Consider the following 64,592-nt stretch of genomic DNA (forward strand, 5'->3'; position numbering starts at 1 on the left):
TTTAAATCTAAGACACCACCAAATACATCAACCTTTTTTAAATCTAAGACACCACCATATACATAAACCATCTTATATTCTCAGACACCACCAAACACATAAACCTTTTTTTAAATCTAAGACACCACCAAATACAATAACCATCTTATATTCTAAACACCACCAAATACATAAACCTTTTTTAAATCTAAGACACCACCATATACATAAACCATCTTATATTATAAGACACCACCAAATACATAAACCTTTTTTAAATCTAAGACACCACCAAACACATAAACCTTTTTAAATCTAAGACACCACCATATACATAAACCATCTTATATTCTAAGACACCACCAAATACATAAACCATCTTATATTCTAAACAACACCAAATACATAAACCTTTTTAAATCTAAGACACCACCATATACATAAACCATCTTATATTCTAAGACACCACCAAATACATAAACCTTTTTTTAAATCTAAGACACCACCAAATACATAAACCATCTTATATTCTAAGACACCACCAAACACATAAACCTTTTTAAATATAAGACACCACCAAATACATAAACCATCTTATATTCTAAGACATCACCAAATACATAAACCATCTTATATTCTAAGACATCACTAAATGCATAAACCTTTTTTAAAACTAAGACACCACCAAATACATAAACCTTTTTTAAATCTAAGACACCACCAAATACATAAACCATCTTATATTCTAAGACACCACCAAACACATAAACCTTTTTTTAATCTAAGACACCACCATATACATAAACCTATTTTAAATCTAAGACACCACCAAATACATAAACCTTTTTTAAATCTAAGACACCACCAAATACAAAAACCATCCTATATTCTAAGACATCACTAAATACATAAACCTTTTTTTAAATCTAAGACACCACCAAATACATAAACCTTTTTTAAATCTAAGACACCAACAAATACATAAACCATCTTATATTCTAAGACACCACCAAATACATAAACCTTTTTTTAAATCTAAGACACCACCAAATACATAAACCATCTTATATTCTAAGACACCACCAAACACATAAACCTTTTTAAATATAAGACACCACCAAATACATAAACCATCTTATATTCTAAGACACCACCAAACACACAAACCTTTTTTTTAAATCTAAGACACCACCATATACATAAACCATCTTATATTCTCAGACACCACCAAACACATAAACCTTTTTTGAAATCTAAGACACCACCAAATACATAAACCATCTTATATTCTAAACACCACCAAATACATAAACCTTTTTTAAATCTAAAACACCACCATATATATAAACCATCTTATATTTTAAGACCCCACCAAATACATAAACCTTTTTTAAATCTAAGACATCACCATATACATAAACCATCTTATATTCTAAGACACCACCAAATACATAAACCATCATATATTCTAAACACCACCAAATACATAAACCTTTTTAAATCTAAGACACCACCATATACATAAACCATCTTATATTCTAAGACACCACCAAATACATAAACCTTTTTTTAAATCTAAGACACCACCAAATACATAAACCATCTTAAATTCTAAGACACCACCAAACACATAAACCTTTTTAAATATAAGACACCACCAAATACATAAACCATCTTATATTCTAAGACATCACCAAATACATAAACCATCTTATATTCTAAGACACCACCAAATACAAAAACCATCTTATATTCTAAGACATCACTAAATACATAAACCTTTTTTTAAATCTAAGACACCACCAAATACAGAAACCTTTTTTAAATCTAAGACACCAACAAATACATAAACCATCTTATATTCTAAGACATCCCCATATACATAAACCATCTTATATTCTAAGACACCACCAAATACATAAACCATCTTATATTCTAAGACATCACCAAATACATAAACCTTTTTTAAATCTAAGACACCACCAAATACATAAACCATCTCATATTCTAAGACATCACCAAATGCATAAACCTTTTTTAAATCTAAGACACCACCAAATACATAAACCTTTTTTATTCTAAGACACCACCAAATACATAAACCATCTTATATTCTAAGACACCACCAAATTCATAAACCATCTTTTATTCTAAGACACCACCAAATACATAAACCATCTTATATTCTAAGACATCACCATATACATAAACCTTTTTAAATCTAAGACACCACCAAATACATAAACCATCTTATATTCTAAGACACCACTAAACACATAAACCTTTTTAAATATAAGACACCACCAAATACATAAACCATCTTACATTCTAAGACATCACCAAATACATAAACCATCCTATATTCTAAGACATCACCAAATACATAAACCATCTTATATTCTAAGACATCACCAAATGCATAAACCTTTTTTAAAACTAAGACACCACCAAATACATAAACCTTTTTTAAATCTAAGACACCACCAAATACATCAACCTTTTTTAAATCTAAGACACCACCATATACATAAACCATCTTATATTCTCAGACACCACCAAACACATAAACCTTTTTTTAAATCTAAGACACCACCAAATACAATAACCATCTTATATTCTAAACACCACCAAATACATAAACCTTTTTTAAATCTAAGACACCACCATATACATAAACCATCTTATATTCTAAGACACCACCAAATACATAAACTTTTTTTAAATCTAAGACACCACCAAACACATAAACGTTTTTAAATCTAAGACACCACCATATACATAAACCATCTTATATTCTAAGACACCACCAAATACATAAACCATCTTATATTCTAAACAACACCAAATACATAAACCTTTTTAAATCTAAGACACCACCATATACATAAACCATCTTATATTCTAAGACACCACCAAATACATAAACCTTTTTTTAAATCTAAGACACCACCAAATACATAAACCATCTTATATTCTAAGACACCACCAAACACATAAACCTTTTTAAATATAAGACACCACCAAATACATAAACCATCTTATATTCTAAGACATCACCAAATACATAAACCATCTTATATTCTAAGACATCACTAAATGCATAAACCTTTTTTAAAACTAAGACACCACCAAATACATAAACCTTTTTTAAATCTAAGACACCACCAAATACATAAACCATCTTATATTCTAAGACACCACCAAACACATAAACCTTTTTTTAATCTAAGACACCACCATATACATAAACCTATTTTAAATCTAAGACACCACCAAATACATAAACCTTTTTTAAATCTAAGACACCACCAAATACAAAAACCATCTTATATTCTAAGACATCACTAAATACATAAACCTTTTTTTAAATCTAAGACACCACCAAATACATAAACCTTTTTTAAATCTAAGACACCAACAAATACATAAACCATCTTATATTCTAAGACACCACCAAATACATAAACCTTTTTTTAAATCTAAGACACCACCAAATACATAAACCATCTTATATTCTAAGACACCACCAAACACATAAACCTTTTTAAATATAAGACACCACCAAATACATAAACCATCTTATATTCTAAGACACCACCAAACACATAAACCTTTTTTTAAATCTAAGACACCACCATATACATAAACCATCTTATATTCTCAGACACCACCAAACACATAAACCTTTTTTTAAATCTAAGACACCACCAAATACATAAACCATCTTATATTCTAAACACCACCAAATACATAAACCTTTTTTAAATCTAAAACACCACCATATATATAAACCATCTTATATTTTAAGACACCACCAAATACATAAACCTTTTTTAAATCTAAGACATCACCATATACATAAACCATCTTATATTCTAAGACACCACCAAATACATAAACCATCATATATTCTAAACACCACCAAATACATAAACCTTTTTAAATCTAAGACACCACCATATACATAAACCATCTTATATTCTAAGACACCACCAAATACATAAACCTTTTTTTAAATCTAAGACACCACCAAATACATAAACCATCTTATATTCTAAGACACCACCAAACACATAAACCTTTTTAAATATAAGACACCACCAAATACATAAACCATCTTATATTCTAAGACATCACCAAATACATAAACCATCTTATATTCTAAGACACCACCAAATACAAAAACCATCTTATATTCTAAGACATCACTAAATACATAAACCTTTTTTTAAATCTAAGACACCACCAAATACAGAAACCTTTTTTAAATCTAAGACACCAACAAATACATAAACCATCTTATATTCTAAGACATCCCCATATACATAAACCATCTTATATTCTAAGACACCACCAAATACATAAACCATCTTATATTCTAAGACATCACCAAATACATAAACCATTTTTAAATCTAAGACACCACCAAATACATAAACCATCTCATATTCTAAGACATCACCAAATGCATAAACCTTTTTTAAATCTAAGACACCACCAAATACATAAACCTTTTTTATTCTAAGACACCACCAAATACATAAACCATCTTATATTCTAAGACACCACCAAATTCATAAACCATCTTTTATTCTAAGACACCACCAAATACATAAACCATCTTATATTCTAAGACATCACCATATACATAAACCTTTTTAAATCTAAGACACCACCAAATACATAAACCATCTTATATTCTAAGACACCACTAAACACATAAACCTTTTTAAATATAAGACACCACCAAATACATAAACCATCTTACATTCTAAGACATCACCAAATACATAAACCATCCTATATTCTAAGACATCACCAAATACATAAACCATCTTATATTCTAAGACATCACCAAATGCATAAACCTTTTTTAAAACTAAGACACCACCAAATACATCAACCTTTTTTAAATCTAAGACACCACCATATACATAAACCATCTTATATTCTCAGACACCACCAAACACATAAACCTTTTTTTAAATCTAAGACACCACCAAATACAATAACCATCTTATATTCTAAACACCACCAAATACATAAACCTTTTTTAAATCTAAGACACCACCATATACATAAACCATCTTATATTCTAAGACACCACCAAATACATAAACCTTTTTTAAATCTAAGACACCACCAAACACATAAACGTTTTTAAATCTAAGACACCACCATATACATAAACCATCTTATATTCTAAGACACCACCAAATACATAAACCATCTTATATTCTAAACAACACCAAATACATAAACCTTTTTAAATCTAAGACACCACCATATACATAAACCATCTTATATTCTAAGACACCACCAAATACATAAACCTTTTTTTAAATCTAAGACACCACCAAATACATAAACCATCTTATATTCTAAGACACCACCAAACACATAAACCTTTTTAAATATAAGACACCACCAAATACATAAACCATCTTATATTCTAAGACATCACCAAATACATAAACCATCTTATATTCTAAGACATCACTAAATGCATAAACCTTTTTTAAAACTAAGACACCACCAAATACATAAACCTTTTTTAAATCTAAGACACCACCAAATACATAAACCTTTTTTAAATCTAAGACACCACCAAATACAAAAACCATCCTATATTCTAAGACATCACTAAATACATAAACCTTTTTTTAAATCTAAGACACCACCAAATACATAAACCTTTTTTAAATCTAAGACACCAACAAATACATAAACCTTTTTTAAATCTAAGACACCACCAAATACATTAACCATCTTATATTCTAAGACTTCACCAAATACATAAACCATCTTATATTCTAAGACACCACCAAATACATAAACCATCTTAAGTTTTAAGACATCACCAAATACATAAACCATCTTATATTCTAAGACACCACCAAATACATAAACCATCTTATATTCTAAGACACCACCAAATACATAAACCATCTTATATTCTTAGACATCACCAAATTCATAAACCATCTTAATTTCTAAGACACCACCAAATACATAAACCATCTTATATTCTAAGGCACCACCAAATACATAAACCATCTTATATTCTAAGACATCACCAAATACATAAACCTTTTTTTAAATCTAAGACCATACCACACTCATAACCTATTTTAAAAATGTTAAAGTTAATTTTCTAACACTTGATCAATAGTGAAATGTTTGGTTCATACAGAAAAAACTACAAACTAACCCTACTATTGCCCTATTCATGATAATTTTACTGAGTGAAAACAAACTTATTGTGGTAGATATAAAACAAAACAATATAACTATCAACATTTATTGTAAAACAAAATATGACTGGTAACAATGGCTGGTCAAATTGGCTAAAATAATAAATCTATAAAATAATCTATTAAAAATAAAAAAAAGTTTTTACACTGGTAGAAAACTAATGCTTAATAATAATGGAATACAATGAATTGTTTGTTGTGGTGGTTGATATGCAGTGATTAGGTGCTCACAGAGGTAAAATAAAATGAAAATGTAAAGGCACATTTTGTCATGTAAATTCAGCAGTATTTTAAGCAAGAAAGCTTTGTTTAAATTTTCTATTTAAAAATATATGTTATAATCAAAAATTGGATACAAGTAATTATTTATATAATATAAAATAAATCAATTAAGGTGGTACCCAACACTTTAACTAAAATTAATTTGGCTCGTTTAATTTTCTTAAAATTTTGACAAAGTATTTACTTTGACCCTTTGACAAAAAAAATTAAAAAAATTAAAAAGTTTGAACCAACCGTTTTATCAGAAAAATTACACTGGTTATATAGCAGTTTGACAAACACTTAATTTGATCATTGAGAAGCTTAATATTCCCTTAACAACACAACATAATTAAAACGTTAACTGATTTTACAGAGTTATCTCCCTGTAATGTTAGGTACCACCTTAAATGAATAATTGATGTAAATGTTATCTTGGTCAACAATGTCATGAAAATAGCATTAATATTTCGGCTGGGAATCACAATGGTGAATTGATCATTTTACACACAAAAAAAAGTATCAAATAAATTTGTTCTGTATGACATACAGATATAAGTACCTGGTAACCTACTATTTTGAGTGAATGATTGTTATAATTACTGTTTAAAGTCAATTGATTTTCATCTCTTTGAAGTGTGGGTTTAAGCAATGTAAAAAAGAATAAAAAAATTGTAATTAAATTCGAAAAAAATCCATGTTAAACTGCAGGATAAAAACAGTATACATACATTGTTGAGAAATATCAAAGGATTGTGAGCCTTTTTTTCACACAATAATTAAACAAATTTGAAGGCTGAAATATTTTTGCTATTTTTTTCTCTTATGTCAACCGCATCCTTAAATAATACTCATTATAAAACATGAGAAAACCTTAGTATGCCAGGTTTTTTTTAACTTTCTAGTGCATGATCTGATATTTCTGACAATGTCTGCATAATGTGAAACAATTTCATAGTTTGTGCAGATGTGTTTATCAAATACCACTTCAAATGTGAAACTGAAAAAAACAGTTAAATCTCTGATCAATTAAAGGTCTTTCCATCTCAAAATCTCCATTGTTATGACAATTTCAAAAATATATAGTGTGTAGTAAAAACTTATTATGAAATAAGGACAAAATTAATAAAGAGCTTCTCTAGTATTAGAAAAAAGTAACTTTAAATGTCAACTATCAGCTTACTTTTCAATACTTCCAAAAATTCATGTTTTCTATGTCCTTTTTCTTGACATGAGGGAGATAATTTGTAACTTCATGTCTAACAGATTAATGATACTAGAATGTTGGGTTACTTTATTTCTATTCCAAAAATACATGGTTTCTAGGTCCTTTGTCAGAAGTTTAAAAGAACTTAGTTTGCTTCAAACATAATGGAACAAATTTGTATTTCATTAACACAAAGTTTTTGTACCAGTTTTATATCTATCTCTTATAGTTTCAGAGGAGATGTGATAAGAGGCGAAGGTCATAATTTAGATCATGACCTTGATCTCTATTTCCAAGATATTACCAATTGCAAAGAATGCAGAAGAATCTAGGTTTTCAGGCTTAATAATTCAAATCAAAATCAAAAGGGTCAACAACATTACATACATTAAAATTAGAACTTCCTGCAATGTTTTTTATACTAAACATTCAAATTACCGGTATGTCATGAATTTTAATAGGTTTACATTAACACAATAAAAATGAATTATTTTATTCATAAAACCTGTAGACAATTAGTCACATTGATAACAGCACAGATTCACATGACAAATATTAAATGCATACATTAAATACATATAAATCAGGTTATTTTTTACCCATTTTCAAAAGACTAGCCTACAATAAAAATAAATAAATATTACATTATTTTTTAGCAAAAGTGGATCAACTAACTAAAGTCCAATAAAATAAGTATTTTACATTAGATAAGTTATGTTTACATGACTAACATGACTAAAAGCAATTTACATTTGATGTTTATTTTGTCAATTATCCATGTGTTGAATGATTCAAAAATGTATAGAATGAAAGATTGAAAAGTTAAATCAGATTTGGAATCAACAAAGTTTGACTCCTCATAGTTAAAAAAGCATTAACCTCTACTTGTGAATTAAGAAAATTAATTTAAGGAAGTTCGCTTGTCATGTAATGGGATTTCTGTCAGATTTTCAGAATCCTCTGGTTTTATCCATATGAATGTTAAAAAATAATTGCCCACTGACCCCCATTTTTCTTTTTATAAATCTTTTACATGTATAATGATAAGCCTTCTGTAAAAGTCTTATAAAATTTTAATTATTTTTTAATAGTTTTTTAGAACTTAACCTTGTCAACGATAAAGTATGAAAAGTCGAGAATATTTCCCCGCCAAAATTTTGATGGCTATTATCTGAAAAACAAGCACATTGACCTATATATATTTTTTCCTATTTTAATTCCATTATTATTCCCTTATCAATATAAACTAGTGTTTTGAAAAGTTAACTATTTTGAAACTGAGAAGCGAACTCCCTTAAAAAATATTTTTACTCATATTTTCAAAAATATAAATAGTAATTTTAAAACCATTGATAATTACTAAAATCAAACTTATCAATAAATCTCAGATGATGCAGAGTTATGGATGACTATTTTTGATTTCAATATGTAGCAAGTGTTAAAATACATTGTACATGTACCTCTTTCTAGAATCATTTTTTTTACATTTTGAAATTTTCTGCAAGGAAAAACTTTAAATGATACATCTGTATAGGAATAAAGACAATAAACAGTCACCTTTATTCATATATCTAAGTGCATTGTGAATTTAAAATGATACAAAACAATTGTTAAGGAACAATTAATAGACACATGTGGAAATTAGTTGTGAAACTAGTTTAATACAATAAAAAAAACATTTTTGCACAAAAAATGCACATTTATAGTTTGTTGAATATTAACATGTAAATAATCAGGAATGTAAAAATTTGATAGTACACATCAATATAAAATATAACATAACAAATATCCATTTATAAATGTACGTTTCAAACATAATAATCAGCAGTCAAGTTTATCTTTAATATTATGTTTAAAAATATGTATATATCATAAATTATACCGATCATTCGGACGGAATAATGCTAAAAATATTAATCAGCAGTAAATCATTTATCACAGAAATATACAATGGGAATGACTTAGATATAAAATATATAATTATTTTTCTCTTAACTTTAAATCATATCAATAGTGCAAATTAAAAAAACATTGCATCTTTTTTTCTCAATTCTAGAAAACTCTAAGTAGGCTGCAAAGTCTACAAGGGAATTAAGCCAGTACAGTTTATTTATTGACATGATATATTTTTTTCATGGAAAAGTATTGCAAAAATATGTAAAAATTGTTTAATTTTAATGTTATCTATTCTCTACAAAGGTAAATAAATTTTGAAATGCACCAAATGGTACACCCAATTATATCCTCTGAATCAGTATACTGTAATTTTGTACAAACTTCCATGATTGAAATAACAATTCATGTAACATATGAATTTAGATAAGTACATTTTGTATAATAATAAATTTTGTAAACTTTTACCAAATAAATTTTAAGTGCTTATACATGTATATATATCACTATAAAACATAATTTGGAGATTTTCATTAATATCATTTTTACTCTAAATCTACACCTAGTGCTTTTTAAATAGGAAGTAAAATCAGTAAATGCTTATACATGTATATAATTACATTTTGTCTTACTGAACATAAAATATTCTGAGTTATATATTTTCACTTGAATGGTAAACCTGTTATCTTTGATTGAATGTTCAGTAAAAAATATCACCTATCCTGTTATCTTTTTTCATAAATTTAAATTTATTAAATTTTAAAATTTTAAAACAGAAACAGGATTTAATGAAAACATACTAGTCTCTACTATAAAATAACTAGGGTTAACCACAAATTGTGATTTTTTTACAAACACAGATGCTGTGAATTACTATTATATCTTGATATTAGTTACTTTGTTATGTGAAAAATAACAATATTTTGCACAGTGAGCTATAAGTGAAGCAATGTCAAGTGTGTGGGTTGGTTGTTTTTAATAAATAATCATATTTCAGTACATGTCAAAAAGTCTGACAGAAAATTAAAAATAATAAATTCTCATTCTAAATCTAGATTCTTTGAAAGACCAAAGATTAATCTGATCAAAATTATCTAAAAATATTATCTCAAAAAATATATAATAGTCTTAAATTATTTTTTTACATAATTCTTCTAATAAAATATAAAATAAAACCTATATCAATGTCTATATATAAGAAAATCGTCTTAAATTTTTTCCAATTATATAATATCATTCGTTGAAAAAAATTCTTTCAAAATTGTCTTTTCAAAAAATTACGGTATACATCATAACATTACTGAAATGAAAAATATTTGGAATGTATTTGTCAAGCTTCATAGATAACATTATTTAAAAACAAAATTAAGCACAACAAATTGCATAAACTGCAGGATTTGCTTCGTTTTTTTGCAAAAACATATGTGGTAATTTCCTTTTTTGAATATTAAGAACAGCAAGTGATTTCATTAAGTTCAAGATTACATTAAGGATAACAAGTGATTAAGTTCAGGATTACAGAAGACAAGACGCCGTGTTATACATTAATTCTGCCTTCCCTGACAGCAGTGGAGCTTATGATACTTGCCAAATTTGTTGTCTTTTTCAGAATTAATTTCTTCCTTTCTGCCATTATTTTCTGTTTCTGTTTAATCCTCTGTTCTTCTCTAGCAACCTTCAAGTCTTCTCTCTCTTTTTCCTGTAAAACAAATACTTTCTTTATATGAATGATTCAACGAACAATTTTTTTTATTTCCAATTGTCGATATTGAAAAGGGAGGGTTTAACCCTTTCACCAATTGCTGCCCAGACAGAATTTACCCTGAGACGATGGCTTCCCTGGCTAATATTACTCAAGTGGAAGATCTGCATAATAAATGTCAATAAAAACTTGTTTGTAGTTATTTGTGTATTTATTTCATTCACTTACACCAGTTCCACAGTTTTGTTCATGTTTTGATAATTTTTTCTTCATAAAATATTCAAATTTTCAGCATTATCTAGGTCAATTTCTCAAAATTTTGCTCTTTGACCCCAAATCATAATTTTTTAACCCAAAAGGCAAAATATTGAAAAATTCCTCACACTGAACGATGTCAATTCCAAGTGTTTTGTACATTAAATGACATTTTATGTCAAAAAAGTATACTAGTTTGGCTTCAATTCTTCCATATTCTTTCCCAAAAAAAGTTCCCTCATTTCAAATTCTCATAAATTCTGTAAATTTCCTCTGATTTTGACACTGTTTTCAACAAATGAAGTGCAATGTTTACACTTTCAAGGGGGTATTCATCAAAGAAAGATAACTCATGTTTGCACTGTTTTAAGCGGGAAAAAATAAAAGAGGTATTCCTATCCCGGTAAAACAGGACTCATCGTCAGCTGTCTGAAGCGTGAATCCCAGTAAACCGGGACTCATCGGCAAAAGGGTTAAAGAGTAGTCTAACCCTAGTGCAGGTTTATGTACCTGTACTTGTCCCAAATCAGGTGCCTGTAATCCAGTGCTGTATATTATATTTTTTTGCTTATTGTATTTTCAAAAAATAAATAAGGCTGTTAATTTTCTTTTTGAATTGTTTTACATGCATCTTGTTTTATAGATTGTTATGGTGTATTGGTTTTGCTCATTACTGAAGGTCTACAATGAACCATAGTTTTTTAACTTCTAGGTGGTTTGGCCTCTTAAGTGTGAGTTATATCATTGGCAATCATACCACATCTCAGACAACAAACAGACAGACAGACTTCCTCATCACTATATGCACCGTGTGCTTCAGAAAGTGCCGGTAAAAAAAACTCTTGAACTATCTGGTAAATGCTTTGTAAAACTTACAGATTGATGCCACCTTATAACAAGGGCTCTGTCACCATCCGGCAAGGGCTGTGAATACTTCAACCTTTGTTTCTTTCTCTCTTCAGTAGTCACACTTTGTTCTATCACCAGAACTACTTTGGCCCACTGAAAATATCAAAAGTAGGCATGATTAATAATCATTGTTTGATGCATATTATTGCTAGGGAGTGTAACGTATTAAAATAAGTTCAAAAGAATATATGGCTTAAGTATTATTCAAATCAAGGTACAAAAAGGTACAAAAAAATAGATTTATAACTTGTATTTACAAACAATACTATGTATTAATTTTTAAGATTTTTGAAACACACAATCTAGGGGAAGTAATTCTTATTCATTCTTTCTTTGGTGTATTTTCTATCTTTAGAGTTATCTATCATTCATAAATACTAGGGCATCTACCCATGTGGAATATTCTTTTTGTTTCATGATAACCTTGAGTGTGGAATCTTTTATCTCACACCAAACAAGGGAGACAATTCTACCAATCTGACCAGGGTTATCTGACTTCATTGATAACCTTGTGTGTGGAATCTTCTATCTCACACCAAACAAGGAAGACAATTCTCCCAATCTGACCATATCTGTCTTCTTTAAACCCTTTGACTTGAATGTCTCACTAATTGTTTTTATCCTCAGAGGGAGATAAATTTTACCTTTCTGACTTCATAGATAAGTTTGGTTTTTACCCATGCTATCTCATTTCCACCCTCATGGTCACCCTAGTCGATCTTTCTCTCATCTTTGGGTGGTATGTCTTACTAATTGTCCTAACCCACCAAGGGATCAATCTTACCTGTCTGAACCATTCTTTTAGTAATTGCCAATACCCACCAAGGGAGACAAATCTTACCTGTCTAAACCATTCTTTCTGTGTTTCATTGATCAGCTGGTAAGTGTTACCCATCATGGCAATTAACATGTTGACTAGAAGTAATGTCACCAGGATCATGTATATGGCAAACATTATCTAGAAAATCAGTGGTATGAAATTTATCATCACTTTAATACCATATTATTCATAAATATGCAACTATAACAATATTCTTAATTATTGGGACATCTGTTCTTTATTTTTTTTATTAAATCAAAGGTTAAAATTATGTTATATATATACATTGTATAATTCCAACAACAAAATGTACATTTATGTATTTGGTGACAGAAATTTTTTCAGATAGAACTCAATGAATTATAAGTTTCAACAAGCCATGTATAGTAAGTCTTAAACCTATAGCTAACTGCTAAACATTATACATAATTTTTTTGTAATCTTAGTATGAAATTCTAAGTTTAATCTAATACAAATAGTAACACATCTAAAAATCAAGAATAAAATAAATAAAGTACCAACTGAAGCAGACAATTAAAGCCAAATAATTACAAATAATTAAACAGAGACTTTTTTACAGTGCAACACAAATTTACATGACAAAATTCAACATAAAAAGCATGTGTAGAATAGTTTTCAAACAAGTATTCTCTAACTAACAACAAACAACATCAATTTCTTCAAGAATCACTTACAACATGTCTACTACTGAACCTAAATTTCAATTGCAAATTTAAATGCAGGTAGATAAGAATCATTTATTGGCACCAATTTTCGTGGACCAAGGAAATATAAAGTACTGTGGATTCAATTTATTGTGTGTATGAGAATCAGTAACCAAATACCATTACACCACCTTAAATGTGTTTTATAAATTAATTATGATTTCTGTAATGAAAATACAGTCTTACTGTCACAAAACAACAAGCAGGAATCTTTATTATGCTTTATTGAAATAACTTTGGCTTGTGGAAGATCAGAGAAAATAGACTCTCTAGCAATCAGAATTTTCTTGTCAGTTGACAGTAGTCTTAAAATTTTTGCATTTGCCTTGACAGATGACAATGTCATTAACATGTATCAGATTGATATGTCATTTAGTCACTGAAACCGTTGTGACTACAATTTTTAAAAAGAGGTGTTTTTTTTTTCTATTTTGAGACACTCCATTGAAACCATTAACAACACCTTTAATTTTTATATTCCAAACGTAAGCCTAGATCAACACTTCTGTAAAGCAACTTATTTTTTCGCGACTTTCCCTTAGTAGAAAAATAACGCAAATATAAATCGTTACGAAAATTGATCTTTCCATATTACAATGCATCACGTAAATTAGCAAATTGTGAAATTAAACAGCTGCAAAGTGGTCTAGAAAGAGTAAAACCCCGAAATCTAGTATCCACACAAATAAGTGGGTTTACAGTATTGATACTTGTATTATATTTTTCCAAGATGTCGCTGAGATCTGGTCTAGCAATTTATTGAACACAGCTTTTACACATCTTACCTTTACAAGCGTAGGAAATGGAGAGGAATCAAACGTGGCAAAAAAGTCCTCAAAATCCCCAACATTCATTGCAAATGATCCAAAGGCTGAATCAATTGGATTTTTAAATACGCATGGGTCTGTTTGAGGATCACATGATGATTGAATAAAGGCAACATAAAATGCTGAAAAGAAGTTAGAGTCAACTGAAGGTTAAAAAAACATATTGCAGATCAACCTTGCTATATCATGTCAATGTTCTGTCACAAGTTCACTGCTATATATAGAAATCCTATATACTTTAGTTATTTCAATTATTTTCTGCCAAGCTGAAAGATTTCCCTACGTTTCTTTACAATAACAGATTAACTTAAAAATCTAATTTAGCCTGGTACAGTAAGCAAAAAGCAGATTAAATCAGACTCAATTTATAAAAAAAAAGTTCATCTATAAAAAAAATTTGCCAAATATTATTAAATAAATTAGCTATAAGTATCTAATCATCTGTAATAACACTCTTTTGTTTAAATACAATTGGTCACCAATACATATATAGCAATATTGATAAAGCAAGGTTCTCCTCCAACCAACTTATTGTTTTTAAGGATTGAAAAGTGCAATGTAAAATGGTTGTAAATGTGCATAAAGAAGGAAATTAAAACAAACATAAATTTTATCTCTTAAAGAGTATGAACAGATTCAGTCAAAAAGGACAATTACTAATATTTTTAACTCATTTATAACGAAACTGTAATGTATGGTATATCAAACTATAAGTCTCTCATTGATAACTAAAATTCAGTGTAAAATATTGGATTTGAATGGAATCAGTTAGCTTTCATGCTGAATATGTTGAATAAACCTAAAAGAAATGAATGGAAAATCAATAAACTTGAACTGCATCTATTAATACTTTTTTATTTGTCTTCAAATTTTGACTTTCAAGTAACTGTGTCAATTTTTGTTCACTAAACAGCTGATTTCTGATCATAACTGATTAAATATCTTTTAATACATGTAGTAATAAACCTAATGCAACAAAACAATCTTCCAACTATACACATCTCATGTCAGTCATTGTGTAAAACTGGAGACAAACAAATTCAATCCAATGCATTCAACTGTTAATGCAAGAACAGTGTTAATATTAACAGTATTAGACAAAATTGGTAAGGGGAGACAATTTTTGGTGAAAAACTGGTCATGCAGCAAATATTAATTCTGGGTTTTGGTATGGGATTTTTGGGAAAAAAATTAACGAAGATAAATCAAAATTCCTTTTAAAGCATATTCCATAATTCATACACATTAATTTCAAAACATCTTTCATCTATAGAAGTCCTTTGTTTTATAGTAGTCATTACTAAATGCAATTAAATTATCAAAAGTTATATAATTTTGGGCATATTATTTTATTAATATTAGTTATTTTACTGACAGGATAAGCAAAGAATGACACTCAAAAGCAGAATTAGAGCATTTTGAAATAACTTGTTATTTGTTATTTATCAAAACAAAAACTGAAACAATGTTTAGAGGAAAATTTATGGGACTTTTTACAGCAACACTGGCATTTTCTATTATAAATTACATCTATAAAATAGAATTAAATGGAAATATACATAAAAGGAATTAAGTCGTTTTAGTGAAGTAGGTGGTTTTGTAAGTCAACCAATTACTTTTGCCAATTCAGGAAAATCTGTCTGTTTAAATGTAACAAAATAATCGCCAAATTCTCCCAATGACATCATAAACATGGCCATTATTGACTCAATTGGGTCACTAAAGGGACTCCATTCCTGGTTCAGGTGTATTAAGTATAAAGCTGAAAACAGGAAAAGTTTTACCATTATTATTTTGAACATTTTTTCCACAACAAATCAGTCTTGTAAATCAAATGATTGAATTGTCCAATTATCAAGCATACAACACACAAGACCCACACAACATCAAGATGACAAAGAACGGTAAAAACATAAACTGCTTAAAGATATCATGCATACAGCATAACACATGTGCATGTTTCTACCAAAATAAAATTATAAATCTACGAACAGATATCAACTACAATGTCAAAAACAACATGATTTACTTTGCTCAATATTGGATGCTCTGTCTTTTCAAAGTTTTCATAATAGTCCCCAAATTCCCCCAAAGACATCATAAACATTCCCATTATTGACTCAGCCGGATCTTTGAAAGGATTTTCCTTATTTTCTTCATAGTTCCGAAAAACTATGTACATAGCTGTAAAGACAAATAACTTCATGTATCAATATTTGAAATATAATATGAAGATTTTTCTTATAAATACAACGGACAAAAACATTGACCTCACTTGCCCAAAATAGACAGGACATCTGCTCTATGACTTTCCTTAGAAAAATATGTCCTGCTTTTCATGTGTGTAAAACCCATTTGGACCAACAACAAAAAAAACCAACAACATTGGACAACTTTATATTCTTAAAGTTACAGAAAAATAAATTATTCCAAGAAAGTTTAATACTAGTTTTAATCCATTCATAATCATGAGACATTTAACTGGTCTATATATCTATACTATAAATAAAAGATTAATCATCAGGTTGACTCTGTAGATTGATGCTAGGCTAAAAATATATTAATAAAACTAAGATTATCAAAACATTGTCTTGCTTTTCGTCTTTGGTATATAAATAAGGAGATGTATAAATATGATTGCCAATTAGATAACCAGCTTTCAAATTTAGTGGATGTGGCCACCACACAGCCTTTAACAATGAGGAATACTCATACTGTATAGTCATATTTTATCAAAAATGCCTTTAACAGTGTTCCAGTCTTATCTTATACTTACACTGAGAGAATCCTATGATAAAGACAACATAGATGATAAAAAATCTCAACAGATCTCCCTTCACCATTTTATATATCATCACAACAAAGGGGCCTAAGATCTTGAAACCTCTGAAATAGAAACAGAACATCACTTATGTATATTTAGAATTAAGAGTCAATTTCACAACATTTAAAGTTAACTATTAATATACACTTCTGCAGAATCTAAGCTTTCACAAAAATGTGGTTCATGTTGCTTAAACTAAAATATTTTTCTGTGATCTATTTTGTTGAATTGATTTTTTTTTTCCATTCTTTTTCTGTCATAGTGTTTTCTTTCTTTTAAAGTTTTTTTTATTATTTATCTTGATTTCACCAATTGATGAGAGGTTAAAGGCAGAATGGTGACCTCTAGATGTTAACTTTGGTTTTCTTGTATTATACATTGCTGTTTTTTTGGTGTAAATAGTAATTCTGTTTTATCAATAATGGGTACATTTTGACAATTGAGTACTGTAAATTCAGAAATCAATGCGAGGTTTTTATTATTGCGAAAAATGCGAGTGAGTTGTGAACGCAATAATTTAAACTCGCATTTTGAAATATTTTATATGAATTTAACAGGATTTTTCTCAAATTCGTAAAAAATAAAAATCGTGTTTAAGTCTAAAATGACAAAATCGCAATAATAAATGCACGCAATAATTTCTGAATATACAGTATCATCTTGAAGCAGAAAAGAAAATGAAAACAGAAAATCATTTCTTTGTTAATGGTCTTATTTAGTGAACTGTGCATCAATTTATCCAATTGACTTTTACCTAAAGTTTTAACTCATTTAAAATTAAAAATAATTAAAATACCTGCAGAAGAACAGAAAATAAGGTGCTGTTCCTAAAATAGCCAGAACAGCCACAACATCTTCATACTGTGTGGAGCACGTAGCTCTTCCAGGGAGCATCATCACCACAAATACACAAGACAACAGGAACAACATCTTCATAGGGGCTCCACCCTGTAAAATACGACAATTGTTTGCTTCAGTTCATAAACCACTTTATACATACATGTATATATTATTTGAAAAATCGTGTGTTGATAAACTTTCTTTTAATATAAGATAAAGGGCTTATTTAACTAATGAGGGTAATAACTCTTTTAAAATAGTTAAACATTTTAAAAGCATTCTGTTGTTAAAGCATATATCTGACTGACTAAAATTTTCAAAGCGTGTTAAATGAACTACTGTAGTAGCTGTTTTTAATCAAATTAAAAAATTAAGTTAAAGTAAATGAACTTAAAGGATTCAGAAAAAGTGAGCCAATCGTAAAGCAGAATAAAAAAAATTACCTTGAAGGTATCTCTGACATTGGTAGTGCATTATTGGTTCTAATAAAATGACAAGTAAACAGCAGTGAACAATTTCTGCCATTGTTATAAATTCTAGTTATATTTGATATAATTATGTTCACATCAAACTCACCAAAGTTGTGAAAAATATATTGAATCCTTGATGGTAAATTTCCTTCATAGCTAAACATAGATACATAATGGCAGCTAGAAGGACGATTATTTCTAAAGCCCACCGTATCTAAAAGTAAATAAAAAATAAAATAAGATACACTACTTCTAGTTGTGTTTAGAGTATACAAACTGTTTCATGTTTCGTAAAATATGCACATTTATGAATTCCCTAAGTCAAATAACAAGTTAGAAGTAAAATAAATGTATAACTTTAGATGTCTCACCTGCCTTTTGATCTTGTTTGGATTTTATGTTGAATGACCAATTACTTTGAAAACTCAAAGTTGATATAATCATTGAATATGATTTTTTTGCAAGTACATTTCACTGAATGGAAAACACATATTCTACTTAATTTCTCTACCCCCTTAAAGACAGTAAACATTATTTACTTTAAGAGGAAAGGACAATTGACAGTTTGTACTTCATATTTTGAGGATATATTCATGAAAAATTACTTGTTTCAAAAAATATATCCTCCTCATAATGTGAAGATCAAATACCTGTAAAACAATTTATCTGATTATCATGTGGCATACCTTGTCATTAGTATCACAAGCTTTGAGAAGGAAGCATGGATCTGCCGGAGCACTGGTTGTATTAGTCATACCATTTCCTGTCTGGTTAAATGTTTGTACAGTACCTGGACATTTATCTTCTCCGGGTCTCAAAGCAAAAGCCACAAGAAAGATGATAAAGTAAGTGATGAAAGCCAGAAATCTCCGATAAAATCTACAACAGAAAACCATTAAAAGAAATGTACTCATGTCATGAGATCAAAAGTTACAAATTATCTTAAATGATGTTTACATACTCAAATGTTGCTGTTTGACAAAAGAGGGGCTGAACAAATCTCTATCTTTTGTTCAGCTAAAGATGTCCTGTACAAAATGCAACAGACTTTTTAACAATGAATACTCAATTATGTCTCTCACAATTAAAACCGACCTTCATATTTTTAGCAAATGTAATCCTAGATGGATGGATAAGAAGAATAGAGGGATTTTTTTAATTAAATTCTTACAATATGCTGAAAGAGACTATGATAAAATGTGAATCCTTTTTTGTTTGTCTCATTTGAAAAGCAGACTTGCAAAAAACCATTATGTTTTTGTGAATGGATTCTGACCCTTAAACCATCACATACCTGAACCTAGCAAACGTAACCCATTTTTCCTTCAGTAAGTTAACAACCAGACCATCCATCATACTCAGGTGGTTCTCTTGCTCCTGTAATGTTAAAAACACATACAGTTGAAATAACAACAAGATTCATAGTCTGTTTCTGTGAAAACTAGTAGTAGACTTAGAAGATGTCATGGTTATCTGTACTAATTCAGACAGGTTTCACTGTGCAATAGACTTATTTCTGAGATTATCTTTACCCCAGGTTTCTGAGATTATCTTTACCCGAGGTTTCTGAGATTATCTTTACCCGAGGTTTCTGAGATTATCTTTACCCGAGGTTTCTGAGATTATCTTTACCCGAGGTTTCTGAGATTATCTTTACCCCAGGTTTCTGAGATTATCTTTACCCGAGGTTTCTGAGATTATCTTTACCCGAGGTTTCTGAGATTATCTTTACCCGAGGTTTCTGAGATTATCTTTACCCCAGGTTTCTGAGATTATCTTTACCCCATGTTTCTGAGATTATCTTTACCCCAGGTTTCTGAGATTATCTTTACCCCAGGTTTCTGAGATTATCTTTACCCCAGGTTTCTGAGATTATCTTTACCCCAGGTTTCTGAGATTATCTTTACCCGAGGTTTCTGAGATTATCTTTACCCGAGGTTTCTGAGATTATCTTTACCCGAGGTTTCTGAGATTATCTTTACCCGAGGTTTCTGAGATTATCTTTACCCCAGGTTTCTGAGATTATCTTTACCCCAGGTTTCTGAGATTATCTTTACCCCAGGTTTCTGAGATTATCTTTACCCCAGGTTTCTGAGATTATCTTTACCCCAGGTTTCTGAGATTATCTTTACCCCAGGTTTCTGAGATTATCTTTACCCCAGGTTTCTGAGATTATCTTTACCCCAGGTTTCTGAGATTATCTTTACCCCAGGTTTCTGAGATTATCTTTACCCGAGATTTCTGAGATTATCTTTACTTATTTAAACTTTTTTGAGTGGACACTTACCCCATAAACCACTAAACTTAAAACAGAATCTTTATTGATTTCTCCTGTTTCTGATATGGTGTCTATGTATTTGAGTGGATAGCCAGCACATGTTACATTGCCATAAATCCACATCACTGCTCGAACTTTCTCTAAGATATGCTCATACATCTACAATACAGAACAAAATTCAATCTGAACGATATGTTTTATGGCTTAACCCTTACCATGCGGGGGCCTTTATATTATGGCTGTACCTGGAATACCGTTTTTTTGGCTCCAATGGCTCTCCATACTTTTAGAGGTCAACTTTATGACATTTATTTGGCAGTGTATGCATGTTATCTCAATCTTACATCATTTATAATCATGTTTCTCTGTTTGAATGTTCATTTTGAGCTCAAATACGGACAAATAATATCAGATAAAACTGGAAAGATGGTTGGCTTCCCTCTCGATGTCTGACACACAAAGTTCAGAGGCCTAAAACTTTAACAAATAGTGTAAACCCGCGGGCATGTTACTACTAATCTTGTTTATTATTGAAATACGCCTAGAAAACATATTTTTCCAATTCATGAATTGCAGGTCCAGGTGAAGTCAAAAATCGAGAAAAATCTGTACCAAGATATCTCTGAACCAAGAACTGTTGCGGTAAATGCGTCCATAGGGTAAAATATTTGTCTATATCTATAAACTTACTTCTTTTCTTGGTAGTTTTGCAGACAAAGTAAGGGGAGTTAATCCTTGTCTATTCTTTATATCAAGTTTTCCACCCATATTTAGTAACAAGTCAAACATTTCCTGGAAGAAAAAAAATCAGAAATAAGCTAAAACTTATATTTATGAAACTTTTACATCCTATATTTATAAAATGTGTTAATTTCTATAAATTTAGCTATTAGTATAACAAAGTATTGTGAGTATTTCTATCTTGACATCTTATTATTAGCACAAAATACAGTTTTTCATTTTGCAAACAAGTTTAATTTTGCATAATTATTTTATAACTTCTAATATCTATTATAGTAAAAAAACATTTTTCATGAGAAGCAAAAAGTTACATTAACATTGATAGCACATGCATTTAGATTTTCACATGTTAGCATATACATGTACCTTAAAAAGAAACATTTGAATATATATACCTGTATATACAAATATCATGTGCCAAATTCAATTCATACAAATAAAGTACTTTAAGATATATAACAACAAAAAGACAAAAGTTAAGCGGGCTTAAAATACTGAATCATATGTAAAAAAAATACCAATGAAGCTATAAAATTACCCTGAAGCTATAAAATTAACCCTTACCTTGATTGTTCTAAAGTACATTTTGTATTTGCAATGAAACAGCAAGATGGAATAAAATGTTGGCCCCATAGTAGTTAATGCAGTTTAAAGCAGCTTTATACTATTTGTATCAAAATCTCTACTGAATTGTGAAATATATTTGTGGCTGAAGACTTATCCCATCAGCAACAGAACTGATGCCACATGTGGAACAGTATCTGCCTACCCTTTTGGACCACCTGAGATTACATGCAGTTTATGGTGGGTTTCCTGTTGCTCTTTCTTCAGTTTTCTATGTTGTGTTTTTCTAATGTAGTTTTTCTTTTGTTTTATTTCCCATATTTTGCCATGGCATTTTCAGTTTATTTTCTACTTTTGAGTTTGAATGTCTCTTTGGTAATATCCCCTCTTTTTGAGCAATTAATTGACCAATCAAAATACATTTAATCCTATTCATGTAATTTTATACAGAATTTCGGAATGTATATCTCAGGAGTCAATTAATTTTATATCAGTAGCATCCCTATCTGTCCTAAATAGCCAACAACAGATATAAAACACAACAAGAACGTGTCCTTAGTACACAGATACCCCACTGGCACTATCATTTTCCATGTTCAGTGGACCGTGAAATTGGGGTGAAAACTTTAATTTGGAATTAAAATTAGAAAGATCATACTATAAGGAACATATGTACTAAGTTTCAATTGATGTGACTTCAACTTCATCAAAAACTACCTTGACCAAAAACTTTAACCTGAAGCGGGACGGACAGAGGCACAGATCAGAAAACATAATGCCCCTCTACTATCGTAGAAGTACTATCATAGATGGGGCATACAAACATGCAGTACACAAACAAAAATTGTAGCTTGATATTTTTTGGTAGAACTCAAAATATAAATATGAAATGATATTCTAGCTAGATAGTACACATATTTAAGTTAACCAAGCAAAGCAATAATACATAACAGTGATCTGATTTTTGGCCACATTAGTGATATCCATCACCTTGTACAATAGCTAGGTACGTACAATAGCTAGGTTTGATACACACATATGTCGTATATTAACCCACATACTATGCACTTATCAATGGCATGGTCGAAAAAGCAAACATACTGAATAACATGCTTGTGCAACTTTTAATTTTAGATTTACAGACAAATGAAAACTTATCACCTATGAGTGAACTAGTCCACACTTAGTATTCATAATACATCTGATTATAAGTCTGCTAAGTTTTCTGTTGTAATTTTGAACTTTGTCACTTTAGAATAACCAAGTTTTTCATTCATTACATTAAGAATATATGTATGTTTATAGAGTTAAATGTTCCCATACTCAAAGAATTTTGATAAGTGCATAAGTGACATAAAAATATAGTCTGCTAACCTTCTTCTGTGCATGCTGTAATCCAAGCAAGTTGCATGTTTAAGATGTAATATCATTATTAGAAGTATATATTGATAACAACAGCAAAATTACTAGTATCATCATCATAATCATACAATTTTCATACTTTTACAGTTCACATAAAAACAAATTCTGACAGATTTAAATTCCTAGCTGTTTTGTATATTAAGGTATCATTGACAATAATTCTTACTAAAAAAACAGGAGTCAGTTTCACAAAAAATTTATGACGAAGATTGATTGTAAGTAAAAATGTATACTGAATTGTTCATGACTTACGATCAATCTGAGTTATATTTTTTATAGTGAAACCGACTCCAGATTCCTTCTTATTTATAGTCTTTCTAATCTTATCATCTGTCCCATAATTCTTTTGAGCAAACTAGTAATTTTTTGTTGTCGGTATTTGAAATGAAAAAAATATACAAGACTTGAAATGCTCCATCATTTTACAACCCTTTTGCAACAGATCTATTGAATTTATTTCAATATGGAATACCGGTTGTTGTAGAAATTAAATAATAAACTCGCCAAAAAACACACAAGTCAAATTAATAAACTTTCAGTATTTTCTAACAGCAATTTTTATTGAAACAACCATCATTTGTTAAATAGTTTCACATTTTATTTATTTTTTCAAATTGCCTACTCAACCTCACAGTAATTTTACAGTTATAGCTATTACTGAAAGAAGACGAGTTGCAGAAAATAAGTACATGGTTGGAGTATTTCAATTTCAACGTCACCATGAAAAAATATCTGTTAATAATACTTTTGCAAAGATATATATATACACCTGAGAACACACTCTTGTAATCACAGGAAAAACCTACCGTTAAAGGTGCACCACTGGACTGAATAAGTAATAATAAATTTTAAAGGTATAACATTGTTACAAGTATTATCTGACAGTGCATAAAATTACTATAAAGACAAATCGTTATTATGGTGTATATATATTGTACAATGAATTTGTAAAATCAGGGATTTTGTAAAATCCCTAAAATTTCTGGAGTTTTAAAATACTGAACTAAAAATTCTTCTTATAAAATCCAATATTAAGATTTTTCATGCAAATCCATTCATTTACTCCAGGTAATTTGTGAAATAAACAATCATTTTGTTTAAATAATTCAATAATTCAGTGAAAAAAAAATCAAATCCAACAGTAGTAACACTGAACTAGTGTGTGTCAAGTTTGGGTTAATTTGTCTGGTTTAATTAATACAATGTTAGCAGTTTTAAAATGACGAAAAAGAAAATGTAATACATGTATATGGAAACAGGAAAAATATCAGGAAATTGTGGAACACATGTTTTCAAAGACCCACACAAAAGATGAAGCAAGCTCATATTGCTACCTTGCTCGAAATTAAGCCATTGTTTCGTGATTCAGTCTGTAATTGCTAAAAAGTATAAAAGAAATAACCTATTTTCAAAATAAAATAAAGAAAGAAAGTACCGGTAAATGAAATTGATAACCTTCTTAAGAGGATTAAACAAATGCCAGGAATAAGATATTGATTGGTTCAGGCAATGTCTTCCAGTGTAAAGTGTTAAAGGCATATCGGGACATGACTATATTAATGGGGTTTGAATATGAACCCTGTTTTGTTCTAGACTAAAATAATGGATATAAATGTTCTTGTTTAAATGGTATAAGTCCAAAGGAATACTTGTCAGTCTACCAGAACCTGGGCCAATTATTCAGTTATTCAACAACAATGAAAACAAGTCAAATAACAATAAGTACATAAAAATGTAACAAAACAATAAGCGAGATCCAGGATAAAACACCTCCCAATGAGACCCCCAGAGAAGTATATATAAGGTATCAAATTCAGTCAGAATTGGTATTCTTTAACTGTGATATACAAGCTTCCTGAAAACCTATATATGTATTGGTTAAACGTAGCTTTACGGGGGGAAATGAGTTAAAAGACAAAAAAAATATGATTATCACGTGATTGTCTATGCCTGAAAGCATTGTTCGGCCTGGCTACGGGGATGCCTCAGCACATTGTTCGGCCTGGCTACGGGGATGCCTCAACGCATTGTTCGCCTTGAAAGGGTTAAAGATAGTTGTCTTATTGGCAACCTCATCACATCACCTTATTTTCTTATATTAAGCCTTATATGATGATGGCCATTTTAGTTGTATGTAGGTTTATTTTATAATGTTTTTGTTAGCAAAGTAACATAACATAGGAAATAAAATAACATATTCTAAATATGATCCATTGGTGTTTAAATCCACTTTCAGCACAATCAACTGCTATTTCATGGTGGTCAGATTTTATTGGTGGAGGGGCTGAAGTGTCTGAAGGGATCCACTGACCTTCTGCAGGAAAACTGACTACCCCTAAGTTAATTTAGAGTAAAGCAAATCTACCACATGCAGGATGAAAACAAACAACCTCAGTGTTCACAGGCTAGTGAAACAGTACATTTTAAAAAAAGAAGCCTTTTTTTACCGAATGTGTTATGTTTAAATAAAAGGAGATTGGGCTATACTAAACTATACATCAATGAGGCTAAAGAATACCGAAAGGAACATGAAATGTCCTCTCAATTTTTTGCTATGTGCAACCTATACATGAACAAGTAAAAAATATTCTGTGCATTCATGTGAATTTTCCATATCTATTTAATTGTGCATATATAATATTTGTGATAAAAATATTTTGCTCCAAATGATTTCTTAATCAGTGTTTACATTGATACAATAAGTTATAAAGCTGTTGAAAAAATTAATCAAAATTCAAACAACAACATCAAAATCTGACTTTTCAATTAAGTGCCAAAGGATCAAACCTCTTGTCCGTTCAACTGTGAATTCTATTATTGGTAAATCAATTATTTTATATTAGATATCAATGACAATAAGTTAGATTTTTGTCCTATCTATACAAATGATTTATAATACTTTACGAATATCAAAAATATGTTCTTTAGTATTTATATAGTGAAATTTTTTATAAATGGCCTTTTTTAATTATTTTGCATTGATTGATTGATTGTTGGTTGCTTTACGCCGCATTAGCACAAAAAGGCTATATCGCGGCGAGAGCATATTAGAATATTTTTACAATTTTGCAAGCACACTTTCCAGTTATCCAAGCTTTGAAACAGATCAATCCAACATTCGACAAATTCAATTTGAAAAGCCTGAATACTACAAAAAGGACACAATTGACTATGTGACAACAAAAATAAACTGATATTGCATGGAAATAATTCAGTTTGAAACATATATCCACTTAAATTCATTTCCTTTTTTAGTAACTACAACAACAATTTGTGGGTTTAATAAATTTGTTAATTAAAATTGAATAAAACATTGCGTCTTTTTCCTCCTTTCAAAGGATATTTACTATGAAAAAAATATCTGATTCGCCTGAAAATTAATTTGTGATGAAGCAAATCAACGAATTTCCTTTAAATCGACTTCACCCAAACCGTTAAAGATTTTGAATTGACAATTTCTCCATTTATTTAGATGACAAAATCTATGTTTTCCAACAAGAAAATCTAAAATTTAATCTAAAAAGTGTGCAATTATAAATGGTATGAAGTAGTTCTAGCTATTGTTTTTCATTAGATGTAAAACTCCAAAAACAGTTTTATTTGTATGTTAACTGATTTTTTTTTATATTGACAAACTTATGTGAAAGACAGGCATAAAAGCAGATAGACACAATTGGTTTCCAGTTCAAGTTGATTCATGTTTACCAAATATATTTTAAGAACTATACATGTATGATACAAAATATAGCTACGGAACTTATGTTGAATGTTTTGTTATTAATTATTTGTTTCTTGCATTTAAATAATGTTGTATACCCACCTTTTTATCATGAATAACCAACATGTGCATAACTGTGTTGCCATTGGTATCTTGGAGATTAGGGTTAGCTCCCTTTGCTAAAAGCAGACGAACACATTCTTCTTGTCCAAGGGAGGCAGCAAAACTCAAGGGGTATTCTCCATAATATACATGGCTGATTGAAATAGAAATCAATTATTTTTATAAGTTTAAAACAAGATATATTGTGAGCTAATGTTCCCTATATTTATGACCATGCTGGTAAATTGATCTACATAAAATGTCTTAAATTTTACTTACAACAGAGGCTAAAATAGGTGTCCTTTCTTTATTTATTTTTTATCTTTAGACTAGTGTATACAATTTTTGCATTAACATTATTTTGACATAGACCAAGAGATTAGCAGGATGTTATAAAAACAGAAAAATTATTAAGTAACATGTTTGTACATCTCCCTTTAATATGATTTTTAAATTTATGTAAACAAACTTAAACTAGAGGCTCTCAAGAGCCTGTGGGACTCACCTTGGTCTATGTGCATATTAAACAATGGACACAGATAAATTCATGACAAAATTGAGATTTTGGAGATGGTGATGTGTTTGTGATCTTACTTTACTGAACATTTTTGTTGCTACGATTATCTCTATCTATAAACTATGAACTTGGCCCAGTCATTTCAGTGGAGAATATTTTCTAAAAATTTACAAAAATTTATGAAAATTGTTAAAAATTGACTATAAAGGACAATAACTCCTTAAGGGGTCAATTGACAATTTTGGTCATGTTGACTTACTTGTAGATCTTATTTTGCTGAACATTATTGCTGCTTACAGTTTATCTAGTTTATTTAGCAAAGGAATTATCAAATCGTATTAGAAAATTCAAGATACTACCTATAGTTCAGCTAATCTTACCCTACATAATCAGTTTTCTCACATAAGTCCACCCACTCATGTTCTAGTGAATCTGTTCTTGATTCCTTCTGATCATCTGGGGTGAAGAAATTTCCTGTGGCTCTCTGATGATAATCAGCTCCATGATCCAACAAAAATTTAACCATAGCAGGATCTTCATTTACAATGGCAAAATGTAAAGCGCTCTCACCTAAAAATATATACAAATAGTCCAACTTGACATTTGGGCAATGAAAATTTACAAATTCACTGAAGTATGACAGTATGGAGCTTTTTATTTCCTTAATGACTATGGGCTGTCTTGAGCTTAATGAATGAAGTTGGTTATTTTTTAGTTTATCTTTAAAAACATTCAACTCCTAGAGTGCCTCCCTGTGCTTCAGGTTTATGCTCTTATAATATACTAGATTATGGAGTGTGTGTCCGAGCGAGAACTGCTCTAGTTCATTACTTTATGAATATTTTTTCTATGGTCAGGTTGTTGTCACTTTGACACATTCACCATTTCCATTTTCAATTTTAACTCCTGTCAGCATGCAGAACATGAATAAATAAACATTCATTGGTTATTGCAATAATTTTAGAAGATGAATGTTTTTAAGTTTATAAAACAGTACAGTTCACAAAGGTTTCACTGTAAAACTAAGTTTGATGCACAAATGTAAATAATTTAAAATCTTAGAAATAGGATTTGACACATGACTTTTTCAGTTTCATTCACACTTTTGGGTTTATAATGTTCACTTAAAAAATACAGTGAGTTTTTATATTTCAACTCAAAACCTTAATGTTGACAGGCTAGTGATTTCAACTATTTACACCACTAGGCCACCAATTGCAAGACTCATTTGCTTTCAATTAAAAGACAGAGGTGAGTGGTTATCTATTTCTACTCAACACCTTAGTTTTGAGAAGCTAGTGATACATCATATAGTAGTTCAATTATTTTGACCACTGGGTCACCAAGGCTCCTTTGCTTTCAATTTAAAGACAGTGAGTTTTGATCTACAATGTATATCAGACATACCATAGTACTCATCCTTCAGGTAAATATCATTCAGTAATTTCGGATAGGCCTTAATAAGTCTTTTGGCAAGATCTGCATGGATAGCTGTTGACAGTAATACACACATATGGAGGATGTTTTCCCCAACGGTACCTCTCTGGTTAATATCCCAGCATTCAACACGATATTTACGATCTGAAAAATATAATAACAATCTTATTAAAAATGCACGATCAATTTGGACAAAAAAGTTCAAACTTGAAATAGACTTTTAGATTTATATTTACATGTGATATATAATACAAGAAGATTTTACAATAGGAATATGTATTACAGACTGAATTTAAAGTTATATAGTATTTGTTATGACAATTCATACAGAATCTTTGTATCAATGAAACCTTACTGTATTTCAAAATTTCAAAACATAACTTTAGACCTTAAAAAAGTTAGATATTATATTCAAGAAACCTACAAATTAAATTCTGTTTTGAAAAAGATTTTTAAAACAGATGAAACTCATAAAAATCTAAAGAAAACTGTACATAAACATCTATTTGCCATTGTTTTACATATTCATGATATTGTATTAATATTGTGTCATAGATCATACTTTATGGTTTAGTATATGTTTAATTTACTTGTTTTTGTTGATATTTCTTTTAAACTGAGTTCAGCCATTTGAATTTTAAAATATTTCATAGTGTGTTTTTCTTATGTTATAATGTTATACCACTTCATCAGGTTAAAGTTAAGATTGATGCCTGTTAAAACATTTAAACCACATGAACCAGCTTCATTTGTTTGCACCAGCTGTCCTAAGTCAGAAACCAGTCTTTCAATGGTTCTCATTTGTTGGTGGGGTTCATAAGTGTTTCTCGTTTCTCAATGTTTATATAGATTAGACTGTGTGTCTGACCCTATTAATGTAACTCTGGAAGTTTGAGGACAAACCAGAGTCAATTCCATTGCACACAAAAATTTACATCGAAAGGATAAAGTACATAAAACATTATACATAAAAAAGTGAAGTGTGTATACAGATATTATTGTTAAAAGTTCACATACAAGGTGTTTGGCTGCAACACATACAAACTTTACAATGAGGAAGGCAAACATTTAAATGAAACATTCAATGCCATGCCATTACATTGCATTACTAGATACAAAATAAATGTATATTCAACATAAGCATGGATTAAATTCACAACAGCTGATTTTAAGCTAATATTACTGCTAGCCCTAATGATGCAATATCAGACATGTTCATTTTACTAAAAAATGTATATTTAAGAAAGTAAACTTTGCTATTGATTATCTTAGAATAAAATAGTTCAATAGACACGTTCTTTTTCTAACAAATGTATATTTTGCTATTAAAGTTCTTTGACTATTTGTTTTACACTTACATGTATACATTGTTAAACAAATTAAGAAATTTCTTGGCAACATTACTTTTTCTCTGTACCTTCTACGGGTACATGTATATAAACACGTATGTATCAGACTATGGCAAAAATAGCTCTGTACAAAGTTGTACTGAAATTGATGAACCTTATACATAAATCACACTATTTTAACAGTGTTATCTTAGAAATGTTTCTTTACTCTGACTACTGTTTAGAGAAAATCAATTCTTAAAGGTTCAAAATTCATATTTGCAAAACTAATTCAAAGACTTAAGGGATTTAAAATAACTTTGCATGTGCATTCACAATCATGTTAAACAACTGGATTGAACTCAAAGCAAAGTTATGAGTACCTTAAAATATATTGCTAGCAATTGTATAATTATATTTATATAATTCTAAATTATGATATCACATATATTATCAAAAGATTTTATTCTTTCATAAAACGTTACAATTCACAAATAAAAAGGAGTCAATCCTGCAATGAACATGTATAGAAAGAAATGTCTTTACTGCATTTATTCATGACTAAAAGTTAACAGAAGATTCTAAAAAAATAACTATGTAACTGCAAAAAAACTACTTTTTCATTCCATTAAGTTAATGGAGTGCATGAATATTTTTGTAACATTTGCTATCCTTGTACATTTGTACCTTAAATAACAGAACGTAAAATTTAGCCTCCAGAATAGAATGATGATTAACTCCCCTGTCCTTGATGGTTCAGTTAGAGTTGACAGTGCAATCACCACATTGATAAAGTAATTAAATTCAAATCTCAGAAATTTAATGTGCATTAAACCATCATGAAACATATTAGAAATCATCATATGGGGAGACAACTTGCGCTATGCAACAGAAATCTTACCTGGCAAATTGGTGTCAGCTACAAATCAAGTGAAGAAATTACAGAAAATCCACTACAGTACAAACAACATATACAATACATATAACACAGACAACTCATGATGTCTGTATTGTCAATTTAATAAGAATAGTTAGAATTGTGGACAAGAAATATGTATATGTATACCACGGGTGTTATTCGGTTTATCGAGAAAAATGAGCGTGAAAGAATATCTAACGGCGGTCAAGTATTGAGCGACGATCGTGAAAGTTCTGGTAACGGATCGTGAAAGACATTTCATCGAGAAGACATATGAAAGGTCAATACATATTCTTATTTAATTAATTACACAGACAAATTTACGACAAAAGAAAACTGTCTGTCAAAATGGTTCAACATTATGATCAGTATGTGAGAATATCCAGTTTTAAAAGAACATAGATATTACACAACAACAAAAGGCAGATTGCTTCTCGACATTGCAATGACATACAAAATGTAAACAAACATAATTTTTTTCATAAATTCGACTAGAAAACCTACTTTAATACAAATAAGGGCATTCTTTTTGAATTAATCAAATGGTTCTTATAGTTATTTTGTATAAACATAATCTGAAACTTGGTAAATAAAGAACAATTTACACAAAAATGGATTTTTTGGATCGTGAAAGATCACGTACCTCATTTTTGAAGATCGTGAAAAGGATCGTGAAAGATCTGATGCTACGAAGACGTTCAAATTATTCTTCAATTATATGATAGTTAATATTTGTTATTGGTATTGAGAAAAGCTATATAGGTCAACATGCTCAATAGGTTTAAGCTTTTCAAAGTATTAATATTTTCAGAAAATGAAATGTAAAAAAGTTGGATCATTGTATGATGAAGCTTTTTACTGTCATGTAAAGTACTCACTTATCACGAGTTATAGGATACCCACATTTTGTATATTGGATCCTATAAACTACATGTCCGTCAGACAGTATTTACCTGACCCCGAATTTGCCTTATTTCATGTATGAAGATTCATGTTTGTGGTCAAGTCCGTATCGCGGATTCGTTAAGCTTTAAGATAACTGTCTGTTGTTATGATTGTGAGGTGTATATTTTCGACTTCTGCAAGGTTTCAAATGATATCGAACTCATTATAATGTATCATTCGGCAATGCTCTTTTTTTGTTTTCTAGCCTTTGGATATATAGTACCTGTATGCTATAGCGCCATTGTATTTCGTGTATGGTGAACATGTCTGTTTGCATGTTTCATATATGACCATGATGACGTCAATTGTATTTGATATATTGAATGATAGTAAGATGTCTTTGTCTGGTTGTCGGTCAGGGTTCATATACTTTTGACCTTATGTTTCAAATTAATTGGCCAATGATAACTTTTATATTTGTCAGTTTCTAAGGCACTGTAAGGATCGGAACACATTTATTTGGTCTACGGATATTTGTAGAGATTTGTATGTCATGGTTCATCTGAACTTGTACTCTTTTTATGAACCATTGAAAATCATTATTTAAAAAAAAAAGATGTGATATGATTGCCAAAAGGGACAACTATCCACAAGAGACCAAAGTGACACAAACATTAACAACTATAGGTCACCGTACGGCCTTAAACAATGAGCAAAGCCCATATTGCATAGTCAGCTATAAAAGACCCCGATATGACAATGTAAAACAATTCAAACGAGAAAACTAACGGCCTTATTTGTATAAAAAAAAAATGAACGAAAAACAAATATGTAACACATAAACCAACAACAACCACTGAATTACAGGCTCCTGACTTTGGACAGGCACATCCATTAATAATGTGGCGGGGTTAGACATGTTAGCGGGATCCCAACCCTCCCCTAAAATGAGACAGTGGTATAACAGTACAACATAAGAACGAACTATAAAAATCAATTGAAAAGACTTTAACTCATCAGATGGACAAAAATACATTTTAGCGCATTTGATACTACTAGTAAAACCCTTGATATTATAGACGTTCCATAAAATCAACTATCATAAGTAAATCAGACGAGACATTACAGCATTTGCGCTCTGTTATTCTAAAGTCTGTATTGTATAGTTAAATCAATCCACATCTGAGTTGTATATACAAAACTTAAGAAAGTACTGTTGCACAAAATGTTGGTTATCGTTCAATCTCAAATTACTCATGAAAGATGTTGTTTTGCTGTAATTTTTTTGTTTGATGGATATCATTTGGGTTTAAACGTTGCATATCCATATTATTGGCGAAATAGTGTCGGTCTGCCTGAATTGCACTTGCCCGTTTCTCAGAGCTGAATCTTTCCAACTTATTTAGAGATGTTTTAGTTGGGTTTCTTCAAATTTCGAGGTAAAGTGTTGGATAAAAAAAATGCTTTAATGCTATCCTTATCAAAATAGTTACAGGCTTCAACCAGTTCAAATTGTTAGTTACAGAAATACTGATTTCTGATATCAAGTAATAAGTCTGGTCACACGTTATCGTTCACGATCAAAATAATGCGTTGCCTGATCTTTCACGATCAAGTTTGATGGATATTCAAGAAATTCAAGGTTTTCATATACAAATTAATGCTTTTAAGAGAAGAACATTCCTTAATTTTATTGTACTATCAGTTACACCAAAGATAAAATTTCAACTATATCACGATGAACTAAAATATGACCATAATGGTAACAAAAAGCGTGTTATTTGTAATTAATTTCATAGACATGCATTGCGCCTTTTGTGTTTTTTCATAAAGTACTGCATATTTTCTCTTTCTTATTTCACAGTTATATTGAGGAAGTTAAACCATTTTGACAGACATATTTTTTTGTTCGGATTTGTTCCGCGTTTTGAAAATTAGGCGATTTTTCAAAGATTCTGACCTAGAATTTTCATTAAATGTATTTCACGATCCGTTACCAGAGCTTTCACGATCGTCGCTCAATACTTGACCGCCGTTAGATATTCTTTCACGATCATTTCTCTCGATAAACCGATTGACACCCGTGTATACATACATGTAACTAAAAGAAATGGTCCAAAGATTTGGTCCTAGAAATGGAAAAATCAAGAATGCCCAAATATAAAAATTGTTATTTATATTCCAGAAATAGTCAATCCTCAAGAAAATTAACACAACTATATTTAGCTACATAATTTATATTGAACATGTTGAACTGGCTATTCAATTTTTTCCTTTCATTTTCTTTCAAATATAATTTCAGCTAATATGACTTTTTTTTTATTCTTTATAATTATGTAATTGAATGTTGTATTGCACACATTAATCCTGAAAATTCTTTCCTTTCATATATATTTTGTGATTTAATCTAACTTGTATCTCACTATCTGTTATGAAAATAAATTGATACATGTATGTACAAGTAACACATGTTTAATTTACTTATACACATGATACATATATATGGTCTCAAAATAAAGGAAAATAATTAAATATTAATTTATTTGAGTAATTTACAATGTATATGTATCACAGGTCAAATCAGTCTACATAGCTTGCTGTTACTATACTTGGTACATGTATGTTTTTGATGTTGAATGAAAATTTTCGTCAGATAAAAAACTTACTTATTTGATCTTTAGATTTTCTAGATTTTCTAGCTTTTTTATCTGCTATAAATTTATCATAGACTTCAATGTAGCATATGAGTAGAGTGATAGTTATTATCAAATTAGTGCAGACTGTACCCATCTTACATAACCTTTTAATAGTTGCAATAGTTACATATTGAATCCTGATTATTTTTATCAGGGGTTAAAATACTTGTATATATATGTAACAATTGCAGAATCAAAGCTAATAATTCTCATAAAAAAATTGTATTTATCATATTTTTAAAAATGTTTTATAATCATAATTACTTCAAAACTTTATTTTTAATAAACATGATAAAATATCCAAAATTGTTTGTTTCTTTTACAACTGTTTTTTTTTCTGTATTAAAACAAAATGAGACACAACATGTACATTTCCTACACAGTCTACAGTGTTTCTAAATATGAAGTGCACAATTACATGTAGCATACAATGAAAGTGGTACAAATGCAGAATACCATAAAAATGAAACACAGAGATTTTGCTAGCCTGATGAAGTCTTTTACATTAAACCAGTGATTTTGCTAGAGATCTTCATTTTCGCGTTTTACAAAAGGGTTTTGAACAAAGGAGTAGGGTAATAAAGGGTCCATATTGTCCCATACATTCTGTGAAATTTATCTTCAGTAACAAATAAAAAAATATCTGACAGATCTATACAAAAAAAAGCCGCTTTAATTATGGTAATACAATTGTGGTGTCAATGATGCACCATTTAAGCCATTATGGAGAAAATTATAATTTTGACCATTTTTGGCCTGAATTTATTTGTTTCAAAAATTGTGTGAAATCAATGTTTTTTTTCTGAAGGAAATAGACCTAATACAAATTGAATTAGAGTATAACGGCAAATTTGACAACAAACTTATATAAATATCAAACTTTCTTAATCTGTCATCATTCTTAAAAAAAACAGTCAACAAAAGTGTAAAATAATTTAAATTTTTGAAGATTTTATCATGTGGCTTAACAAAATTTAATTTCATGGGCTATTATACTCTTTTTAAAAACTTCTTATAAGTACAGTGAATGTGGGTTCCCTAGGAACATTTGGTGCACATAATTAGCCTGCAGCATATACCTGAGTTCCAATCAATGTATTGATTTTTTTACCTGGTTTATTTCTAAAATAATTAGCCTCTGCATCTGGAAAGTTCATATCAATAAGAGCCAGGTCCCTCTCTTTTAAACGTTTATCTTTCCCTATTTTTGGTTTGCGACTATCTCTCTCTTGGCTTCTCATCATGACTAAATCAACTATTGGTATTTTCTTTCCACGACCCTCATCATAAAGAAAGTTTTTTACTTCAGCAATTTTGTCATCAATCTCCTTAAAATTTTTGGTCCACCTGGCTCTTTTCATTAACTCAACAAGTTCCCCACCTCCCTTTAAGTCAACCAGATTGTAGAGTTCTTTTGCCCCAGCATCAGCTTGCTGTTTGACACCAGAAGCAACTACTGTCGTGTTCCCCATTGTAAACTTTTCCTAAATCCTCTGGGACAAATCCGTATCAAGTGTAAACAACCTCCATCTTTAATTTTCTTCCGCGCTTGCGTATCCTAATTTCCGGTAGATTAAAATGACATCGATGAAGCAGTGGTGCGTGTAGTTCATGTAAGGCAGCGATTTTTATTGGTTGATCAGCCGAGTGCAGAGCACCTTAGCAACTTAAAGCGCCCTAGACAACACACTAGTCAATCCATATTCAAACAATTATTGTGGGCAATTCTCTGGATTATCAGTTAAAACAGGTGTTATAAACAGAGTTTGACTCGGTAGGGGAGTTTTACATCAAGAGAAAATGACTACAGTAGCTTTTGGCGGTGGACCTAGTCTTGACCAAAGACGAAATTTCGCTGCTTTGAGAGATGGTACACACGTGCCAGGGTATGTCATATGATCTGTTGTTTTGATAGAGAATAACAAATTCAATACTAACATATTTGATTTCAGTTCATTGCCATGCAGCCTCTAAATTATACAGGAGTTGACATCTATACACTATAACCCATGCTCATGATCACACAGGATATATATAACAGTATAAATATGTTTGACATATGTACTTTGTCTTTGAGCAGTTGTGAATAAAGTATTATTTAATAATTTGCTTCATTGGTAAAGTTGGGTCTGAACACGAAAATATGTTGAAAAAAATATCTAAAACATTGCACGGAAAATAAAAATTAGAATAAACAAAGCATGAAATTTAAAATCAAAAATGTTTAGAAAAAAGGTTGAACAAGAAGTTTTTACTCATCCATTCTTGGAAATCATGCAATCATTAAACACCTTATTGCTATTCCTGCCTGACCCGAGAATCTGTCCCGCTAGAACTATTGACTTCCTACAACAATCACTTTTTCAATGTGGCGTCAGATATTTTGTATTATGGCATCAAAATTTTACAGGCACCTGTGTGATGTCCAGTATCAATCAATCAAAGTTTTGTTGATACATAGTAAACAGTTATGACGGACAAATAGCAACAAGGTGTCTTAATATGACTATTTGGAAATCTGTCCTAGCTGTTGAACTTAAAAAAGTTAAGCAAGTGTTATTAATGTACCTTTGTATATATGCTACATGTATACATTTATAATTAAAACATGTTGCAGGAAGAACTAACTCTCATAACAACAACATACAAATACATTTCATAGATCATTAGATACACAGTATTTACATGTAGTTGATAATGGTCCAATATTAATGGTGCTCACCATACCTTCATAATGTAACTACACAAATATGCATTCAAGAACCAAATTGGAGGTCTGCTTAAACAACAAACAAAAACATATGAAAACTTTTGTTTTTTTTAAGGATAAAAAGAAAATTCTAACAGGCTTGTTAAAATACAAAATTAAATAGGTAAATTATTCTATGTATCCTTTTTGTATAAGCATATAATGTGTATGCATGTATTTAAAGGCGAACAATTTCATTAAGTGTTTAATGAGTCAATACCAATTTTAGTCATATCTATATTCTAATCTATAGTTAATGTAATACAAATCATGTATGTGAATTGTGTACTAGGATGTTTAAAGTATGATTTCATAGAATTATTATGGTTAAAAAAGTGTAATAAAATAAATAGGACATTTAATTTTTTTATATTTTTGGTACAGATATAGAGGATACTGTCCACAAATCAAATACAGAGTTGGCAAAACCTATGGAACAGACACTCACGAACTGGCTGAGGTATTTATATATACTACATTTTACATGTTAAACAGTCAGGAGTAAAAAAATAATAGACCAGTGGTTATATTTTAACTTAATATGGATATAAGAACAAATTCTGTGTTCCATACTACATTGTACTAGATTATAGTAAAAAAAACACTTTTTCTTAACAAAATTTCATTGCTCTAGGACCAAGAGAAAGAGGGCAAACGGTTGTCTTCTAAAAAGACCAAGAACTACAAATGTAGGACTTCTTTTATGCCAATGAGTATAAACTGACAACCAGATATTTTTATTATCACGTTTCATGTGTAAAATTTGTAAATCTGTATTCTTGGAATCTCTAATTATCATTCTCATCCCCTATTTAGAATAGAAGAATTTTTAAAAAGCACCTTGTGGCTGAAGTCTAAGGCTATAAAATATAGAATTTAATTTTGATAAAACTTAAAGAAATTTCACATTTTTGATAGGATTATTTATAACATCAAGCATCCTTATGATCCTTGATACATGTATAAGAATTTCTTAGAGAACGTTAGTTAAATATAATTACTTTTAACTTTAAACTTTTGTTGTCTTGACAAAAAATTTCTGGTTTAGTTGATAAGGGTTGAAGAAGTAATATGACTACATTTTTGTACATACTTAAAAGTTTCAAAAATATTTAAAACTAGCTATATAAGATTTAAAAAGATGTGAAGTGGATATTTAAATTGTAGTAAAATCTTTTTACAGTGTCATTTAACTATGATTGTCAAGGAAAATAAGTTTTCTTGTCCCAAGGAATTGATTAGTAATCAAATTTGAAGTACTTTCATTTTATCAAATTTTACCTTGTTGGTTGTAAATAGGTGTACAAAGGATTTTATGGCACAAACAAATTTGTTGAATAAATAAGTGTATATTTACTTTTTAAACAAAATTAATTGCCACATTACATGTACCTTTTAACAACATGGTTTTATGATGAAAATGACTTTCAGATTTGTTCTGACACAAAAGAGCATTATTTTCAATTACACTCCGTTTATTTTCATAAATTCACATTATCACGATCATGATTATACAGTTTTCAGATTTAAAATTTATATCCAAAACTTTTGTGATTACTAGTAAATCATGAAATAATGAAAATCGAAATACAAAAAAGGAGGGATGATAAGAGCCATTATTTGTCCCCTGAAATGTTAAAAATGATTAAATCTTGAAAGATAAAATATTTTTTCGCAAATACCCCTCAAGAACATGATATATATCTGTTTAATTACACCGAATGTTAATGTTCAAAAACGCATTGATGATCGTGACGTTACAAGCGTCCAGTCAGATAGAATATTTTTTGGCAAATACCACTGCAGAGAGGGTAAAAAAAAGCATATCCTTTTGGCAAATACCCCGGCGGTGTTAAAAAATGAACCATGTTCATTGGGTAACAGTGAATTGGTGAAAAATACCCTGGCTTTCAACCAATCAAAACCCAGGATTCTTACATAAGGTGTAATTAGATGTAAAATGACCATTTGACACACAGTTAAATGCCAAAAAATTATTTTAACAACATCAACTTCTTTATATATAAGACATCTTGTAGCAAAATATTTTTGAATGATTAAGGCTTGGTCTTATATCTTAAAATGACAGTCCTCGGTAGCAGAGTGGTCTATGTAGCATAACTAAGATCTGTATCACTAGCCAGTCATTAATTAGCTATAGGTTGTAAGTTTGAATCCTGCACAGGGCAGGTGCACTGGACTTTAATCTTAATTGACTAGAATTGTCAGTTTTTCTCTAGGTGTAATACCACCATTGATTTTCCCCTATTAGTCTTTGTTAAATTTGCACTTTTCAAAAAATTGTGCAGAATTTATCTTTCTTTCAAATAAAGAAATACTTGGCATGAGTAAAGTTTTATCCTGTCCAGTTCTATAGAAAAAGTTTCACATAACATTTCATTGCATATAAGAAAATAACCATCATTGGAAGTTAACCAATCAAATTTCTCCCCTTATTCTATCTGTGTACAAGGTTTAGTCACCATGTAACCTCAGGATTACAACATTTTCTATAGAAATCACAAATAAAAAATAATGGTGTTTTGAAATTACCAAGACATATGTTTATGACACAGAAATAGTTTTACTGCAATAAAATGTAGGATTAATTACCTACAACGGTCAAATTCAAGGGAATATTTTTTTAGACCTACTTTCGTATGCAACCGGATGTGAAGTACCATGATTTGGTGGTATTACACCTCTACCGAAGGTAGGTTGTTCTCTCCAGGCACTATGGCTTAGTACTATAGTGTTGAAAGTGGCATTAAACACCAATCAATCAATTGTGTCTTTAAATGAATGAAAAAAACATTACAAGGCTATTTTGGCAGTTATAGAGGGAGAAATTTAAAGCGATTCATGTTGATAAGACAACATTCAAAATATATACAGGATTTAAAAATGATATATTACTGTACAGCCTTACAGACTAACTTATTGATTTGGTAGACATATAATATTTTTTACTGGGCCAAAAAAAGTAGACATGTATACAAAAATGTATTGTGCTTTCTCTGTGTGAATATAAAATATAACCAATAATTTAGTGAAAATTTATGAAAAAAAGAACATAGAAGTTTGAAAGTTTTCTTTGCATTTATATAAAATATAGAAAATGTGTACAGGAAAGTAAAAGCAAACAGAAGTCTTTTTGTCTCCATACTATATTAAAATATTTTTCGAAGACACATAGGGTTGTTATGGATTAAAACAGCTCTGTCATAATTAAAAAAGGAAAAACAAATTATCAAACAATGTATGAGCCGTCAAACCTTAGACATTTAAACATTTACAGTTAAATTCAATATAAGTTTATTTGTTTTAAAGATGATTGGATTGTAATATTAATTCATCACTATACAAATGTCCCTTTAAATATATATTTGAACGACTATATATGCAAACAGATTCTTATTTTACTGAATTTAAATATTGACCTAGGCAGTGAATAGAAAAGTTTAATGTGAAAAATTGGTAGCAGTGAACTTGATGCTTATGTAGGCAATTTAAATGAATTTTAATTAAATTTGTAATGTAATTGCTGGTGTTATGCCTAATTGCAATTTAGATTTTTTTTGCATTTATGTGTTATTACAGGTTATAGAAATTTTAAACTCCAGATAATTGATATTATGTATATGTGACCCAAGGAAATCTTTTAAAAAACAACAAAAGGCTTAGTTGACCATAGAAACATGCAATAAACATCTTGAATATAAGTAAGGGGAGGTAATTCATACCTTCCAATTAGTAGCCTGGGATCCTGACCAAAGAGTTAACCTCCTCTTCAGGCCAGACATAATAAAATCCATGTGACCACTTTTCATCATTGAACATAACTGAATTAATGCCCATGTACATATGTTTAAAGATGTTCTACATGTATATAAAACGATCCATTTATTTCAATCAGATCATCTGTTGAGTCTGTATTATTCATGATGGGAAGCAGTTTTGGATCATGTACAATTTTTATACGCCCATCTTTTAGACGGGACGTTTTATGGTATACTGTTCACCAATTTCCATGAAACTTAAGTGAATTGTTTATATCTATTGACGTAAGCTCCCTTTCGTTTTTTTTTTTTATTTCAGATTTTAAGTTTTGGATTTATGGGGCTTTATTCATAAAAAAGGGGGGATTTTCAACACTTCGGACAATAACTCAAAAAGGCTTTCACCAATGTCCATGAAATTTTGGTGAATTGTTTATATCTATTGACGTAAGCTCCCTTTTGTTTTTTTTAATTTCAGATTTTAAGTTTTGGATTTATGGGGCTTTATAATTATTCATAAAAAAAGGGGGGATTTTCAACACTTCGGACAATAACTCAAAAAGGCTTTCACCAATGTCCATGAAACTTTGATGAATTGTTTATATCTATTGATGTAAGCTCCCTTTCAATTTTTATAAATTTCAGATTTTAAGTTATGGATTTATGGGGCTTTATTCATAAAAAAAAAGGGGGATTTTTAACACTTCGGACAATAACTCAAAAAGGCTTTCACCAATGTCCATGAAACTTTGGTGAATTGTTTATATCTATTGATGTAAGCCCCCTTTCAAAAAGGGGGGATTTTCCAATAAAAGACAAGTTAAAAGAGCAAAGGGCGTATCATGCGCTAAAGCACAGCCCTTTATTAAACTATTTTCAACTGTTCCATGGTTATATAGTTACACTAGTTTAACCCTGAAACATTCTGAATATATGCCTGTCCCAAGTCTGGAGCCTTTAATTCAGTTGTTGTCTTTTGTTTATACTGATATCATATTTGGTTTTCTTTCATTTTTTGTTCATTAATCATCCTGTTAGTTCTCTTGTTTGAATTGTTTTACATGTGTCATTTCATTGATTTTGAAAGCTGACTTTGTGCTATGGGTATTACTGATGGTTGAAGATGTACCAGCTGTAATTGTTAACTTCTGTGTCATTTGGTCTCTTGTGGATAGTCATCTCAATAGCAAACATATGATACCACATCTTATTATTTTATTCTATATTTTTTGAATGATACCACATACAGTTGTACATGTACATGTATCCCACAATGTACAAAATTGTAGAGACAATAAAATTGAGAATGGAAATGGGGAATGTGTCAAAGAGACAACAACCCGACCAAATAATAAAAAAACTTTTATTAATAACATCCAATTATAAGGAAAACATGTTGTTGTATCCCTCCTTGCTAAGACACATCATAAAGAAAAAAGAAGCTTAAGTTGTGCTACTTTGTTGGTGCATACTTACAAGTGTTATTCATTAAAAGGACCCCACCAGAAAGAAGCAGATACACATGTATTGGCAATACTTGTAAAGATGTTTATATTCGCATTTTAAAGACTAATGTTGGAAACATTTTAGCTAATATTTTTATGTTTCATCTTTTTAACCACACTTGTAATCTTGTATAAATTTGACATCATTCAATTCAAATTTTACCTTTAACCTTAACCTAACCTGAATTAGCACTGACCAAGTTTTAATATAGTGTAGAAGATTCAGCAGTGCATTTTATATGGCTTATAGATTATGCTAAGTAGGTCCTTATAAAACCACTTTCTATGTGTTAAGACCTTAATTACTTCAATATGCATAATTCGATATAATGCGACAATTAAAGACCATTTATAGAAATACATCTCCACATTTTGAATTTTATTTCATTGATATGAATTAATTGCAATTGGTAATTTATTCTGAAGGGATTAACATTTGGTTAATCAACACAGATTCTTAATATTTTAAAACTTTAATAACACTTTAAAAATGCTTGTATAATCTGATTATAATATTGTCTGCATTAATTCTTTACATTCAGATTTTACAGTTGAAATGACATTTTATATTCCAACAATTAATTGATCTCCAGGCTTTAATATACTTCAATCTTATTGTAAGAATGATTTTAGATAACTAAACAAAATTCAATTAATAGAAACAGGGTTTATATTACTATAGACACTTCTAAACTTAAATTATGTCTCTTACCATATAATAAAAGGCTGAATTATTTTTAATTCTTTATTGAAAATTTCTTCAGTATTCAATTGTTAAGGTATGCTGGGTGTCCTTATTTCATCCCCAAATTAGACTTTAAAAAGGCAGAACATTTTACTGATAGGCCTAGATTTCAATCAAGTCGGCAAATTTTGATGCAGTTATGCAATTTACCAATGTTAATTTTCACATAAGGGGTTTACCATGGGGTTAGGCTAAGGGAGATAACTCTTAAAATCTCCTGTACGTTTGGGTCAACCTTTTTCATAAATATATTTTTGGCTTTTATGTTACATACTAGTAGGTTATTTCCAAATTAATATGTTTCAGATAAATGCCTAAATACTTTGGTAAAACTTGACTTTTACAAACACAAATGATGTAAAGAGTTATCTCCCTGAAGCAAAGTCTACCCAATTTTTTTCTTTTGATAATCTGAAAGCATTGTTTAAGAGCTGTCTTGTGATAGTTTATAGTTATCAAAGGTACCAGGATTATAATTTAGTATGCCAGACGCGTGTTTCGTCTACTTAAGACTCATCAGTGACGCTCAAATCAAAATATTTATAAAGCCAAACAAGTACAAAGTTGAAGAGCTAGCATTGCTGTGATGATCCTAAATTCCAAAAAGTTGGGCCGAATACGCATATATATCATGCCACATTTTGGAAAAGTATTTTTCATGAATACTCCCATGCGGTATACCACCTTATTATTTCTAAGTTCTTAAATTATTAATCCAATTTCAGTACTTTTAATACAAATGATGTAAAGATAAAGTTTGTGCATTAAAAATTCACAAATCATGAACATGAAGCCAGGGCAAATTTCTATCGTCTACATACTCCCTGTTGATTTAAATGTCATTCCACTTCCAATTTCATGTCTCATTTCCCCAACCCTCCCATTGAAACAAGATAAGACAAGCCAAATTAAATTTTAAACATAGTGAATATTATGCAACAAGTAACCAAGCTATATATCAGACAAATAAATAGACTATTTATGATATGTAGGCTCTACAGTCTATATAAATACATCTCCATTTAATCAATGTTAACCCACCCAGACTTATGTTGAGATATAGAACCGTTCATGAATATTAGTTTTATCAAATTTAACTTAACAATTTATCATTGAAAGCAAAAACTTATATTTAGTCTGTTCTCGTTTTAAAAATATGACATTAATGCAAGCAAAATTTAAATGCCACCGTATGAATAAAATGATTTAAATTAAAGTAAAGATATATTTAATAACTAAAATGTTTCATCTATGAATTTTCCCTTTATATAAATGGGTGGGATAGTTAAGATGTTATAGCATAGAAACTGTTCAGTGTTTTTTTGTTAACCAAATGACATTTTCAATAAGAGATTCCCCAATCGTGCTGAACATGTTTAAATGGCTGTGATGTATATAGGTAATTTAACTCTTAAATCAAATCGTAATGTTGAGATCAAAAACAAATTACGGTTTGCATTAAATCATTCAAACTTTCAAGTACTATTCTAATCTGAAACTACAAAAACCTCAAATTTATTGTTGAATTATAGTGATAGAAAATTTTGTTGGGGTTGCCAAGATTATTTAATTTTCACAGACAATTTTGAGTGTAGCTGCATTGGGCTTTTCTTTAAATTGTTAAATACTGTAAATTCAGAAATTATTGTGTGCATTTATAATATACATGAGATTATTGAAGACTGAACAAAAATGCAAGATTCATTATTTCAATATCATGAAAGCTTTGTATAAACTGATACATGTATGAGATGTCAGAATGCACGTTTTTATCAATGCTTATTGCTATACTCATCCAGTTGCATTATTCACATTAAGGTGGTACCAAACACTTTCACTAAAATAAATTTGGCTCGTTTAATTTTCCTAAAATTTTGTCAAGTATTTACTTTGACACTTAAACAAAAATACTCAGTCTTTCTGCAACATTTGTGAGTCACTACAAAAATCCTTAATGAAAGTCTTGTAAGTGTATGTTTCAAATCTAAATGACTATATGGAGTTTACTACATTTATTATTTCGTGTTCTTTTAATTCCAACAGTTTGTATATCTCTGATTTTCAAAACAACATGGATAGATTTAAATGTTTGCAATCTGACCCTTAAAGAGCTGGTCACTGGAGTGGTCATTCACACTGACATATCAGTAATTGATAAGTTATCTTGATTGACCAAAAGTTTATTCAATAATTGGCAATTTATTTATTTGTCCAGCCCAGTTTTTCTTTAAAATTTTGATGTTCGATTAGTATGAATGATATGTTAACTATGGATAATTTACTAGCTGTTAAAGTGTTTGTTAAAGGACATCATTTTGTCAGATTATCAATATTATAAATCACTTCAATATGTTCAAAGTGAGATTGTGCTAAGACTTGAGTATGTAAATCTAGACTGTCAATGTATTTCACATTTTTGACAGAAAGGTTTTTGTGACAGTATCTCAATTATTCTTAGCTATTATAGCATGCAGGTACATTTCTAAAAATGAATATTAAATAAAAAAAGAAGAAATGTTTACATGGGTTCCATAACTTCAATTCCATATTAACATAAGAAATAGATATCAGGAGACATATTATACTTGCTGTCTGTTTATGTAAGATTTGCTGAAGTTATAATATAATCATAATCTTAACTTTTTTAAGACTCCTACTTTCTAAACATTCAGTATAGACATACTGGTGTTGACTGAATGTAATTATAAATTTCTTGTATGTAAGTATTGCTCTAACTGACAAAAGCCTATGTTCATGATGTTAATATGGAGATGTTATTTATGGGGTGTCCAAATGATTCAGATATATTCTGAAAGTTATTTGTCTCCAAATGATGAAGTAAAATAAGCAAGACATATAGCTGTGCTGTTTGCGGATATAGTTTCAACAAAGTACTAGTTTGTGATAAGGTCAGTCTATGGTGAAGCTCTGGTGGTAGAAAAATGATATTTGGTATGCAGTTGAACAATCATTGGCAAATCTCTATTGGTATTTTAAAAAATTTCAAGATTTACATTATTGGTATACTATCACAAGTGTAAAATTCCAGACATAATTCCGGGTCAGCAGTTCATTTGTTTTATATATATCTTGAACTTAATTGTCTATTTTATTTTGTAATTTCAGGGCACTATTCATGTTGCACCAACCAGTAATGTTGTTGCTCATCCACAATATATACCCAGGGTAACCACTCAACTACCAGAATCTACTGGTGACAATAAATATACACAAAATATGGTGCCTGGCTACACAGGTGAGTTATGTTTATACTATCAAATATGTCTTTCAGACATGATCATTTGAATTTGTATTTGAACATCTCCATGTTCTTAATCTAATGTTTGCGGCATAATTATAAATACATGCATGCAGCAATAACTGGATACATTAATGAATGTTTGTCAACACCATCAAAACCAACATTTACCTCAGAAACAAATTATAATGTACCCCATCTGCAACACATTTTTCTTGTTTATTTTCAGGATATATACCAAGGATGCCATTCAAATTTGGAAATACTTATAAAGAAGACTGTGATGTGTGTATAGATCAGCATTTAACCAATTATAAATATCATGATGCAAAATTAAATGACTTACAAAAACAAGTCAGTGGTTATCCACGACTAAGGGCTATATCTTTTGACCCAGAAGTACGAGACAAATTAAATATGTACAGAGATACGCACCCACAAAGAGAAATATTGTTAGGTAGGTTTTAATGGAAATTCAGTGATTTATCTCCCTTTCAAAAGGAAGATGATATATGGAAAAAGATATAAGTATAAACAATATAAAGTTTATTAAATGATTGAAAAAAAATCACATTTAAAACATTTTTTTAAATAATTTATTGTTTATTTATATATGAAATAAATCAGTTTAAAATTGTGAGATGATGAGAGTGTTGTGAAAGTCCCAATACTATAACACATGTAGTAAATTACTAATCATTTTTATTATGAAATCATCTGTATGATCTTCAACACTGAGAAAAATACTCTTGTAAAGATTATCCCAAAGTATGTAAATATTAGAATTTTTTGTCTTTTTATGCCCCACCTATGATAGTAGAGGGGCATTATGTTTTCTGGTCTGTGCCTCTGTTCGTTCATCCGTCTGTTCGTTCGTCCGTCTGTCCCGCTTCAGGTTAAAGTTTTTGGTCAAGGTAGTTTTTGATGAAGTTGAAGTCCAATCAACTTGAAACTTAGTACACTTGTTCCTTATGATATGATCTTTCTAATTTTAAAGCCAAATTAAACTTTTGACCCCAATTTCATGGTCCACTGAACATAGAAAATGAAAGTGCATGTTTCAGGTTATAGTTTTTGGTCAAGGTAGTTTTTGATGAAGTTGAAGTCCAATCAACTTGAAACTTAGTACACTTGTTCCTTATGATATGATCTTTCTAATTTTAAAGCCAAATTAAACTTTTGACCCCAATTTCATGGTCCACTGAACATAGAAAATGAAAGTGCATGTTTCAGGTTATAGTTTTTGGTCAAGGTAGTTTTTGATGAAGCTGAAGTCCAATCAACTTGAAACTTAGTACACATGTTCCCTATGCTATTATCTTTCTAATTTTAATGCTAATTATATTTTTTATCCAATTTCACGGTCCATTGAACATGGAAAATGATAGTGAGAGTGGGGCATTCGTGTACTTTGGACACATTCTTGTTATGTAATAAAATTAATCAGTTATAAATTGTGGGGTGGTAAAAGTACTGGAAACCTATGGAAAACATTTTTGCTTAAAAATAATAGATATTTTCAACATTTTCTCTAAAATCAAAACACAATAGAAATATTTGTATTATATTAAAGTTTTTCTTCTTCAGAAAACAAAAGACCTTTGACAGAACCTCCTATTCCTGGTTACCGTGGTTACATACCTAGAATCAAAACAACAGAGCAAGGTTTAGGATGTAGATACAACCAGACAACAAAGAAAGGTTTAGAAATGTTTGCACAAGAAACAGCAAGACATGCAAGATTTGCAGGATCAGAGATTCCACAAGCTTTAAAAAGGTTAGCAAAAAGACTAAAATATTCATATCTCCTTAACATGTTATTGTCCTTAATATTTTCCACTGGATATTCAGACCATAAACAAATGAATTAAAACAAAATATAAAGCTTTTTTTTCAAATTCATTTGGCAAGCCATGATATTGATTTTGGTAATGAATCAGTATAAAAAAAGGCATTTACTTTAAACAATTACTCAAATAATGAAATGAATTACACTGGCACACAGTAAACAAAATTACTATAAAGTAAGGAGTGAAAAAATGTTTTTAGAGTATTTTAGTGACAAATGTAACCTGGACTTGTTTTCTCTCAATCTATTTATGACTTTCCAACAGGGGTATACTACTGATGCCTTTATTTATGCAAGAAACCAAAACAAATTTTAAATGTAACAAACAAATTCAGACACAATTTGGGAAAAATCATTTTGAATAATCTTTTGATTTTTTGCAGTGTACCAGCGGAAACCTTAGGATTGACAGGACCACACCCACCAATGGGAAGTGCTAGTGTAGACTTTGGTACATCAACATACAGACGATTATATCAAAATGATGGCATGATTCCTAAATATACAGGATATATACCACGTAAGGCAACTTTTATAATAACACAATATTGGAAATCATTTATGTAGGGAGAAGATTAAGTGAAAATGTATTAATTGGCAGCATCTGATGAGAATTTGATGACTTCTAGTCTTCACGCTGACGGCAGCCCAGGCTTGTAAAATTGCTCTACTGGCCTTTAAAAAATAATATCTACAGGCCAACAGAATCTAACTAAAAAATTTCAAAAATTGAGCTTTGGGCCTGTTGATTTAACAGTTTATCGTGAAGACTGCTTTTAATGCAATCCAAATTTGAATATACTAAGCTGATGCATTATGCTTTTAGTAGTTATCTTCATCTCTTATACCACACAACATATAGTTTCAAGTCTATTATATTTGTACATTTTTGTATATATAGTCTACTTGTACTGTATAGCAGGTATTTTGGTGGGTGTAAAATTTTACGATTTTCATTGAATAAGGTATACAAAATATTTTGGCAGGATTCAAAACTTTTTATCAATACCTTTGCATGGATGAAATTAATTAAGGCGATTTTATTATATTTGCGAAAATTTGCACCCCACGAAAATAACCTGCTATTCAGTATTTGTATTATATCTTTAATAGGCATCAAACTGAATTGAATGTTATACAAACCTACATGTTTCACACTAACATAAATGCTGAAATAAATATGTTATTTACCTCTGTTTACTTTTCCAGATAAAAGATATGTGTTTGGAAACACTTACGGAGACACAACAAGGAAACTTTCAGTGTGTGGACACAAAAGTGAAAACTATGGAACATATGTTCGCTCAAAAACAATGGCATAGATAGGGGATGGACTTATTTTCTGATAAGTTTATCAATACGGTGACTGAATAACTAATTAATTATCATTTATGTAGAGCTTTAACTAAAGTGCATTTATAAAATCATGTGTAGTATTTTATATTTAAATAAAATGAATTAAGCAATCTCAACAATATATGTATAGGTCTACAAAATCTGTATAATATTATGTTGTCAGGTTGCTAAAAGATTTTATAAGTACAAAAAGGAAAGAAGTATTAAAATAGAAAGAAACTTTAGAAGCCTATCATTTAAATATGATAAAAGAACATGAATCAATGTGGATTTTTAGAGATGGTTTCAAATTCGACTAATTGTCGGTATAGTGCATTTTACTAATCAAAAGTATCAGCCCCTGTGTGATTTTGTCAGTTATTTTAGTGACTATTAAAAAAAATATTTGATTATTACTGATAATAAGTGCATAGTGATTTTTTTATCAATTTTTTTCATGTTAAACATATTTTTTTTTATCAATTTTGTTCATTTGAGGAACTGTTATTTATTTCCGTCCATGTTAGACATGCTTTCTTTGTTTTGCCTTTCATCAAATTATGTCTGTGATTACTTAAGAGATATTTTAGTACTATTTTTATTTGAACATTCCATTGTGTTTTGTTATTGTTTATTTGTTTTGTTATAGTAATAACCATTCTGTGATATATCTTGTATTACTTTCAGTGCATGTACAATACTTTAATCAAACTTGTGTTTCTTCTCAATTAATGAGAAATGGATCTTATCCTCAAAATAAACAAAAATTAATGGAAGTAGTTTTCGATAAGAAACAGAAATATATTTTATCCTATAGAAGGCAGGTGCTTTGTTTTTTGTAGCTGTGCTACATATTATAAACCGAGCACCAGCCTTGTATGATCATTCCTCAGTCTGTTTGTTATTGATAACACTAAAGCTTTATTAAAAAGAACTTTCTTTTTTAGTCTTTTGTCTTGTTAATGTGGCAGCCAAAACCATGTGTGAAACTTTAAATGATAGAGGAAGAATTTGATATAAGTGCCAAAGTTTTATTCTTGTTCGCATAGTCTGAATGTACGACTTGATGATACATGTATCAGATCTGTTTATTTTTTTCTAACATGGAAAGAAATTTTTTTTGCAATATAAAAATTGAAATAATAAATCAAGTACCATGTACTGTTATTTCACTTCTTCATAATATTTTTGATATTTTTATTTTATTTGTATTATTTTACTGCCCATGCACTTATTAACTCTCACAGTTGTAAATAGTTACGTTTAAACCTATTACATGTCAGAGTGTATAGATATTAGAAGCCTTGGATGTATTAGGATTTCCTCAGAGATTTTCCCATTTGCTTTAATTGCTCAATTCTTAGATTCTATAGAAAATAATAAAATAAAAAGTTGTGTTGTTATTTTAGTGAGAAAACTATAAGTTCATTGATTGTCACCAAAATGTAAATGATATTTTAAAAGGTTAGAAAACTGCAATACTGGATAAATATATATCAAGGTTTTTTTCTTCAAATAATCAGTTGATAGTGTAACATATCTAAAGTCAGTTTTATTTTTCACAGAAAATGTCACTGCATCCTAAACTCACTCAGATGTAATTCAGAATTTCTTTTAATATTTAGTATTTCTTGAGCATTTGTTTTTCTAGTTTTCTCACTATAAATAAGGAAATATTTTCATGTTTTTTCTTTATGTGGAATAGAGGACGCATAATCATTTTGGAACATAATATATGTTGAATTGTTTTGTGCTATTAACCTTTTTTGGAGAGTATCATATATAGACATAAGCTCAGGATAATAAACTATTTTAACATTGAAATGTCTTATATATTCAAAACAAATATGTTTTAGGTTAACAACATATTTTTTTTTATCTAGCCTTTTAATATAATTGAGAATGGAAATGGGGAACATGTCAAAAAGACAACAACCCGACCAAAAATCAGGAAACAGTGGAATGCCACCAATGGGTCTTCAATCCAGCAAGAAAATTCCATACCCAGAGACAGGATTCTGCTGGACCCTAAACAAATATGTTTACTAGTTCAGTGATATTGGACATCATATTTAACTCAGAAATATATAAATAAACTATAATTAAAAATCATACCAGACTCACAAAGGCCAGAGGCTCCTGACTTGGGTTAAGCGCAAAAATGTGATGGGGTTTAACAAGTATTGTGAGATCTCAAACCTCTCCCTAAACCTCTAGCCAAAGTAGAATAACAAACACACCGCAATACGCACATTTCATTTGTTAATTTCTCAGAGAATGACACATTTAGATAGAGGAAAAAATGCATTTTCATGAATATTTGATTTCATGGTTTTTCCAAAGTCTGAATACAGGTCTATATTAAAAAATTCATTTGTTGAACATTTAAATTCATGGTTCACCTGTACCCTCGAAACCCCCCAAGTTGGTATCCAAGAAGAAAAATGATTCCACAATATATTGTAAACAATTGATACTGTTCTAGTCAAACATGACATAAGGGATAATTCTGGGTCAGAGTTATTTAGACCTGGTCAAACTGACATTGATGGTCAGTCTGGGTCAGTTGTTAAGACTTGGTCAAACATGACATTGTTGATCAGAGATGGGTCCGATTACTTTCAATGTAATTGATAAAATTACAATTACTTTGTCATTTGTACGATTAAATTAAATTAATGATTACATCATTTCTGAAAGTGTCTGATTAAATTAATGATTACATTGGCAAAGTAATCATGATTACATCTATTTACAATGAATTAAAAAAAAAAACAGTTTGCATGATGTGAATGAATAAACGTTTAATATATAACTATAGCATTTTTTCGAAAGCATTGTGTTTTCTATATTAGAAAATGATAACTTCAAACTTCATCTATTTAATAAACCTCAAAAGTTCACTTCATACATACATGAACATTGTGTCACTGGTTATGACCCATTGCACTTTATCATCATTAATCTCTAAATTATTTTGACTTCAATTGAATATAGCTTTATAACCAGATGCTCCGCAGGGCGTAGCTTTATACGATCGCAGAGGTTGAACCCTGAACGGTTGGGGCAAGTATGGACACAACATTCAGGCTGGATTCCGCTCTAAATTTGGATTGTGATTAAATAGTTGACACAGCATAGGTTTCTGACACAGAATGAATGTATTCAAATGAACTTAAAATTTTTGTTTTCTCTTAGAGCAATTCACTATGCTGTTGAATATTAATCCTCTCAAAAAAATGTTTGAAGAAGTTTTCTTTTTATTTATGAAATTTCAAATGAGAAAAATTGAACCCAATTTTTTATTTACATCCCCCTTTCCCTTATTCCAAAACTAATTTCAATTAAAATATTCTAATGAAGTTTGCAACAATTACTACTCATTTAAAAACATCATAAAATATTAAGATTTAAAAAAACTGCTTGTTATCACTGAATGGTAAAGATTATTTAAATTTATCAGTTGGTAGAAAAAGTGAATATACATTGTATATTGTATATAACAAAGATTTAAGTTGATTCTGGACAAAGAAAGATAACTCCAATTAAAACAAATTCTTGCAGATATTTCTTGCTTACTATATTGGACAAAGAAAGATAACTCTTAATTAAAAAAAAATTTGCTATTTCACAATATTGTGAAATTAGATATTTCTTGCCATTGCACAATACTGTGCAATTGAAAAGACTTGCTATTGCACAATACTTAATATAATAATTTTAGATCCTGATTTGGACCAACTTGAAAACTGGGCCCATAATCAAAAATCTAAGTACATGTTTAGATCAAAGAGACCCAAGAATTTAATTTTTGTTAAAATCAAACTTAGTTTAATTTTGGACCCTTTGCACTTTAATTTAAACCAATTTTAAAACTGGACCAAAAATTAAAAATCTACATACACAGTTAGATTTGGCATATCAAAGAACCCCAATTATTCAATTTTTGATGAAATCAAACAATGTTTAATTTTGGACCTCGATTTGGGCCAACTTGAAAACTGGGCCAAAAATCAAAAATCTAAGTACATTTTTAGATTCAGCATATCAAAGAACCCCAAGGTTTTAATTTTTGTTAAAATCAAACTAAGTTTAATTTTGGACCCTTTGGACCTTAATGTAGACCAATTTGAAAACGGGACCAAAAATTAAGAATCTACATACACAGTTAGATTCGGCATATTAAAGAACCCCAATTATTCAATTTTGATGAAATCAAACAAAGTTTAATTTTGGACCCTTTGGGCCCCTTTTTCCTTAACTGTTGGGACCAAAACTCCCAAAATCAATACCAACCTTCCTTTTATAGTCATAAACCTTGTGTTTAAATTTCATAGATTTCTATTTACTTAAACTAAAGTTATTGTGCGAAAACCAAGAATAATGCTTATTTGGGCCTTTTTTTGGCCCCTAATTCCTAAACTGTTGAAACCAAAACTCCCAAAATCAATCCCAACCTTTCTTTTGTGGTCATAAACCTTGTGTCAAAATTTCATAGATTTCTATTAACTTTAACTAAAGTTATAGTGCGAAAACCAAGAAAATGCTTATTTGGGCCCTTTTTGGCCCCTAATTCCTAAAATGTTGGGACCAACACTCCCAAAATCAATACCAGCCTTCCTTTTATGGTCATAAACCTTGCGTTAAAATTTCATAGATTTCTATTCACTTTTACTAAAGTTAGAGTGCGAAAACTAAAAGTATTCGGACGACGACGACGACGCCAACGTGATAGCAATATACGACGAAAAATTTTTCAAAATTTGCGGTCGTATAAAAAGCATTTTATACAAACTTCAAAGGTGTTTGTATCCTGCTATCTCATATGTATTTTCTTGTGGTCTTGTATTGTATTTTCTTGTAGACTCTTATTATATATTTCTTGTGGTCTCATATGGAAATATTATTTCTTGTAGTCTCATATGGAAATATTATTTCTGTAGTTTCAGTAGGAGGTTGTGTAATCTTTTGTTTGTTTGATCTTTGTTTGTGTAACTGTTGAGGGATCCTGATATAGCAAATCTCAATAAAGTCAGCATTGCAATATGATAGCTAGCCCACATTAAAATGAGCAAAAAGACCAAATAACTGCTCCAAAACAAACTACAACCAAGGCAAATATAAGGGGTTTCTGTGTGTAAACCAAAACATAGTCTCAGCAAATCATACTGGCTTAAAGCAGAAAGACAGTTAGAATAATAATATTTATTAAAAAATCATTTAATTTTGGCCCTTGAGAAACACTCAGCATACAAACGCAATTTTGAGTTCCTGCCTGAGCAAGTCAGCTTGCAACCTTCAGTGTAAGGAAGAACCTGCCTGCCCGACAATGCGCCAGCCGGGGAATGTGAAGCGAGGGTTCTCCACTTAGGTGATGAGACTAGGCGTCTCATCGGCAGCCAGGTAGTGCAAGGGTCTGCCTGGGGGATAGCCCATGTACTCGTGAAGTAGCAGGGGTCTATCAAACTGGCACTGGAATAAATTTGATAAAATTTGTCCCCGAAATGCTTGGGGATGAATGAAATTTTAGAAATGACCAGTGATAAAATTCCATTAAGGTCCAAAAACTCAGATGGAAACATATGAGTGCCCCCAAGGATTTAGGAGTTTGGATTATTCACCTTCAATAAAGTCATGAGAAAAATAAACAAAAAAATAATGAAAATATATGTTACATACTGATCCATAATAATGTTACTACATGTACATGTATTACTAATGATATTTAGTATTTAAAGATTAGAAGTTAATGATAAAAATTTCTTAACAAAACTGCATACTTGTTAGGAAATAAACATGAGAATTTTATAAACAAAGGTATCCAGTATTCAAAACATTAAGTGATGCTATTAACATAGAATTCAGTATCCCAAATTTGAAATGTTATAAAAAATGATATTCAGTATTCCAATTTAAAAAAAAAATGCTATACAAAAATGCAATCCAGTATCCAAACAAGATTAATTCAAAATTTTATATGTTTAAAGATTCAAACATGATTATACTACCATAGTCAGTATATTCAATGATGAGAATGCTATAAAAATGATATTCAGTATATTCAATGATTAGAGTGCTATAAAAACGATACTCAGTATATTCAATGATGAGAATGCTATAAAAAATTATATTCAGTATATTCAATGATGAGAATGCTATAAAAAATTATATTCAGTATATCAATGATGAGAATGCTATAAAAAATTATATTCAGTATATCAATGATGAGAATGCTTCAATGATAGAGTGTGTCAGTATCAGTTTCTGAAATACAAAAGCTGCACCAGATGGTTGATAAGATTTGAACCTTATAAGAAATGCAGTCAGTTTTCAATTCAGAGTGGGGGAGAAACTGCCTGTATAACAATCTGCTAGTTTAGGGAATGTGGAGCGAGGATTCTCCACGAAGAGTGAGACATGGCGTCTCATTTGTAGATGTTTGTATGCAAGGTATGCTTGGGGATATCCCTGTGCTAGTACATTACCATACAGGCATGAGAACTATAAATCCATAATTCAAACATGATAAATTTTCCTAAACAAATTTGTGAAGAAAATGCCACTCTGTTCAGTTAAGGCAATTATAAAATAATACTTTCGGGCTAAACAATTCTCATCATTGAATACGATGTTATTATATGCAGTTATATATTTAATAATTTTTTACGAGGTGTGTCAAATTTCACAGCTATAAAGTTCTGTTAGATTCTAGGGTATATGTAGTATTAAAGCTATGTATACTTCCATCTGCAATTTATCATTATGTGAGTAAAAGTTTAAAATACATTATACTCTACAGAAAATATCACTATATTCCATAGTATAAATATCTTTAACATCAATAAGACGATATAAACAATCTCTATAATATCTTAAATAAATAGGAAAACTGTAAAGATCCTTGGTTTTGACATATTTTAGATGTAAAGTTGTCTATTTAAAAAGTGTATGTTGTCCAATTTTAAGAATTCAAATTGCTGGAATAGCTACATCTCGAGTTATGGAGTAGGTTAACAATAAGGTTCGATATAATATACTTCTAGACTGCTGGGCACTGACGAGGCTGTAGTTTGTCCTTTATGATACATCACAATTACGGAGTAGGTTTACAATTTTGGTTCACAATCAGTAACATACTTCTGGAATGTTGCACGGGCACTGATGAGGCTGTACTACTGCCTTCTAGTCAATAGCTAATATGCTACATGATCTCATTGAAAGGTTGGAGAAATAATATGTCCACACAGATAAAGGAACTGATATATACACTTATGTCCATGTTGAAATGCATTAAGTCTCATTTCAAAGTTAAATATCTGCCATGTCTGTAATGTAATCCTGTTTGAAAACCTTCTGAACTTGATAAAAGTGAGAACTAGTGCTGAATGTGCTTTAAACCACATAAGCTGGTAGAATATGAAAAGAACACTGGCAATGTTCATGCTCTGTATAATATGTAGGTACGACTGAGGTACAGTTGAATAAATGTAAAGTTTAAAACAAGAGTGGAAGTATATCCATGCCAAGTAAGTCAAGCTGTAATGCCACATCCAAAGTAAAAAGAAGAACTTGATCATGTTGATAATGTCTATAATCCTTTGTTGTAATTCTGATGAAACCAAAGTGCATACAGGATGTGTCTATGTCTCCATTTCCTCAGTGTTAAAATATGCAATATAAGAAATGAAGAAAGGTGTCAGTAATAGGCAATATCAAAAGCTGTACTTATGTAATAATTCTATAAATGTAAACTGTATAACAACATGAACAAGAAAATAACAGTTTGACTTATTTAGAATAATTAAAAAACTGAATAAAATATACTAAAAGTATCTTATATCTTATCTATCTAAGATCATGAAACTACTAAATAATTATTTGCAGAATGCATGAAGGCAGGGTATATATGAAGACAGCAAGTAAAAATAATATAAAAAAAGAAATAAAGATAAAATAAAGCATTGATCACTATATACTAATCCAAAAAATAAAAAAAAATAAAAATCAGGATAACTAAAATTCCAAGTGGCTGTTTCTGAATAATATTTAAATTACAAAAGTGAATATTGTTCAAGCTCGTCTCTAAATTGCCTTCAGATAATAATAATGAAAAGAAAACACCAAACACCATACATCTGTATATAAGAAATAAAAGTTCAAACAAATATACTTGCCTAGAACAGTTGTGTAGAATATAAAGCCACTTCAATATATAACACTCATGGAAATCTCTGTATGGTCACAAATATATGAGGATCTGATGATATATAGATCCTGCTCGATCACATAATACTCTCTAGCACAGTAACAAGGTTATAAACTTCACATGAAAAATTACACAAGTTTGCAAACAATATAAACTCAGCTGTGTATAAGTAAATAAGATCCAAAGGTGAAATAAACAAGATAGTTCATATCGCAAGAAGTAGATATCTAAAATTAGTATGGTAGCGGTTGAAAAATAATGCAGCCACATTGTGACATAATAATGGTAAAAGTTAAAAAACAAATGAAGTCCAGTGAATAAATTGAATAATAGCACTGTAAAACTCCATCAACTAGTCAGGCTGCTATGAACCAAGAAACTGATTATACAAAGACCATGCAATAGGCTTTACACACAGATTGGGTACATCTAACATCCAGGGGAGGAGACTGACCTACTGACCCTCAGATAATATACTATTTATTGTGTAATCAGTATTAAAGAGATCTGGTATCATATTCTGCTTCCTCTCCCACAGTGATTGTTTGTGACATGTATCTGATTAAGACAAGATTAGTGTGCCTCCTAGTGAGATTCCAGTTGTAACTTCAAAGTGTCAAATGTTAACAAGTGGTCTGTGTATGTTAATTAATTGCATCCATAATGTCAGCATCTTTATCATAAAATTAATTACTTGAAAACTGAAATAACTTTTCTGTTTGTATTAACAATACTTAAATTACATATAAGTAACTATTGCTGTTTGTCTTCTGACATATTCTAGACTTTTTCAAGGTAGTTTATGGGAGTTAAAATATGGATGAAATTGTACCAGTTTAATCAAATTGTAAACAAAATACAAGTGCTAAAAATCATTGCATTTTACATGTCCAGTCCAAATACATGTACATACAAAAATTTGCTTATTTTAAACAAGATATTTGTCCAACTTTTAATTAATCTTGTGCTAATTGGATAAGTTATCACTTGTCTGATTTATCTTTTACCATATATATTGTCCTACAGCTATATTCAGTTGGTAATTCACTAATTGCAATAAAAACAAACCTTAATTGGTTTTCTACCTGTCAATTCAAAGTTGACAAAAATCACAACATTAACAAAAGATTATAATTAAGGATTAAAGAAAAGTATTACTTGACTATAACAGTTATTATCAAATATATATATGTACATCTTTAAATTGTGAATATAGGTACTATATCTTTTACTAAGGCCAGAATGTATGTCTCTTCTTAGGCTATTGATGACTTTTCAATACTGTAACAGTTTATTTTTTACTGAAGTATACAAACCAAATGTCATGTTTTAAAAAAAAATGAAGGAAACCAAACTGTCTTAAAATGTTCAATATAAATTGAATAAGAATAACAAAAAGTTTCCTTTATTGACCATAAACAAAGTGAAAGATTTTTTTCATTGTAATCAGAGTGTAATCATAAAGTAATCAGGATTACAGGGTATTTTGAAAAGTAATTGATTAAATTAAATTACATGTAATCAGATTTTTGGCTGATTAATGATTACAATGATTACTTGAAGAATTGTAATCAATTACAGCTGATTAACGATTACAATTACAATTACCCCAACTCTGTTGTTGATAAGTCTGTCCAAGTCATTAAGACCGGTCAAACATGACATTGGTGATAAGTCTGTCCAAGTCATTAAGACCAGTAAAACATGACATTGGTGATAAGTCTGTCAAAGTCATTAAGACTTGGTCAAACATGACATTGTTGATGAGTCTGTCCCAGTCATTAAGGCCTGGTCAAACATGACATTGGTGATAAGTCTGTCCAAGTCATTCAGACCAGTAAAACATGACATTGGTGATTAGTCTATCAAAGTCATTAAGACCTGGTGAAACATGACATAGGCGATAAGTCTGTCAAGTTATTAAGACCTGGTCAACAATGACATTGGTGATTAGTCTTTGTTAAAGTCATTAAGACTTGTTCAAACATGACATTGGTGATAAGTCTGGGTCAAAGTTATCTAGAGATGGTAAAAGATGACATTTGTTGTCAGTCTGGGTCAGTTGTTGAGACTTGGTCAAACATGACATTGGTGTTAAGTCTGGGTAAAAGTTTTTAAGACCTGATGAAACTTGACATTTGCGATATGTCTGGGTCAAAGTTATCAAGAACTGGTCAGACTTGCCATTGGTTGCCAGTCTGAGTCAGTTGTTAAGACTTGGTCAAACATGACATTAGTGATAAGTCTGGGTCAAAGTTATCAAGACCTGGTCTAACAAGACATTGGTGATAATTCTTTGTCAAAGTTATCAAGAACTGGTCAGACTTGCCATTAGTTGCCAGTCTGAGTCAGTTGTTAAGACTTGGTCAAACATGACATTAGTGATAAGTCTGGGTCAAAGTTATCAAGACCTGGTCTAACAAGACATTAGTGATAGGTCTAGGTCAAAGTTATCAATACCTGGTCAAACTTAACATTTATGGTCAGTCTAGGTCAATTGTTAAGACTTGGTCAAACTTGACATTGGTGATCTGTCTGGGTCAAAGTTATCAAGACCTGGTCAAACTTGATATTGGTGATCTGTCTGGGTCATTTGTTAAGACTTGACCAAACTTGACTTTGGTGGTCAGTCTGGGTCAGTTGTTAAAAGACTTGGTCAAACATGGCATTGGTGACAAGTCTAGGTCAAAGTTATCAATACCTGGTCAAGCTGGACATTAGTGGTCAGTCTAGGTCAGTTGTTACGACTTGGTCTAACTTGACATCGGTGATCAGTCTGGGACAAATTTTTCAAGACCTTGTCAAAATTAACATTAGTGATATGTAAAGTCTGGAACAAAGTTATTAAGTCCTTTTCAAACATGACATTGATGATAAGTCTGGGTCAGTTATTAAGACTTGGTCAAACTTGACATTGGTGGTAAGTTTGGGGCAGTTATCGAAACCTGGTCAAACTTAACATTGGTGGTCAGTCTGTCAGTTATCGAAACCTGGTCAAACTTGACATTGGTGAAAGTTCTGGGTCAAAGTTATAAAGAACTGGTCAAACTTGACATTGGTAGTTAGGCTGTCAGTTATCAAGACCTGGTCAAACTTGACATTGGTGATAAGTCTGGGTCAAAGTTATCAAGACCTAGTCAAACTTGACATTGGTGAAAGTTCTGTGTCAAAGTTATCAAGAACTGGTCAAACTTGACATTTGTGGTCAGTCTGTCAGTTATCAAGACCTGGTCAAACTTGACCTAGGTAATAAGTCTGGTTCAAAGCAGAGTTGGGGTAATTGTAATTGTAATCGTTAATCAGCTGTAATTGATTACAATTTTTGAAGTAATCATTGTAATCATTAATCTGCCAAAAATCTGATTACATGTAATTTAATTTAATCAATTACTTTTCAAAATACCTTGTAATCCTGATTACTTTATGATTACATTCTGATTACAATGGAAAAAAACTTAATCTGTGTTTATGGTCATTAAAGGAAACTTTTTGATATTCTTATTCAATTTATATTGAACATGTTTAATAAGATAGTTTGGTTTACTTTTTTTTTTTTATAAAACATGACAATCGGTTTGTATACTTCAGTAAAAATAAGCTGTTACAGTGTTGAAAAGTCACCAATACCCTAAGAAGAGACATATAATACAATTATATGTTTCTGACCTTAGTAAAAGATATTGTACATATATTAACAATTTAAAGATGTACATATATATATATATATATATATTTGATAATAATTGTTATATTCAAGTAATACTTTTCTTTAACCCTTAATCATAATCTTTTGTTAATGTTGTGATTTTTGTCATCTTTAAATTGACAGGTAGGAAACCAATTAAGGTTTGTTTTTATTGCAATTACCAACTGAGTATAGCTGTAGGACAATATATATGGTAAAAGATAAATCAGACATGTGATAATTTATTCAATTAGCACAAAATTAATTAAAAGTTGGCCAAATATCTTGTTTAAAATAAGCAAATTTTTGTATGTATTTGGACTGGACATGTAAAATGCAATGATTTTTATAACTTGTATTTTGTTTACAATTTAATTAAACTGGTACAATTTCATCCATATTTTAACTCCCATAAACTGCACCTTGAAACAAATATAAATTAAAGTCTAGAATATGTCAGAAGACAAACAGCAAATGCTTTTTATAAAGCTATATTCAATTGAAGTCAAAATAATTCACAGATTAATGATGATAAAGCGCAATGGGTCATTACCAATGACACAATGTTCATGTATTTATGAAGTGAACTTTTGAGGTTTATTAAATAAATGAAGTTTGAAGTTATCATTTTATAATATAGCAAACACAATACTTTCTAAAAAATGCTACGGTTATATATTAAACGTTTATCCATCACATCATGCAAAATGGTTTTTTTTAATTCATTGTAATCAGATGTAATCATGATTACTTTGCCAATGTAATCATTAATTTAATCAGACACTTTCAGAAATGATGTAATCATTAATTTAATTTAATCGTACAAATAACAAAGTAATTGTAATTTAATCAATTACATTGAAAGTAATCGGACCCATCTCTGGTTCAAAGTTATCAAGACCTGGTCAAACTTGACATTGGTGAAAGTTCTGGGTAAAAGTTATCAAGAACTGGTCAAACTTGACATTGGTGGTCAGTCTGTCAGTTATCAAAAACTAGTCAAACTTGACATTGGTGATAAGTCAAACTTGACCTAGGTAATAAGTCTGGGCCAAAGTTATCAAGACCTGGTCAAACTTGACATTGGTGAAAGTTCTGGGTCAAAGTTATCAAGAACTGGTCAAACTTGACATTGGTGGTCAGTCTGTCAGTTATCAAAAACTAGTCAAACTTGACATTGGTGATAAGTCTGGTTCAAAGTTATCAAGACCTGGTCAAACTTAACATTGGTGGTCAGTCTGTCAGTTATCAAGAACTAGTCAAACTTGACATTGGTAATAAGTCTGGGCCAAAGTTATCAAGACCTGGTCAAACTTGACATTGGTGAAAGTTCTGGGTCAAAGTTATCAAGAACTGGTCAAACTTGACATTGGTGATAAGTTTTGGTCAGTTATCGAGACTTGATCAAACTTGACATTAATGGTCAGTTGTTAAGACTTGGTCAAACTTCACATTGGTGATAAGTCTGGTTCAAAGTTATCAAGAACTGTCAAACTTGACATTGGTCGTACTATCAGGCAACTCAATAATGTCTGATGATCACATTTATTGATTACATAATTCATTGTTTTCATCTCAGAATTCAAGAACTAAGCTTTGATTCTTGAGCCAAGCAGACAATTTCTGCCATTTTTTCTCTCTTTTTATAAGATTAAGGCATCTTTAAAAAGAAATCAGCTGACCAGATCTGTCCTCAAACTTTATACTTAACCTCAGCTTATATGACTATACACAAAATACATTCCAATGCAACATCATGTGTTATCAATTTGTGATTCGATGCTGTTGTTCAGTAGTTGTCGTTTGTTAATGTGGTTCATAAGTGTTTCTAGTTTTTCATTTTTTATTCAGATTAGACCGTTGGTTTTCTTGTTTGAATGGTTTTACACTAGTAATTTTGGACCCCT

General features: G+C 30.1%; 2 protein-coding genes across 9 annotated transcripts; one reads left to right on the plus strand and one right to left on the minus strand.

Annotated features, from left to right (window-relative positions):
• Positions 1-7,594: 7,594 nt before the first annotated feature.
• Positions 7,595-37,152, minus strand: LOC134707973 (transient receptor potential cation channel subfamily V member 5-like). Of its 8 annotated transcripts, none has more exons than XM_063568168.1 (17): positions 36,685-37,152; positions 31,975-31,992; positions 29,716-29,889; positions 28,689-28,878; positions 27,792-27,945; positions 24,778-24,798; positions 21,935-22,036; positions 21,254-21,403; positions 20,261-20,343; positions 19,653-19,845; positions 19,073-19,180; positions 18,453-18,604; positions 17,609-17,718; positions 14,791-14,954; positions 13,302-13,418; positions 12,428-12,553; positions 7,595-11,293 (listed from the first exon to the last, which is right to left on the minus strand). In XM_063568168.1, the coding sequence occupies exons 1-17, from the start codon at positions 37,043-37,045 to the stop codon at positions 11,132-11,134; spliced, it is 2,385 nt and encodes a 794-aa protein (XP_063424238.1). In that variant the 5' UTR covers positions 37,046-37,152; the 3' UTR covers positions 7,595-11,131. The 8 variants fall into 8 exon arrangements, with proteins under 8 accessions (XP_063424238.1, XP_063424234.1, XP_063424235.1 ...); XM_063568164.1 differs by lacking the exon at positions 24,778-24,798 and adding an exon at positions 25,306-25,350; XM_063568165.1 differs by lacking the exons at positions 14,791-14,954; positions 24,778-24,798 and adding exons at positions 16,862-17,016; positions 25,306-25,350.
• A 9-nt stretch (positions 37,153-37,161) lies between these two features.
• On the plus strand, positions 37,162-52,618 carry LOC134707975 (ciliary microtubule inner protein 2B-like). Its single transcript, XM_063568172.1, has 7 exons — positions 37,162-37,459; positions 38,707-38,782; positions 47,478-47,607; positions 47,840-48,067; positions 49,198-49,387; positions 49,843-49,979; positions 50,669-52,618. Exons 1-7 carry the CDS (start codon positions 37,374-37,376, stop codon positions 50,779-50,781), a joined length of 960 nt encoding a protein of 319 aa, XP_063424242.1. The 5' UTR covers positions 37,162-37,373; the 3' UTR covers positions 50,782-52,618.
• The last annotated feature ends 11,974 nt before the right edge of the window (positions 52,619-64,592 follow it).

Source organism: Mytilus trossulus, chromosome 2 (genome assembly GCF_036588685.1).
Source record: "Mytilus trossulus isolate FHL-02 chromosome 2, PNRI_Mtr1.1.1.hap1, whole genome shotgun sequence".
NCBI lineage: Eukaryota > Metazoa > Mollusca > Bivalvia > Mytilida > Mytilidae > Mytilus > Mytilus trossulus.

What these genes read in the sequence shown, in the direction of transcription:
- LOC134707973 (XM_063568164.1), bottom strand. Translation starts at nt 37,045, where the DNA reads ATGGGGAACACGACAGTAGTTGCTTCTGGTGTCAAACAGCAAGCTGAT. An exon ending in ATGGCTTAATTTCGAGCAAG is followed by an intron (nt 22,037 to 25,305) that starts GTAGCAATATGA and finishes TTTTTCTTCCAG; the next exon opens with GAAATGTTTGACTTGTTACT. An exon ending in CAAAACTACCAAGAAAAGAA is followed by an intron (nt 21,404 to 21,934) that starts GTAAGTTTATAG and finishes TCTGTATTGTAG; the next exon opens with ATGTATGAGCATATCTTAGA.
- LOC134707975 (XM_063568172.1), top strand. Translation starts at nt 37,374, where the DNA reads ATGACTACAGTAGCTTTTGGCGGTGGACCTAGTCTTGACCAAAGACGA. An exon ending in TATGGTGCCTGGCTACACAG is followed by an intron (nt 47,608 to 47,839) that starts GTGAGTTATGTT and finishes GTTTATTTTCAG; the next exon opens with GATATATACCAAGGATGCCA. An exon ending in ACAAAGAGAAATATTGTTAG is followed by an intron (nt 48,068 to 49,197) that starts GTAGGTTTTAAT and finishes TTTCTTCTTCAG; the next exon opens with AAAACAAAAGACCTTTGACA.